Source organism: Spermophilus citellus (assembly GCF_964194105.1).
Source record: "Spermophilus citellus genome assembly, chromosome: 13".
Taxonomy (NCBI): Eukaryota; Metazoa; Chordata; class Mammalia; order Rodentia; family Sciuridae; genus Spermophilus; species Spermophilus citellus.
The window spans coordinates 3,803,321-3,875,409 of NC_138193.1; the positions used below are offsets into that span (position 1 = coordinate 3,803,321).

A 72,089-nucleotide genomic window follows, 5' to 3' on the forward strand; every position below is an offset into this window, starting at 1 on the left:
TTATAACTGATAAAAATACTGTTATTGTGTTAGTAATCACACACACAAACACATCAGTAACTGATAAGAAACAATATCAATGAGTGGATCATAAGAATTGCCAAATAGCAATTATGTCATTTGAAACAGTGTAATATGCATATTTTAACACTACAGTTGACTAAAAATAGAAAAGAAAAACATAGATAAGATTAAGAATACTGTATAAAAGCCAGGTTTGTTGGCACACATCTGTAATCCCAGCAACTCTGGAGGCTGAAGCAGGAGGATTGCAAGTTCAAAGCCAGCCTCATCAATTTAGCAAGACCCATTCTCAAAATGAAACATAAAAAGGCTGGGGATGTGGCTCAGGGATAAAGCACCAGTGAGTTCAATCCCAGTAGGAAAAAGAAAATTATTTTTGTATAAAAGTACAAATTTAGGAGAAACGAACATTTCCAAGAAACGTACAATAAAACTGTAAACCTACAGAAAATATGTAATTTCCTAGAAAATGTAAACCAGCAAAATGGACCCTGAAGTAAGGAAAACATAAATAATGCAAACAAAAAGTAGCATTAAGAACTCAGGGTTAGGGAAGAAGAGCATGAGAAGATGATTACCTCTAGATAGGGAAGAGAGGTGGGAGGGAAAGGGAGGAGAAGGGGAATTGCACGGAAGAGGGAAGGAGACCCTCATGGTTATACAGAATACATGTATGAAGATGTGAGGGGCGGGGGAAGAAGTGGGTCACATTAGACTGGGTAGAGAGGAGTGAGGGGAGGGGAGGGGAGGGGAAGGGGGAAGGGAAGGACAGCAGAATAAAACAGACATTATGATTGCTGTGTGTGTATTCGTGACTGCAGGACCAATGTGATTCTGCAACCTGTACACTCAGAAAAATGAGAAATCGGACCCCATCGGATTCAATGTATGGTGTGTCAAGATCATTGTGCTGTCATGTGTAACTAATTGAAAAAAATAAAGATGGGCAATACTTAAAGAATAAAAAAAAGAACGCCTCAGGGTTCACTGACCTTTAGTTAATTCTGAATTTATCAGAAATGACCAAGGTCTCGGGACAAAACCAAACCAAGCAGCCGAACCTCTCTTCGTTTCGTGGTTCAACGTGAAAAGTTAACATGGTTCACCTCCTCACCTACGGTGCCAGCCTTGTAGAAATACCTGTCACTTCGTTGCTGCAGACAGACGTCAACCTGCGGCTTTCTTAAACGAAAACGAATACTCTCGATGTATTCGCTTCCATTAAGCCAGGAAAGTGGAATTCCAAGTTTCCGCTTCGTGGCAAAGTTGAAGGAGCGTCGCTTCTTGGAAGTCCTGCGCTGGGATGACCCGAAGCCCCCTCGCGCCCGTCGGCTCCGCCGGGGGAACCCCGAAGTCACGACCCCAAGCTTGTGAGAACCACAGGCCCAGCCTCAAGGGGAGGGCGCTCTTAATAACGTGTTTAAAAGGTGTTTTCTCAACAGAGAAGAACACGCCAGCCAACGAGAACGACTTCCGGAGAACGGCGGCCCAGAAGCCCGCTTCAGCCATCTGCCAAGGCCACAGCGAAGGGAAGCGCTTCTTCCCGGCCCACGCGCCCCGGTGAGGCCAGGGCTGAGTCTGCCCAGAGGACTTCCGCCAGCGGAATACGCACGCGCAAGACACAGGACAGAAACGCGGGTTCGGGCGCCCCCTGCCGGTCTCAGGGCGCAGTGCCTCACGCACTGAGTTCACAGCTTCACCCCAGTCCCACCACATCACTGAACTGTTAGGTAAAAATCATACCATCCCTCGATTTTTGAAATTCAAATTGAAATGGACCTATCTCTTACCTTGATCTGAAACGAATGGAGATAACCAGAAGCAAAGTAAAAGACCAATCATGCAAGTCAATTGATTTCCTATTTTTACAACTGGAATTTGAAATAAAAAAAAGATTATAACAAAATACCCCAACTTCAAGTCTTTAGGTATAAACCTAAGAAAATGTGTACAAATATGCATCCAGAAAACCTTGAAACACAGAATAAAATAGACATCATTATTGCTGAAACCTTGAAACACAGTTAAAATGAAATAAAGAAAAACTAGAATAATTGGAGAGATACTGGTTTTCAGGATTGGTTGACTCAATATTAAGATGGTAGTTTCACCAGAATGAATCTATAGATTCAGCACAATCTTAAAAAAAATCCCTGGAAAGGAGATACACAAAGTGTTTTAGAACCTAGAGTAGATGACAGAAGACTGAAGAGAAACAAAGTTGAAGAACTTACACATCTAGATTCCAAGATTTATAAATCTACAACAATGAAGAGTGTGATACTAGTGAAGAAATGGGCACATTGATAAACTCCACAGAACAGAGAGCCCCTGAATACATCAACATAGATGTACTCAACTGGCTTTGTCCAAGGAATAAGAGCTGTTTAAAGATAATCTTTTCCACAAATAGTGATGAAATCACTAGATGACTATGTAGAATAAAATGAATGGAGAAATGAGCTTCACAATTTACACAAAAATAAGTTCAAACTTGTGCATCACCTCAAATTTAACATGTAAAACTGTAAAAATCCTAAATGAAAACAGACAAAAGTTTTCCCCAATATTGTGAAGGGTGATAATGTTTTAAATTCAACACCAAGAGGCAGTTAATGAAAGAAAAATAATTCAATTTGTAGATTTTATTAAAACTGAAAATGTTTACTCTGTAAAAGATCCTGTTAACAGAATGAAAAGCAGCCACAGATTGGGAGAAATATTTGTAAAACATATCTGAACAATGACTTATCAAAAATACACAAAGATCTCTAAAATTCAAAAAGAATAAACAGTCTGACATAAACAATTAACAATCTTCAGACACTTCACTCTAGAATATATACAATGGCAAATAAGTTTAACAACAACAAAAAAAGCTCAACAGCATGTCATTAGGGAATTGTAAATTAAAACAATAGTGAGAGTCCTGTGGTGATTAATTTAGGTGTCAATTCAGAGATGGAGAGTCGTTAAAATATTAATTCCAGGTGTGTTTGTGAGAGTGTTTTGGGAATAGATTAGCATTTGAATCAAAAGACTGATAAAGAAAATAGCCCTCACCAATGGACATGCTTATCATCTACTTTATGAGTGTTCAGATGGAACAAAAAGATGGAAATAGAGTGAATTATCTTTCTTGTCTAGATTTGGGACTTCCATTTGCTTCTGCTCTCTTGGTTCTTGGGTGTTCCAAGTCTAAGACATCACCTCACCCAACACTTCCCCTGCTCTACTCAAGCCTTTACACATGGACTGAGTTACACCATTGGTTTTTCTGGTTCTCCAGCTTGCAGATGGCAGATGGTAGGACTCTCAGTCTCCATAAACACATGATTCAATTTGTCTCTGGAGGTTCAAGGGACTGTTGAAGAGGAGGAACTGGACTAAGAATAAATGGGATCTTTGGCATGTGTGGATGAAAATAATTTCAGCATATGCCATTTAGAGACACTGGTAGATTTATTTCAAAAAGTAGATATACATAAGGGAGAATGTGGGCCATCTCAGGGAAGATAATTTTGGGGGTAAAGTAAGAAATACTCATTCAAGGGAGAATGCTGGCCATCTTTAGTACAAGGGAGAATGCCAGACATCTTGAGTGAGAAGCTTTGAGGAAAAGCAAAGAATACACATTGAAGAGAGCATGCAAACTATCTTCAGAGGGAGTAACAGCAATCCCGTGGTATGGGGTGTTAATATTTACAGAGGGATGGTTGCTAAGACCTGTACCAGAGGTGGAGTCAGGGGTTAGTTACACAATATCATACCAGTTTTACCCATGCTTGTGCATTACTTTCATGTGACTTTTTGCAGGAAGTGATGTATTATATATCCTATTGGTTCTATTTCTTTGGAGAAGCCTGTGTAATACAGATAGCACGACTTACCTGTTAGAATGACTCAAATCTAAAAATATTGACAATAGAAATTGCTAAGAATTAGTAATAACAGGAATTCATTGCTGGTGAATGAGTTCACTCATAATGATACAATAGCTATTGATGATGGGAGTTTTGTCTCATAGTCAAAACATAGTCTTAACAAAAGACTAAACATAGTTAAAATATAAACAGTTTTTTTAAAAAAATCTATTTATTCTAATTTGCTATACATGACAGCAGAATGCATTTCAATTTATAGTATATAGAGAACCATTTTTCATGTCTCTGGTTGTACATCAAGTAGAGTCACACCATTCATGTCTTAGGGTAATGATGTCCCCTTCTACCATCTTTCCTACCCCCATTCCCCTTCCCTTCCCCTCTACCCCCTTTCCATATCTAAATTTTCTCCATTTCTCTCATGCTCCCACCCACCCCTATTATGGATCAGCATCCACATATCAGTGAAAACCTTCAGCATTTGTTTTTTGGGGATTGGCTTACTTCACTTAGTATGATATTCTCCTATTTCATCCATTTACCTGCAATTGTCATGATTTTATTCTCTTTTAATGCTGAGTAATATTCCATTGTGTATATATACCACAATTTCTTTATCCATACATTTACTGAAGAGCATCTAGGTTGGTTCCAAAATTTAGCTATTGTGAATTGTGCTTCTATAAACATTGATGTGGCTGTGTCCCTGTAGTATGCTGTTTTTAAGTCCTTTGGGTATATCTGAGGATTGGGATAGCTGGGTCAAATGGTGGTTCCATTCCAAGTTTTCCAAGGAATCTCCATACTGTTTTCTAGATTGGTTGCACCAATCTGCAGTTCCCACCAGCAATGTATGAGTGTGCCTTTCCACCCACATCCTAACCAACATTTACTGTTGTCTATATTCTTAATAACTGCCATTCTGACTGGTGTGAGATGAAATCTTAGAGTAGTTCTAATTTGAATTTCTCTAATTACTAGAGATGTTGAACATTTTTTCATATATTTGTTGATTGACGATCAAGTTGGATTTATCCCAGGGATGCAAGGTTGATTTAACATAAAAAAATCAATAAATGTAATTCATCACATCAATAGACTTAAAGATAAGAATCATATGATCATCTCAGATGCAAAAAAAGCATTTGACAAAATGCAGCACCACTTTATGTTCAAAGCACTAAAAAATTAGAATAACAGGAACATATCTCAACATTGTAAAAGCTATCTATGCTAAGCCCAAGGCCAACATCATTCTATATGGAGAAAAATTGAAAGCATTCTCTCTAAAAACTGGAACAAGATAGGGATGCCCCCTTCTGTTTAACATTGTTCTTGAAACTCTAGCCAGACCAATTAGACAGAAGAAAGAAATTAAAGGGATGCAGATAGGAAAAGAAGAACTCAAACTATCACTGTTTGCTGACAACATGATCCTATACCTAGAGGATCCAAAAAGTTCCACCAGAAAACTTCTAGAACTAATATATGAATTCAGCAAAGTATCAGGATATAAAATCAATATCCATAAATCAAAGGCATATCTGTATATCAGTGACAAATCCTCTGAAAGAGAAACTAGGAAAACTACCCTATTTACAATAGCCTCAAAAACAAACAAAACAAAACAAAACAACCAAGAAACTCCCCAAAATTTGGGAATCAACTTAATGAAAGAGGTGAAAGACCTCTACAATGAAAACTACAAAACACTAAAGAAAGAAATTAAATAAGACCTTAGAAGAGGGAAAGATCTACCTTGTTCTTGGATAGGCAGAATTAATATTATCAAAATGACCATACCACCAAAGGCACTATACAGATTTAATGCAATTCCAATTAAAATCCCAATATATTCTTTATAGAAATAGAAAAATCATAAAATTCATCTGGAAAAATAAGAGACCCAGAATAGCCAAAGCAATTCTTAGCGAGAAGAGTGAAGCAGGTGGTATCACTATTACCAGATCTTAAATTATACTACAGAGCAACAGTTACAAAAATGGCATGGTACTGGCACCAAAACAGACTGGTAGACCAATGGTACTGAATAGAGGACACAGAGACTAACCCATATAAATATAGTTATTTCATACTAGACAAAGGCACCAAAAACATATCGGAGAAAAGATAGCCTCTTCAACAACTGGAAATCCATATGCAGAAAAATGCAATTAAGCCACTGTTTCAAGGACCTAGGAATTAAACCAGAGACCCTGCACCCAATGGAAGAAAAAGTAGGCCCAAATCTTCTTCATGTCGAATTAGGTCCCAACTTCCTTAACAAGACTCCTATAGCGCAAGAAACAAAATCAAGAATGAATAAATGAGATAGATTCAAATTGAAAAGCTGCTTCTCATCACAAGAAATAATCAGTGAGGTGACGGGAGAGCCTACAGAATGGGAGCAAATTTTTATCACACACATATCAGACAGATTACTAATCTCTGGGGTATATAAAGAACTCAAAAAACTTGATACCAAAAAAAAAAAACCAAACCAACAACAACAACAAAAACAACCCCACAAATAACCCAATCAATAGATGAGCCAAGGAAATGAACAAAACATAAACATAGTCTTACTGTATAATTCAACAATTGTGACCTTAGGTAGTTAGACTGCTTTGAAACTTGTATTCAAACAAAACACAGTAATGTGTATAGTAGCTCTATTCACAACATTCAGATTCCTTAAGCAATCAGGACCTACTTGAATAGGTGAAATGAATAACCAATCTGGGGTACATCTACATAATGTAATACTGCTATTCAATAGGAATGCACTTTCAAGACATCTAAAGACATAGATGAATTTCAAGTGAAAGAAGCCAGTCTGAAGATACCATAGTCATCTTAAAAAAGGCAAAACTATAGAGGTGGTAAACAGATAATTGTCTGTTAGTGGTTTGTAAGGGTTGTGTTATAGGGGAATAGGGTGATAGAAGTAGGTTCAGTGGGTCAGGAGGAAGCAGACCTCCTATGGTTGGTAGAATCATGCTGAGTATTATAAACAAGGCTTGGTGTGCCCTACCAGCATGAATAAGAAGGCTGCTTCTATTTTAGACATGTCTACTTCCATGTGATTCTCTCAGGGCCAGTTTTGAAATGGGCATTTACAAATAATTTGTCTTTTCCTAGGACCAGGCAGAGAACCATCCTCAGGCACAGGCCCAGCTCTTTGTCAGGAAGGGTGTACTCAACACATCAGGACAAGTGGTCTTTAGTGTTCGGTTTTGCATCTTCAGGGACACCAAATGCCAGCGTTTCATTCTCGGTTTCCAGTTTCATTCTTTCATCTTGGTTTCCTGCTATTCAATGGGTCTTGGTAAATGTTTTATAGAAGCACAAAGTGGTGGAGGGGAAACTTTTCTCACCTGAAAGGTGTTGACATGTAGCCTTTTGCACTGAAGCATTGCCGTCAAGGCAGGAGATAGATTGTCTATAGGGAGGAGAACGGGGCCTCAACATCCCAGATTTAAATTCTAGGCTAAAACTTCTTTTTTTTTTGGGGGGGGGGTGGGGAGGGGGCACTTCCTCAGTGAAAGATCCCACTCATGCTTGGATGCCTATTCATTCTGTTGTTGTCCCCAGTTTCCTTGACTACCCTAACATTAGTTAAACCCAAAGAATTGTTCCAACCCAAGAAATTCTTTATTTTTCTTTTCTAGGTTCACTGCTAATTTTATCTTTTTAAAAATTATTTATTTTTTTATTTTTGTATGATGGCAGAATGCATTACAATTCTTATTACACATATAGAGCACAATTTTTCATACCTCTGGTTGTATGCACAGTATATTCACACCAATTTGTGTCTTCATACCTGTACTTTGGATAATAATGATCATCATATTCCACCATCATTAATAACCCCATGCCCCCTCTCTTTCCCTCCAACCCCTCTGCCATATCTTGAGTTCATATATCCCTCCCATGCTCCCGCTCTGTATCCCACTACGAATCAACCTCCTTATATCAACGAAAACATTCGGCATTTGGTTTTTTGGGATTGGCTAACTTCGTGTAGCATTATCTTCTCTAACTCCATCCATTTACCTGCAAATGCCATGATTTTATTCTCTTTTATTGCTGAGTCACATTCCATTGTGTATAAATGCCACATTTTTTATGCATTAATCTATTGAAGGGCAGTTTTCTTTCTTTAGTTTAGCTATTGTGAATTTTGCTGCTATAAAAATTGATGTGACTGTGTCCCTGTAGTATGCTGTTTTTAAGTCTTTTGGGCACAGACTGAGGAGAGGAACAGCTGAGTCAAATGGTGGTTCTAGTCCCAGTTTTCCAAGAATTATCCATACTGCTTTCCATATTGACTGCACCAATTCAGTCCCACCAGCAGTGTATGAGTGTACCATTTTCCCCATATCCTCACCAACACTTATTGTTGTTTGTCTTCATAATAGCTGCCATTCTGACTGGAGTGAGATAAAATCTTAGAGTGGTTTTGATTTGCATTTCTCGAATTGATAGTGATGATGAACATTTTTTCATGTGTTTGTTGATTGATTGCAAATCATCTTCTGTGAAGTGTCTCTTCACGTTCTAGGCCCATTTATTGATTGGGTTATTTGTTTTTTTTGTGTGTGTCTTTTGCCAAAAAGAAACTTTTTAGTTTGAGTCCATCCCTTTTATTGATTCTTGATTTTAATTCTTGCGCCACAGGAATCTTACTAAGGAAATTGGGGCCTAATTCCACATGATGGAGACTAGGGCTTACTTTTTCTTCTATTGATCACAGGGTTTCTGATTTTATTCCTAGGTCCTTGATCCATTTTGAGTTGAGTTTTGTGCATGGTGAGAGATAGGGTTTTAATTTCATTTTGTTGCATATGGATTTCCAGTTTTCCCAGCACCATTTGTTGACTGTCTTTTCTCCAATACATGTTCTTGGCACCTTTGTCTAATATCAGATAGTTGTGGTTTTGTGGGTTAGTCTCTGTGCCCTCTACTATGTACCATTGGTCTACCAGTCTGTTTTGGTGCTAATACCATGTCATTTTTGTTACTATTGTGCTGTAGTATAGTTTGAGGTTTGGTATAGTGATGCCATCTGCTTCACTCTTCTTGCTAAGTGTTGCTTTAGCTATTCTGAGTCTCTTATTTTTCCAGATGAATTTCATGACTGCTTTTTCTATTTCTATAAGGAATGCCATTGGGATTTTGATTGTAATTGCATTAAATCTGTATAGTGCCTTTGGTAGTATGGTCATTTTGATAATATTAATTCTGCCTATCCAAGAGCAAGGTAGATCTTTCCATCTTCTAAGGTCTTCTTTGATTTATTTATTTAGGGTTCTGTAGTTTTTATTGTATAGATCTTTTACTTCTTTCATTAAGTTGATTCCCAAGTATTTTTTTTTTGGATGCTATTGTAAATGGGGTAGTTTCCCTCATTTCCCTTTCAGAGGATTTGTCACTGATATACAGAAATGCCCTTGATTTATGGGTGTTGATTTTATATCCTGCTACTTTGCTGAATTCATTTACTAGTTCTAGCAGTGTTCTGGTGGAGCTTTTTGGGTCTTATAAGTATAGAATCATATCGTCAGCAAATAGTGCTAATTTAAGTTCTTCTTTTCCTATACATATCCCTTTAATGTCTTTCGTCTGATTGCTCTGGCCAGTGTTTCAAGAACTGTGTTAAATAAAAGTGGTGAAAGAGGACATCCCTGTCTTATTCCAGTTTTTAGAGGGAATGCTTTCAACTTTTTTAAAATTTAGAATGATGTTAGCCTTGGGCTTAGCATAGATAGCCTTTATGATGTTTATATGTTCTTGTTATCCCTAGTTTTTCGTGTTTTGAACATGAAGGGCTGCTGTATTTTGTCAAATGCTTTTTTTTGCATCTATTGAGATGATTATATAATTCTTATCTTTGAGTCTATTTATGAGATGAATTACATTTATTGATTTCTTTTTTTTAACTTTTTAATATTTATTTATTTAGTTTTCGGCAGACACAGCATCTTTGTATGTGGTGCTGAGGATCGAACCCAGGCTGCACGCATGCCAGGCAAGCGCCCTACCACTTGAGCCACATCCCCAGCCCCACATTTATTGATTTCTGTATGTTGAACCAACCTTGCATTCCTGAAATGAATCCCACTTGATCATGGTGCACAATCTTTTTGATATTTTTTTATTCAATTTTCCAGGATTTTATTGAAAATTTTTGCATCTATGTTCATTAGAGACATTGTTCTAAAGTTTTCTTTCTTTTATGTGTCTTTGCCTGGTTTTGGAATCAGGGTGATATTGGCCTCATAGAATGAGCTTTGAAGTGCTCCCTCTTCTTCTATTTCCTGAATAAGTTGAAGAATATTGGTATTAGTTTTTCTTTAAAGGTCTTGTAGAACTTGACTGTGTATACATCTGGTCCTGGGCTTTTCTTGGTTGGTAGGCTTCTGATGGAGTCTTCTATTTCATCACTTGATATTGGTCTGTTTAAATTGTGCATTTCTCTTGATTGAATCTGGGGAAATCGTATGACTTAAGAAATTTGTTGATGCCTTTAATATCTTCTATTTATTGGAATATAAGTTTTCAAAATAATTTCTAATTATCCTCTGTATTTCTGATATTACCTTTTTCATCATGTATGCTGGTAATTTGAGATTTCTGTCTTCTTCTTTTGGTTAGCATAGCTAAGAGTCTGTCAATTTTATTTATTTTTTCAAAGAACCAACTTTTTTGTCAATTTTTTCAATTGTTTCTTTGTTTCAATTTTCTTGATTTCAGCTCTAATTTTAATTATTTTTTCCTTCTACCGCTTTTGCTGTTGATTTGTTCTTCTTTTTCTAGTGTTTTGAGATGTAATGTGAGATCATTTATTTGTTGAATTTTTCTTCTTTTAAGGAATGAACCATGTAATGAACTTTCCTCTTAGAAATGCTTTCATAGTGTCACAGATATTTTGATATGTTGTGTCTATGTTCTCATTTACCTCTAAGAATTTTTAAATCTCCTCTTTGGTTTCTTCTGCAATCCTTCATTAATTCAGTAGCATATTGGTTATTCTCCAGGTGTTGGAGTAATTTTTATTTTTTTATTTTGTCATTGATTTTCAATTTCATTCCATTATGATCTGATAAAATGCATGGTGTTATCTCTACTTTTTTGTATTTGCTTAGAGTTGCTTTGTGGCATGTTATATGGTCTACTTTAGAGAAGGATCCATGTGCTGCTGAGAAGAAAGTGTATTTGCTCATTGAAGGATAAAATATTCTGTATATGTCAATTAAGTCTAAGTTATTGATTATATTATTGAGTTCTATAGTTTCTTTATTCAACTTTTGTTTGGAAGATCTATCCAGTGGTGAGGGAGGTGTGTTCAAGTCACCCAAGATTATTGTATTGTGGTCAATTTGACTCTTGTACTTGAGAAGAAGTTGTTTGATGAACATAGATGCACCATTGTTTGGGGCATATATATTTATGATTGTTATGTCTTGTTGGTGTATGGTTCCCTTGAGCAATATGTAACGTCCATCTTTATCCCTTTTGATTAACTTTGGCTTGAAGTCTATTTTATTTGATAAAAGAATGGAAACCTCTGCTTGCTTCTGCAGTCCAAGTGGTATGAATTTTCCAACCTTCATCTTTAGTCTGCGTATGTCTATTCCTATCAGATGGGTCTCCTGGAGGCAGCATATTGTTGGGTCTTTTTAAAAAAAATCCAATCTGCTAGCCTATGTCTTTTGATTGGTGAGTTCAAGCTATTAACATTCAGGGTTATTATTGAGACATGTTTTGTATTCCCAGCCATATTTGTTTATTTTTATTATTTAATTTGACTTGATTTTCTTCTTTGATTAGTTTTTCCTTTACGGTACTACCTCCCTCTGCTGATTTTTATTGTTGTTTTTTGTGTCCTCTTTATGGAATATTTTTCCAAGGATGTTTTGTAGTGCCGGTTTTCTAGCTATAAAGTTTTTTAACTTTGTTTATCATGGAAGGTTTTCATTTCATCTTAAAATCTAAAGCTTAATTTTGCTGAATACAAGATTCTTGGTTTGCACCCATTTTCTTTCAGAGCTTGATATATGTTTTTCCAGGATCTTCTAGCTTTCAGGGTCTGTGTTGAAAATATGCTGTTATCCTAATTGATTTTCCCCTATATGTAATCTGATTCTTTTTTCTTGTGGCTTTTAAAATTCTCTCCTTATTCTGTATGTTGGGCATTTTCATTATAATGTGCCTTGGTATAGATCTGTTGTGATTTGTACATTCTGCATCCTGAAGGCTTCTTAAATTTGGATTTCCAATTCATACTTCATGTTTGTAAAGTTTTCTGATATTATTTCATTGAATAGATTGTTTATTTCTTTCATTTGGACCTCTAAGCCTTCCTCTATCCCAATAACTCTTAAATTTGGTCATTTTATGCTATCTCACATTTCTTGAATGTTCTGTTTGTGGTTTCTTTAACATTATCACTATGTGGTCTATGTTCTTTTCAAGGTTATATATTTTTTTCTTCATTGTCTGATGTCCTGTCTTCCAAGTGGTCTACCTTGTTGATGATGCTTTCATTTGAGCTTTTAATTTGATTTATTGTTTCTTTCATTTCAAGGATCTCTGTGTTTTTTTTAGAACCTCTATCTCCCTGTTGAGGCGATCTTTTGCTTCCTATATTTGTTTATATAGTTCCTTGTCAAAGTGATCTCTCACTGCCTGTGTTTGCTCTCTTGTCTCTTCCTTGAGTTCACAGGACATTTTAACCATGTACACCCTGAACTCCTTCTCTGTCATTTCTTCTGTGTGGCTGCCACTGATTCTAATGATGTGGGGTCTTGATTTGTTTGGGGCACTTTTCCCCCTTGTCTTTTCATGTTGCTCATGTCTTTCTTTTCAGCTCTGTGGGTCTGGGGTGTTATTGTTTTTACCCTATAAGTTTGTAGTGCTCTTGTAGGGCTCCAAGACCTCTCCTTTGTGAGGAAGGACAATGTTAACAGATCCAATATCAACAATATACCACATATGAACAATTTGTTGTTATTAACACATTTACAGTTTAGTCTCGATATACAGATATGTTGCATTCAATTATTATCTAAAATATAATCAGTAGTTTTGTAAAAATGTTTACAGATTCTGACAGTAAAGAGAAATCTAATGATGAGGATTAGTAGTAAGAGAAGTAATTTAGGGTAAGCAAGTACATTCGAAGACAGTAGAATACATAAAACAAACACACATATGAATTTAGAAAAATACAGGATGTTAAAATAGTAAAATTTGGAGGGGAAAGAAAAATGAAATAAGAAAAAGGAAAAGAAAATAAAAAAGGGCATATACAACACCTCTATATTATATCATTCAGATGACAGTCCTCAAAATCCTATTTCATGCAAAGTTCTTGGTTTCACATGTGTTGGGGATGTGAAGGTCAGAGGATAGTGGGGTAGAAGAGAAAAAAAATACTCAAAGAAAGAAACCAGGGTTGTTGCTAGTTTTAGAGATCTCTATCTTTCCTGCTTCTCTTCTCATCCAATAGGTGGGTTGTCTGTTGTAAGCTGGTGTCTCTGCCCTCAGGATGGTGGAGGTATCAAGGGTGGGAAGATTGGTCCTGGTGCAAGGCACCTGGAAGTGGGGAGTGGCACCCACCAGTCCCTGTAGGAAGACTGCACCTCACAGGTTTCTTTTGGGGACTGCTCATATGACTTGAACACCCAGTCCTATCTCCCTATCTTGCCTGGAGATTTCCCAGTTCCTGGTCTCTTTATTAGGCTCAAACTTTAGCCCCCATTTCCCTCTCCCTTAGCAATTCCCAATTGAGAAAACTCTTACACTGGGGCTCCGGTGGGTGGTGCCCTGATCGTACTGTGCACCTGTGTTAGGCAGCTATTGTGTTGGGTTACTGCCACTGGGGAGAGGGGGAGATTGCAAACCTGGTACATGGCCACTGGAGATCTGATCTGGGAGCTGCCTCCACCTAATATGGTGAGACTGTTCAGCCAAGATGGAGGCAGTCTGCTTTCAGCACTGGGGTGTCTGGTGGGGTGAGGGGAGCCAGGTGATGGTATTGTGCTGTGGGTTGGTAGCAGCTGAGTGACCTGCATGGGTGCAAAACAAAGTCTTGGAGATCTGCAGATGTGTTGATAGGTGATTCTGCTAAGGTGCTTGCAAGCCCTGTGTGGCTAGATCTTTGGACTTTGGGTGTTGGAGGCAGGGGTCCTGCTTGAATGCTTGGAGTTCTGCTCAAACTCTGAGGTCTGGAGCCCTGCATGGGGTCACAGTGCTGGTGATTTCTGCAGAGAGCAGCTGTATATGGGTCTTCTAACACTCTCAGAGATGCAGTGTGACTAGGTGAGATATGGATCACAGAGCGACACAGAACGCTGACTCCCTCTGGCCCGCCATCTTTAACCCAGACTTTTATTTTTGTTCTGGGGATTGTAATCAGGGACACTCGACCACTGAGCCACATCCCAGCCTTATTTTGTATTTTATTTAGAGACAGTGTCTCACCAAGTTGCTTACTGCCTTGCTTTTGATGAGCCTGGTTTTGAACTCACAATCCTCCTGCCTCAGCTTCCTGAGCTGGTGGGATTATAGGCATGTGCCACCCCAACTGGCAGCAGTGACTTCTTGGAAATTTGAAGTGGATGGGTGGTTTCTGATTTGGTCCAAATTAGGAGGCTCTCTAAGATGATTTTGGCCAGGTGATTACAGAGAAAGTCAATTATAGTGCGAAGGAAAATTACAAGCTGTCTAAAGGAGAACAAGCCATTTAATAATTAATGTGACCTGAAAATATTCCCTCAAATGAGTAGCAAATATTTCAATACTCATTAACTATTTTGAGTATAAACTGTTGAAGGCTTTGTAACAGGATTTGGGCAGTAATTGTTATCATTCAAAATGCGTGTACAATTTGATCAAGTGATTTCACTTCTAGATATTTTATTTACAGTCACATTCTCTAATGTATGTAAAGGCACTCTTGCATATTTAGTGCTACAACAGTTGAACTTAAATATCTTCCACAGTATAATTAAACAGTTAAGTACACTATGAAACATACATTTGTTATACAAATTGAAGTTAATCCATATGTGCTGTGGTGGAGATATTCTGAATATAGTTTATGTTTAAAAAGCCAACTATTAAATATGCATTTGGTATAACACATGTTAAAATATCTACACAATGTACCAAAATATATAGTGCATGCATAAATCAGTAAATATATTTATTTAATTCTTACATACTTTTAAAATCATTAACAAATACTCTAACCATTTATGTTAAAACCTGCATAAAATCAATAGCATTCAAATAAGGAAAGCCAAAGTAAAAAGTCCAAAGAAAAAATGGTCTAAAGTAGAAAGTGTGGTGAAAAATGATGAAACCCCTCTGTATAAATCCAAAATGTGAAATTTGAATATATCTTTATAATTTGTGACATTGGGATTCAGCAAGGAAGGCCAATGTTATCAGGATATATGTATAATCTTGGGTAATGCCCTTAATCTCTTGACCCTAAATTTTCTTAAAAGTGAAATATTTTGGCTTTGCACTAAGCATATCTACACATTTTGTAGCATTTAGTAGGATTTATACTACACAGTGACAACTAAAACACTGGCAGACATGTTCTTCTTAGTCCCTCCATAAGCCCATAACAGAATATTGCATGTGTTTTTATAAAATGCTTTAAAAATGTCCTACTTTTTCTTAGTAACTAATTGTCAAAGAAGTCAGTCTAAAATTGCTGGAGTCTGGTGAGTGCTTTCAGAAGACTGAGGAAACTCAGATAAGTGGCAGACTTCTTTTTCCTACTCTGCTTTTCTGGAATGATTCATTTGTTTGCCATATCATAATAATTTCCTTCCACTCCAATACAGAAATACCTGCAATGCCTCCCTCCTGCCCTCTACTTTGCATACCAGTCCTTTCTGGCTGTGAGATTCCTCTAAGGGGTAAGAATCTATAAATAGGAAGATTTGAAGAAGTTTTTTTTTTTAATTTTAAGAGAAATCCTATTTAGATTGAATTTTTTTGAAGCATAAAGAAAGTTTAATATTATATGCTGTCCCAGTAGCTGGGACTACAAGTGGACAGAAAAGATTTAGCACACTAAGTGCCCTAATTAATTCAGTCATCCCTAGTGAAGGGGAATCTTGATTTTCAAGGTGACAGAGCCAAAGACCAGACCTGTGGTGCAACTTCTCATACTTAAAGAAAACCTGTTGCTCCCCTGGGATTTCCCCACATAGGTGCAAAAAGCCATCACTTTGTAAGAGTCAATCCTCGTAATGAAATAAAATGGTTCCCTTGTATTTCAATTCATTTTTTATTGAGCTGAAAATCACATAACACAAAACTAATCATTTTAAAGTAAACTCAGTGGCATTTAGTCTATCCACAGTAATGTTGATGGGGCCCGAGTCAGATGTTTGTGGGAACTTGACTAACTGGATGCAGTCACCTGCCTGCATTAAGAAATAAGAACAAGTGATAGAGAGAGAAAACCCAAATTTAATCACAATTTGACCAAAACTGGGAAGATAACTACAGAAATGTTATAATTTATTGGAACAAAAGCCAAGAAATAAACATATGCAGATTTGGCTAGGCTGTGCTATACTGAGATATGTTATAATTACCATTTTATTGGATGCCAACCCAGGCCCAGGGGGGCAGCTTCTCAATATCCATTCTCAGATGAAGAAGCTTGGGTAGAAAAAATACAGGTTATCAGGAAATGGGGAAGGAAAAAATAATCGGGGGCTTTTAATTTCAGAGTAATACTGTTATACAACCATCAGTTCTACCTCAGTATAAAACATTTTCATCACTTCCAAAAGGAGACCCCCTGTACTTGTTAAGAAGACATTCCTTATCTATCTGTCCCCATCCCATAACAACCACTGACCTTTTTCCTTTAGTTGTTATAAGGAGGGTGAGTCTTCACTTTCTTGAAAGATATGGCCTCTGTGAGCAATCCTTGAGTCTGTGAAGAAAGAAGTGGTCAGATTGTGAACCCTACCTGCAGTTGGGTGTGTAGACCAGAGGCTTCAGATGCATCTCCAATTGGCCATTGTGGCATTGTAAGATATGTATTCAGTCTTTGTTTATCTTTCTTGGCATAGTACTTCTAAAATCCTTAAATTCTTCAAAGTTATAGTATCCTATCATATGCTAATAAGTTGGCTGGTGGCTGGGGCTCCTACATAGTTTCCCGATGGGGACTGGTCATCAGAATGACTAAGGTAGAATTAGGGGGTTGAGATTTTTAGCCTGACTTCCCAGCCTCTGGGAAGTGAAGAGGGGCTGAAATGTAAGTTTAACACCAATGACCAAGGATTAAATCAGTCATGTATATGCAGTGAAGCATGCATAAATCAGAAAATTTCAGGATTCCAGAAAGCCTCTGGATAGATGGGCATGTGCGGGAAGAGAAGCACACTGGAGAGGATACAGGAGCTCTATATCCCTTCTTAGTGGACTCATCTTATGCATTTCTTTTCCTGGATCCTCTGTAATATCTTACATAATAAACCAGTAACTGTGTTTTATTATGAATGTGAGATGCTTAAGCAAATTAACTAAACCCCAGGAAGGGGTTATAGGAACTTTGATTTATTGCCAGTTGTTCAGAAGCAACTGGGGTCTGTACTAAAGTTGAATGGGCAGGCTTGGTGACTGACTGAACACCCACCAAGGGGATTGGAGACACTCTCTAAGTAGAATCAAATCAGAGAACACCTGCTAGTGTCCACTACTGCAGAATTACTTGCTGGTGGGAGAAAATCTGGACAAATGTGAATCATTTAGTTACAGAAACCTTCTGTGTTGATTGTGATGTAACAAAAAAACTGGAAAGTTTTTTTTGTCTCAACACAGACCCTCAGGAGTTGTGGAGAAAATGTTCAAAATCTCTAGCAACTAGAGAAATGCAAATCAAAACTACTCTAAGATTTCATCTCACACCAGTTAGAATGGCAGTTATCAAGAATACAGACAACAGTAAATGTTGGCGAGGATGTGGGAGGAAAGGTACACACATACATTGCTGTTGGGACTACAAATTGGTGCAACCAATCTAGAAAGCAGTATGGAGATTCCTTAGAAAACTTGGAATGGTACCACCATTTGACTCAGTTATTCCACTCCTCCGTCTATACTCAAAGGACTTAAAATCAGCATGCTATAGTAATGCAGCCACACATCAATGTTCATAGCAGCTCAATTCACAATAGCTAACTGTGGAAGCAACCTAGTTGCCCTTCAATAGACAAATGGATAAAGAAACTGTGGTATATATACACAATGGAATATTATTCAGCATTAAAAGAGAATAAAATTATGGCATTTGCAGGTAAATGGATGAAGTTGGAGAATATCATGCTAAGTGAAGTAAGCAAAATCCAAAAATCAAAAGGCCATATGTTCTCTCTGATAAATGGGTGCTGATCCATTATGGGGAGGGGGAAAGCATGGGAAAAAATGGAGGAACTTTGACTTGACAAAGGGGAGGGAGGGTGCATGGGCAGGAAAGATGGTAGAATGAGACAGATATCATTACCCTGGGTATGTGTATGACTGTACATATGGTGTTTCGCTACATTGTGTACAACCATAGAAATGTAAAGTGAGATGCTGTATTTTGTCAAATGCTTTGTCTATATCACTTGATATAATCATATGATTTTTATCTTTAAGTCTATTGATGTGATGAATTGTATTTATTGATTTCTGTATGTTGAATCAACTTTGCATCTCTGGAATGAACCCCTTTTTTCATGGTGCACTATTTTTAAGTATGTTTTTGTATGTGATTTGCCAGAATTTTATTGAGAATTTTTGCATCAATGTGCATTAGAGATATTGAACTGAAATTTTCTTTCCTTGATGTGTTTATCTGCCTGGTTTTGGTATCAGGATGATATCAGCTTCATAGAATAAGTTTGGAAAGGTTCTTTCTTTTTCTATTTCATGGAATATTTTGAGGAGTATTGATATTAATTCTTCTTTGTAGGTTTTGTAGAACTCAGCTGTGGATCCATCTGGTTTAGGACTTTTCTTGGCAGGCTTTTGATGGTGTCTTCTCTTTCCTTGCTTGCATTTGATCTGCTTAAATTGTATATGTCCTCTTGACTCATTTTGGATTGATCATATGCCTCTAGAAATTTGTCAGTGTTTTTGAGGTTTTCTATTTTACTGGAGTATAAATTTTCAAAATAGTTTCTAATTGTCTTCTGTATTTCAATAGTGTAGGTTATGATATTTCATTTTTCCTCACAAATTTTAGTAATTTGAGTTTTCTCCCTCCATCTTTTCATTAGTGTGTCTAAAGTTTGTCCATTTTATTTATTTTTTTAAATAGATTTTGTTTTGTCAATTTTTTGAAGTGTTTATTTAGTTTCAATTTCATTGATTTCTGCCCAGATTTTAATTATTTTCTGTCTTCTACTATTTTTGGTAGTCATATTCCATTGTGTACATATGCCACTTTTTTAATGCATTCATCTATTGAAGGGCACCTAGATTGGTTTCACAGTTCAGCTATTGTGAATTTTTCTGCTATAAACATTGATGTGACTGTGTCCCTGTAATATGCTGTTTTTAAGTCCTTTGGGTATAGACCAAGGAGAGGGATATCTGGGTCGAATGGTGGTTCCATTCCAAGTTTTTTAAGGAATTTCCATGCTGCTTTCCATATTGGCTGCATCAATTTGCTCTGAAATATAGTTTAAAATCTGGTATAGTGATGACACCTGCTGGGTGGATCAATTCCTCAAAGATTCTTTGGAATCCATTCCTCAAGCAGATTCTGAAAACTATCTTGAAATTGCATGAGCCTGTCTGCAATGATCTGTGCTTTACTGAGTGCATAGATGGTTCCAAGTGAAACGGTGCCATCAGCTCTGACAAGAGGTTCTGCTTCCTGCATGTTCAACCAGGGAAAACCCACCACGTGTTCACTGAGAACAAAGCTACTTTGTGCACAAAATTTTTCTGTTTGCCCCCTACAAATGCATCTCAGGATGCACATTCAGAACACATTTCCTGCAAAATCATGACAAAGTATCATTGCAAAAGTTCACTGTGGTCTAGCATCACCAACATTAATTAGGAAATGAATTGCACAAGGTTTCATTGTATTCCCTTGGTCTCCTTCTAAAATCTCATTGAAACTGCAGGTGCCTGACAGCAACCAACTTACCATTGACCAAGAGCACAGTTGTTTCCAATGGAAACTGTGCCTGCTAACTCTCAGAAGCCATTGGATTTAAGGCTACCTCAGCCAGGTACAAAGCTCAATGGGCACGTGAGAAAAATGTCATTTCCTAATGTGGAAGCTGCTTGCCAAAATTCTTCTGTGCTGCACTTCCAAAATATTTTCGGGAAGCACACTCAGAGCACAGTTTCAGCCCATATGCAAAGAATGCTAGCAAGAGAGCCCTTGGACCTAGGTTCAGCAACTTGGAGGAGAACTGTGGGCCCACTGGGAAGAGCAATTCCCCAAGGTGGATTGAAATCCATTGCTCAATTGTTTGTCACAGAATTCACTTGAAATCCAAGTGCCTGCCTGCATTGAACTCGCATTGACCAATTGTACAGACGCTCCAGAGGGAAACTGCCACCTCAGAGAAGCGGTGGTTCTTCATGCTAGTTTAAGTAGTGACAAACCCCAACGTGCTCACTGAGAACAAAATGAGCTCCTGAATGTTGAAGCTGCTGAGAGACTGCTTTACTTTTGCACTCCCAAACTACTCTCAACAAGCACATTCAGAGCCGAGGTCAGGCCCAAAATACAATGTTGGCTGACAAGAGAGTCCTTGCACCCAGGATCACCAATTTTGAGAAGGCAATGAGGACTGCTGAAAAGAACAATTCCACAAAATTCCATGGAAACCCACTCATCAGACCTTCCTGAAAACACTGGAAATGCAGGTTTCATGCAAGGAACTCTGTGTGACAGATGGCAAAGTTTGCCAAATGCAAACATGCCTACCAGCTCTGAGAAGCCATTCTCATTCACACTGCTTCAACCAGGGAAAAATCCCCATGTGCTCACTGAGAACAAGTTAGCTTGTGCCACTTGAAGCTGCTTCCACAAACAGCTTCACTTCTGCACTTCTAAGCTGTTCTCCTCAAGCCCTTTCAGAGCACAGTTCAGGCATGAAACACAAAGGGTGCCAGAAAGAGATCTCTTGAATCTAGCATCACCAACTTGCAGGGGAAAAGAGTACCAGCTGAGAAGATCAGTTCTCCAAAGTCTCACTGACATCCATTTGTCACACTTGTTTACAACATTCACTTGAAGTGCAGGTGCCCACATGAGTGAACTGTTTTTGTTCAATGGCACAGAGGCTTCAATGTGAAAGCATGCCTGTCACCTGTAAGAAGCAGTTTTGCTTTCTTCTAGGTCACACAGAAAAAACAGCATGTGCCCACTTACAAGAAAGTTAATCAACAAAGCAAATTGAAACTGCTTGCAGCAAACGGCTTCCATTCTCCCACTCCCCAGCTATTTTCAGCAATCACATCCAGAGTCCAATTCCAGCCCAATATAAAATGTGTGCTCCCAAGGAAGCCTGTATAATTGACATCACCCAACTTGGGGAGGCAAGGAGAATGCTGAGAAGATCAGTTCTCCAAAGGTTCATTGAAATCCAAAACTCCTATTCTTTCATAAAACTCATTGAAAGGCAGGGGCCTCACCTGCAGCCATCAGTGGTTGAACGATGGCACAGAGGCTTCAATGTGAAACCATGAATGTCAATCATTACAAGTGCTTCTGACACACTCTAGTTCAACCAGGGACAACCCAAAGTGCTCAAGGAGAACAAACTTTGTTCCTGCAAGTGGAAGCAGCTTGCACGAACTGCTTCAGTCAGGAAATTCCAAGCTCTTCTCAGCAAGCACATTCAGAGCACAGTTCTGGCCCAATAGAAAAAGGGACCTAGCAAAAGGGTCTCACACCTACAATCACCTTCATAAGGTAGCATCCCATCTTCTGTGTGGAAGTGGGTTTCTTCTTGGCTCTTATGCTGTGGAAGAGACCACTAGGAGCTTAGTTTCATGCAGGACCATCTGACCTGGACATTTTGCAAGCCCTATGAAGCTCTCACACATGCTCAAATGCTACAGGACTTTGCAGAATAGTCCAGGCAACAGTAGACATTCAATCATTGTCTAGAGTCTACAGATTCCTAGATGCATGGCATTCATTATCATCAAATGCACAATTTTGATCAAAAATCACATATATATATATATATATATATATATATATATATATATATATATAGAGAGAGAGAGAGAGAGAGAGAGAGAGAGAGAGAGAGAGGTAGATATATAGAGATATAGATATAGATAGATAGATAGATATAGATAGATATATCATTCCAATCTGAATCAAAAAAATCAGAAATATCCCCAAATCCAAAGAGTGGATCCCCATTGTGATGCTACCAGTGGAAAATTCCACAGCTGACCTCATGGGATGGTTCACAGTCAAAACACAGCTGCATGAAAAATATTCTATGACATGACCTTCTGGTTATGTGGAAAGTGGCATGTGAAGTACACATGCATGTCTTCTTCAGACATGGGATTCATTTGCAGGACACCTTATGCAATTGAAAATACTCAAAAATGGGAGAAATCAGAACCACGTCTCCAAAGTATTTCAGAAGAGACCAACTCCATCTGTGTATGTATCTCTCAGTGAGTGTGTGTGCTCTAGTGTGTGTGTGTGCTCTAGTGTGTGTTTGTGTATGTGTGTGCTCTAGTGTGTTTGTGTGTGTGTGCTCTAGTGTGCGTTTGTGTGTCTTTGTTTGTGTATGTACCATGATAGCCGATACTTCATTGCCCCCATTGGAAAACTGACTCAGATAATGCCATCTGCCAAACTCCTAAAAACCAAACTTCTTGCTGATAGAATGAAACATTCCTTCCTGTTGGTTTGGATGTGTCCTTTAGGAATCACTGCTACATTTAGATACTCAAATCATCACAGTAGATCAGGTAACAAAAACATATATATTTTAAAATAATAATATATTAATGGAAACAACAAATACAGGATAGAGTAACAACTGTGTTACTAAACAAGGTCAAGGACAATGGCAAACTACAGATTCAAACTTTCCAAGCCAATAGTAATCAATGTAAATATTCCTGGGCTGCCTCAGCCCCGCCCAGGCACACAGCAGCAGAATGGTTTTGCAAGCATCCTCAGGAGGGCTGGAGCCTTCTTTGCAGGACGAGTGGGAGGTTGAGGCTGGATCCACTCATCATTCTTTTGGGGGAGGCTCCTTTTCCTCAGCACGAAGTTGGATTTTGTGTGAGGGTTCTTCGCATAAAATACGTTGGCCTGCGCTGGAATCCTCAGCTCTGAGGAGAGAGGGGTGTACAAAATAAGGTGGCTCAGGAGGTGCTCCCTAGGACACCCCAACATCTGAGAGCCTGTGCCAGAAAAGGCCAGAGCCACACACCTGAGAGCTCTCCAATTCAGCACCAATACCAACAAAGACAGCCTCCACAGTCCTCCCTGAGGAAGAACTAGGCAGAGCACTTCAACAGACCTAATGTCTGTTCCTACCAAAGGCTTTGGACTCCAGAACATCTCAGGTCCTCTTGCATCTGCCAAAGCACACCACTAGGGTTTGCATCTGAAATCTCCCACAAAAGGCTCCTGTGCCGAAGATTCAGTCCCCACATGAGCCATCTTCATAGGTGGGTTTGGAGGGAAGCATTGGATGGTGAGTGCTCTGATGTCATCATGAAATTCTCATTCAAGATGAATACTCTACTGGGAGGTGGGAGGGACTGGAAGAAAAGTGGAGCATGGGTGGAGGAAGACCTAAACAGGGGTGCGCCCTGGACAACAAACAGTACCTTGTTCCTGTTGGCTCCACTGAATCCTCATTCTCCAAGTAGAGGTCCTCCTTCTCCTCTCCGTCTTTCTCTCTCTCCCTCTCTGCCAGCCTGGTTCTCTCTCTCTCCCAGTCTATGCCTTTGTGGCAAGGGCTGAGGAGCTCTCCACTGCCACACACTAGAGCTTTATGGACAGCCCAGTGCACAACCAAAGAGAAAGTTGTGAAACCCGGAGAAAAGGCCTAGGATTCCTCCTCTGAGTTATTTTCCTCAAGTATGGCCACAGTGAGGACAGGCTGACCAGAACAGACACCACATTAGAGCCATGCTTCTGCGTTGGTGGAGCCCGCCTCCATGTGGACCAGCTTCTGAGAATGGAGGCCACATTCCAAATGCTGCCCTACTGAGAACAATGGTTCCAAAGACCAGCAAAGGGAATGCTTCCCTCCAACATGGTGTATGGCCCAGTGGTGCCATGACCCCGAGTGGGGGAATACAACAGCCCGCTTCTCCTTCCTCTGAACACCTGTTTCCTGTCGCCCTCCTCTAACCTAGAGCCTGTTCTCCATCCCTTCTGGGTTGGATGTGGGAATCTCTGCTATGAATTTCTTAGGCTACCAAGGCCCCAGACAGACTTCCTCTTCCATAGACTCTACTAACCTAACAGAAGGTTAAGATAGGAGACAAGTGATCCTAGAACTCATAGGGATGGTGGTCTTCAGCGTACATAGGCTGGGATAATGGCTGCTGAGGTGTTTGGCTCACAAAAACCAACCAACCAACTAATGAAAAAGCACTGGCATTATTATCAGATGACCTCTGTGGCCGACGTGCTCAGGAAACCCTCATCTGACTTTAGTTAGGGGTCATAACCTGGCTATTGTGATCACTCCTTGGCAAGTGGACTCAGGTGCGGAAGACCATGGAATTTATGCAAACACAGATGATTCAAGCTGTCTCCCAGGCTGTGTTTTCTTCCCAATTTCATCCTGTTACTGCTTGCTAGAATCCTGGCCATGCTCTGCCCAGGCAGTGGTTTTCTGATCACACAGAAGGCTTTCAATCCTACTGCTTCAGTCCACAAAATGCCAGTTCCCTCTTTAGCCCATGCATTCCCCTGTTCCTCTGAAACCACTCCTATCCCAGGCCATGAAAGCATACTGCTCCTGGACAGAGGCTTTCCTTCTCACTCCTCACTGATGTCAGCTTTGGATGCCTGTTCATGTCCAGGGGAGGCACCTGGTGGGGAGCCGCAATATCCACTGGGGTACACCATTGGACCTCGAGACCTTCCACCAGCAGAAGTGCACTTGTCTTTGTGCACGAACCCCACACACCCTGTTGGAGTGTTCTTGGGGGTCAGAGACTACTCTTTGGTGCTAAGAATTGACCTGAGTCCACATCCTGACCCTTGCTCTCTGCCATCTGACTGTCCCACTTACTCTGACGGTGAGAGATGATTTGGCCCAGCTCATATTCCTCCGGCTTCTCCTCAGTGAGCAAGTGTAGCTCCAGGGCCCTGCGGATGACGGCAGGAGCCCTATCGTGGCAGGTCACCTGGAGCAGCATGGGAGACAGGCCTTCAGGAAATGGGCCTTGAAGTGACTACTCAAGGACAGTGGGCAGGGGCATTCTGGAGGCACCTCCACTCTAAATACAGGGCAACATCCATGACCCTACTACCTGAGGCTGGCCTCCTGCTCATCGCGTGGGCTCTTCCCACAGGCTACTCGCCCAATCCTTGTACATAGGACTTCCTGGACCTGCCATTGCTCTTTGTGGAGCTGCACTCCTCTCGAAGTGAAAGGACCCCACTACCTGCATACAGATGCAATCTCATCCCACAAGTTGGGAGGAATGGGACAACAGCCTCCAAGATCCCAGGTCTGCCCGAGGATGCAGGCTGCATTGGGAATGGCCTAGGCACAAAGCCTAGAGGCTTTGGTCTGGATCGCCAGGGCCAAAAACAGACCCAGGAACATGACCACACACAGGAGTGCTGAAAGATAGCCACGAGAGCTCCTGGCCTCCAGAGGCTCAGTGCTGGCTGGGGTGTAGGAGGGCACCTCAACCGGCAAGGGTGGTCATTGGAAAGAACTCCTATCCTGCAGGTTACCTGGACATTTAGTGTGCTTGCACCATATCCATATCGAGACCGCAGAGAGACCCTCTCAGCTCCTTGTTCAAGGAACATGCAGAACCTCACACTGCTGTCCTCCTCCATAGACGTCAGCATCCCATACACGGGAACCTGCAACCTAGGTCCTGTCCTATTCTCATCTGTCACCCATACCTGCCCCTGCCCTTCTGGACTGCATGCTGCCACCTGACACACAGACTCCCTCAGACGTGGCGGTGGACAAGCTGCTGCTCTCCCTCATCTCAGCTCCAGCCCTTCCTCTCCCTTCTTGATTCCCATCTGTCCTCCTGATCATCCAGAAGCTCCAATGCAAGAAGGCATGAGTAGTCCATGGTATTGGACCAGTGTCTGCTCCCCACCCAGGTGTAAGCACCAGGGGACACCCCTGCTCCCAGGCTTACCAGGACAGTCTTGGCCATCTTTGGACTTTGTGTTTCTAAGTGCACACGGATTAAGCAGGTGTCTCCCACCTGCTTGTGGGAAAGCGGCCTGGAGGACTTGCAGGTTGATTCTGAGAACTGTGGGGGATGGAACATCAGCAAACCCAGAAACAGAAAGCCACCCCAGCCTGTCAGTTGGCTCTATGGGCTTCTAGCACATATGTCCAGGTGATGAGGCCTCTTATTTCCCAGGTGGAAGTGGAATGGCAGCACAAGTACAGCTTGAATAAGGTAGGTGTTTACCTCCTTTCCCTTGACCTGGGAGCGTTTCCTCACGATGAAATGATATTTTATTTGCGGATTCATGGACAGATACATGAGTGAATGGTCAGGGACCTTGATTTCTGCAGAGCGAAGTGGAGAGAATTGTTAGGTGGCACTCAAGGATTATACCACAAAACACCCACAACCCCTGAGAGTCTCCGCCAGGGCGAGCCTGCACCAGACTTGAGAGCCCTCCTATCCAGCTACAGTGCCACCAAAGACTCCCTCAGTGATTCTTCCCTGGAGAAGATGATGGACAGGATTCTAAACCAAAAGAGCATCTGACAATGGAAACAGCACCTGGGGCCCCAGAACTTCTCAGTGCAGGTTGGATCTGCCACAGAGACACTGCTAGGCTTTGCATCAGGATTGGCAAAGGCTCCTGTGCTTAGGCCTTTCTCCCCAGTGCAGCCATGTTCACACATGGGCATTCAGGGAAGCGTTGGATGGTGGGTGAATTCATCCACTTGCCCTTGATGAATCCACTCATGGATGAATACGCGGAGGGGAGGTGGTATCCATCAGAGGTGTGTTGGGCATGGACGTGGGAGGACTTCAGCAGGGTGGTGCCCTGGAGAACTCTATTGTTTTCTAGGTTCGCTCTCCTTCCCCTTGTTTCTCATCATGAGCTGTCTGCTTGGTACTTTTATTCTGGTTCTTGTTCTACTTCTGGCTCTTCTTTCTGTCCTGCATCTTCTTGTAGTTCTTTCTGGGTCTTTTTCTTGTTCTTACATGATTCCTTCTTGTTCTTCTTGTGTATCTCCCTCCACCCTTCCTTCTGTTCACCTCCTTCTTTTTCTTCTTCTTCCTCTTGCTCTTCATCCTGTGATCCTCTCCCCACTCAGGCTTGTCCTCTTTCTCCTCCTCCTCCTTCTCCTTCTTTCTCTGGCAATGGTGGGGGGTCCTGAGGAGTTCGAATCTATCACACTCTTCTGCCCAGATGCAGCCTGTGTTCAGTAGGCCAAGATGAAATCAGTTCTCAATCAATGGCCAGGAGTGAAACCAAGACCAAAGACAAATGACTTCTTTCTTTGTCATTGTCACAGTCAGGAAAGATTGAATAACAGACACCGCATTCTGGATAGGCTTCTACCTGTGGTAGTCAGCACCTCATCTGGACCAGGATTGCTAAAATAGATTCCACCTCCAAAAAGCTTCCCCAATGAAAACAAGGTTTCCAAAATCTAGGAGAGAGCCAGCATCACTGCCACCCTCCTGCCATAAGGCATAGATGCCATCACACCTAGTGGGTTCCAGGCCCCCGGTAGTCCTCCATTTTGATGTCAGTTACACACAAACCTCCCTGGTCTGGAGCCTGCTCTCAACTGATGCTGGGTTGAAAGTGTCTGTTTCTGAAATCACCTCTGTAGATTCTCAGTTTGGTAATTCCTTATTGATTGGCTTATTTTTGTACCAGGGATAAAACCAGAGGCACTTAAGCACTGAGACCATTCCCAGGCCTTTTTACTTGGGTACAGGCTCTCCCTAAATTTCTGAGGCTGTTTGGAAATCCCCATCCCCCTGCGCTGCCTCCCAAGTCCCTGAGATTCGCAGACACTGCCCTTTGCCCAGCTCCTTGCACCTCAGTCTTCCTCATGTGTAAGACAGAGCCAACCCAAATGAGGCGGTGTGTGAAAATGGGAAAACTCACTTACCTGCCCGACAGATGGTGGGTTCTATTGTGGACAGGCTGGGATGGTGGAGGCTAGGAGTGTTGGGCTCACAAGAAAGGAAAGAGCACTGGCATTGTGGACAGCTCAGCATTGTGGCCTATGTTCTTCAGATGCCCTCCTTTGTTGCTGGAAGGAATAATAACCTGGCCATTCTGATATCTTCAGGAGATGGGCACCCAGGCACAGAGGACTTGGAATTGTTCCAAAAAGAACCCAAACAGGCTGTCCCCTGGCCTTGACTTCCCCTTCACTGAGTACTGTTCCCAGTTGCTGCAATCCTGACATTCTTGACTTCTCATATCCTGGCCATGGATTGGGACCTGTGCTGCTTCCGTCCATAGCAATGCTGATCCAATCAGGACCCATGTTCTCCTCCTCTTCATTTGAAGGCATCCTTATCAGTGAGCCATAAACCAAACTGCTGATGGATTGAGCCTCTCTCTTCCTTGCCCCTCATCGATATTAGCTTTGCATTGCCAGACCAGGTCCAGGTGGGAACACATTTAGGGAGGTCCAGCAGCCCCCTGGGGGCCTCATTGAGCACTTCCACATTGGACACGCTCATCACTGCACTTGGTTGCCTGCACCAGGCCCACCACACTCTGGCTATTTTGGGGCCAAGGCCCACTTTCTCTTGTGAGTTATCCTGAGCCCACTGTGGATCATGTCTCCCCACTGTCTGATTGTCCTACTTACTCTCATTCTCAGACGTCATTCTCAGCAGCTCAAAGTTGTCCACATCCTCACGCTGCAACAAATTTTGGTCCAAGGCCCTGCGGATGAGGCTCGTCACCGTATCCACACAGGTCACCTGGATCAGGGTGGGACAAATGTCATCAGAGAATGGCTTTTAGAGGAGCTACCCAGAAGACTGTGCTCAAACATTCAGGAGAAACCTCAGCTACATATACAAGGGCACAAGCTTGTTATCCTGCTACCTGAGTGTGGCCTCCATATACCCCCTGGGTTCTTGCAATGTGCTACTAGAACAATCCTGGTACAAATATCTGCCTGTACCTGCCATCTCCCCTCCCCCTGGGGAGCCACATTCCACCCAGGTCAAAGGACCAAACTGCCTATGCACAGACACACTCTCATCTCACTGAGACGAGAGCAATGGGCCAGGGACCTGCGCACCAAGTGTGCTCTGGGATGCAGGCTGCCTTTGTGGGTGGAAGAGGCAGATGCACTGAAAATTTTGGTCCTGACTGCCACTACACAAAACAGGCTCAGATACAAGAGTGTGCACTTGAGTGCTTCATGATAGCCTTGAGAGGCCCTGGCCTCTGGAAGCTCGGTGCGGGTCTGGTTGGAATGAGGTACTTGACTCAGCACTGGCAGTCACTGAGCATGTCTCCTCTGCAGCTGGACACCTGCAGCATTAGCGTGTCTACTGCACATCCATAGAAATACTGCCAAGAACCCCTTTAGCTCGTATTTACATACATGCAAAGGCTGACATTCTGAAGCTTTGGCATGAACCCCCAGGTGATCCTGACCCCAAATTCCCACACCTAGTCATGCTAAGGAGGTTCCCTTCCCTGCCACCAGGAACGCATCCCCTCCTACACATGTGACAAGCCACTGCCACCTCCTCTGCTCCAACCTCACTCATTGAGAATACCAAGTTCTAGGCACTGCAGCCTGCACCCTGGACATATCTCTGACTTCATCTGTCCACAGCACTTCCGTCTGCACTTCTGGCCTGCAAAACCCACAATGCACAGGCCCACTCACTGCTGGAGCTGGGCATGCTGATGCTCTCCCTCCTCAGGTCAAGCCCTTAAGACGGACCTCTCTCTTCTTTATTTCCCACCATAGCCCTGGGGTTGGCTGTGTCTCCTGCCTTCCACTGTGTGGACACCCAGGAGGCAGCCCTGCTGTCGGGCTTACCAGGATGCGCTTTGTCTCCCTCAGGCTCTGTCCCTCTAGGAGGACGTGAACAAAGCGGCTGTCTTCCACCTGCTCGCTGGAGTGAAGCAGTGAGGAGCTGCTACTGGTGACTTTTCTCAGGCACCACTCACTGCTTTGGGTGGCCTGGGGCAATGGTCCTGCAGCCACTGCAGAGCTGCTGCTCACAGCTGCTGGGATCCTGGATGCCACTGCCACAGAAGGCTCCAAGAACTGTGGGGGATGACAACATCAGCAAAGCCCAGCACCTGCACCCCACCCAGCCTGGCAGTTGGCTCTGTGGGCATTCTACAACATCCATCCAGAACCTGAGGTTCTTGTCCCCTTGGAGGATGTGGAGTGGCACCAGGAGTGAAGAGTGAAGAAGGTGGCTGTTTACCTCCTTTGGCTTGACCTTCAACGACTTGCTGGCAGCTGTTTCCCGAAGAAGAAAGTTATAATCCACTCCTCCATCCAGGTCGTAATACACGTTCCCATCAGCAGGGATCCTCAGCTCTGGAGAGGCAGGGGCAGAGGCGTGGTAGGTGACACTCAAGGAATACACTACCCAACATCCCCCACAACTGAGAGCCTCTGCCAGCTCAGGTCTCACACACAGACCTGAGAGCCCCCGCATCCAGCTACTGTTCCACCAAAGACTCCCCACTGATTCCTCCCTGAGGACCCTCTATGCACAGGAGGTCCACTACAGGAACACCTTTCAAGGAAATAGCCCCTTGTACCCCAGAACCTCTTAGTTCACGTTGGACCCACCAAAGAGAAACAGCTAGACTTTGTATCTGGATTGGTCCCCAAAGACTCATGTGTTGAAGGTTTTCTCCCCACTGCAGCAATGATCACAGGTGGGTTTGGGGGAAGCACTTGATGGTGGTGCCTCCACCTTGCCAGTGGATTCATCCACTCATACAGGGCTACACTAATTTGAGGAGTATGGTTTGGAGGTGTGTTGAGCGTGGGTGGAGGATGTCCACAGCCAGCAGGGCTGTGCCATCCAGAGCAATATATTTCTCTTGAGTTCCCCACTTCTGCATTTCCTGCTCATGAATATAATTCTCATTCACATTTTTAATCAATTTATTGTTATACTTCTTGTTTGGCTTGTTTTTCTCCTTCTTGTTCTTGTTCTTCTTCATCTTCTCCTCATGCTTCTTCTTATAGTCATCTTGACCTTCTTATTCATGGTCTCCTCCTTCAACTTATTTTCATTTTTCTTCCCCTCCTCCTCGTCGTCGTCCTCCTCCTTCTCCTTTTTCTTCTTCCTCCTCCTCCTCCTCCTCTTTTTCTTCTCCTTCTTCTCCTTCTTCTCCTTCTTCTCCTTCTTCTCCTCCTTCTCCTTCTCCTTCTCCTTCTCCTTCTCCTTCTTCCCTCTCCTCTCCTCTTCTTCTTCTTCTTCTTCTTCTTCTTCTTCTTCTTCTTCTTCTTCTTCTTCTTCTTCTTCTTCTTCTTCTTCTTCTTCTCTCTCTCTCTCTCTCTCTCTCTCTCTCTCTCTCTCTCTCTCTCTCTCTCTCTCTCTCTCTCTCCAAGAGTTTATAAGCTGTGAAGGGTTCTATTCTACCACACTCTTCTCTCTAGAAATGGCCTCTGGTCCAAAGTGGACTCAGTTTGCAATGAATAGAAAGATTGGAAGCCAGAGATGATTCTTCATTGAACTGCTTTTCTCATGTACTCATCTAGGTCAGGAAAGGCTGCCAAAGTAGGCACCCTGTGGTTGTCTGTCTTCTTTGACAGAACACAAAGAAGCCTCTCTTCTTGGCCCCTCGTGGATAATAGCTTTGCAATGCCTCCTCAGGCCAAGGAAAGAACACATGATAGGCAGGTCCACAGCCCCTGGGGAACATGAAGAACCTGCAGATTTATGCCCCATCATTACACTTTGTTTTGTGCACAAGTCCCACGAGACTCTTCCTGGGCATTGGGTCAATGCACACTGTGTTTTGGCTCCCAGTTATCCTGAGCCCACTGTGACTCACTGCTCCCTACCCTCTGATGGTTCCACTTACTCTGATGGTTCGAGACAATTTGCAGAAGCTCAAAGTTTTCTGGATTCTCCTGCTGGAGCAAGTGTGCATCTAAGGCCCTGCGGATGATGACTAGAGTGCTGTCCTGGCAGGTCACCTGAGCAGGGTTGGAGAAAGCTCATCAGAGAGGGAATTTGGGAGTAGCTACCCAGAGGACAGTGCTCAAGGACAATCAGAGACAAGTGAGCTCTCAACACAAGGGCACCATCTTGTTACCCTGCTCCCTGAGGCCTTCATGTGATCATGTGGGGTCTTCCTATGAGCCTCTAGTCCCATCTTGGTACAAGAGTTTGCTTCAACCTGCTATGCCCTACAGGGACAAGGGAATAAGGACCAAAAGGCTTTGTACAGACACACTCTAGTCCCATCAAGATGGGAGGAATGGTCCAGTGGACTTCCATATCCCTGCTCTGGTCTGGGATGCAGCTGCATTTTTGTGTGGACCAGGCACAAACCCTAGGTGCTTTGGTCCTGACAGCCAGGGCACAGCACACACTAGGACTCTTTAATGATAGGCATGGAAGTTGCTGGGCTCGAGAGTGTCAGTGCTTGCTGGGGTGTCAGGAGGTTTGGACCCAGCAGGTGCAGTGGTTCAACATGGCTCCCCTGGAGGTGGACACCAGAGTCTCATGATGGATACTCCACACCCAGGAAAATTCTGCAGAGAGAGCCGCTAAATCTCTATTCACATACATGCAAACTAGGACACTAATGGGCCCCTCCAAGACCCCCAGTTGTCTGTGACCCACACCTACCCACCCTAATCATTCTACAATGGCTCCCTTCCCTTCAACCAGCAACATATCCCTTCCCACACACAAGAAAATGACTGCCAACACCTCTGCTTCAACCTCCACGGTTCAATATACTCCTTCTCAATACCAAGGTCCGTAGAGGATGGCCTGTACCCTCCATATTTCTCTGACCTCCTCTGAACCCAGCACTCACTCCTGCACTTCTGACCTGCACACCCCAAAACACGCAGGCCCACTCCCACCCAGACCTGGCATGCTGCTGCTCTCCCGCCTCTCTCTTCCTCATTTTCTGCTCTCCTTCCTGACCTTCCAGAAGCTCCAGTTCAAGAAGACAGGCCTAGTCCCAGGTGTTTGCTGTGGACTCGGTCTTCCCCAGTGTGGGCTCCCAGGAGACTCCCCTGCTCGAAGACTCACCAGGATGCTCTTGTACTGTGTTGTCCTTTCGTCTTCCAGGTAGACGTGAATGAGGCACCTGCCTCTCATCCGCCATGGGGAGTACCTAGTGGAGACCCCTGATGTCCTGGACTCCGGCTCTGCCCCTTCCCAGGGAGAAGACTCTGGCTCTGGGGTTGGCTTAGGAGCCATGACAGGAACTAAGCTTGTAGCTAGAGAAAAGATGCCAACATGACTGCCTTGCCCTGACCTTCGCACAGACACACAATACCCCTGCTGCCAGGAAGAACTCAGGCCCTTAGCCCACACAGGACCTCTTTGCAGACTGGGGTCACTTCCTGAATGGACAAAGGCTTATCCTAATTTCCAGCCCAACACCAGGCATACAGACTCCCTGCAGTGGGACAACAGTGGGACCTTTCCTCATATACCCTTAGGTACTCACCCCAGTCCGCCTGGCTCTCAGGCTCTGCCTGGCTTGATATGCCATCTTCAATTGGGGCTAGGAGGTGGTGTGCTTGGTGCTCCAGGTACAAGCCAACCAGAAAGAGCCCCGTGTACGGCAGCAGCAGCTGCAGGCTCAGAGAGCCTGGAGGCTGATGGGAAGCCTCGGTGTAGAAGTTCACCCAGGTCCCCAGGAAGGAAGGTGAGGCACTGTGGGGAGGCAGGTGTGGAGTCAGCAAAACCCTGGACTTGCCTTCGCCACGGCCTTCAGAGCAAACCTCTGACCCTACACTCCTGAACCGTCCCTGGTTCTGAACACACCAGTCCACCTCAGACCAGACACAGTGGCTGTACAGGCAGGGACAGGACAGGTGGCTAGGCAAAGAACCTTCAAGGAAGGAGCGTTAGATCCATGGTATGACCAGCTCTCCCCTCCTCTGGGCAGGCCTGACACTCTTCTTCCCCTTGGCTACGTGCTCTCCAACCTGGAATGCACCTTCCAGGAGTGTCTGTCCTCCTGCCCGCTCTTCGCAGGGCTCAAGAGACACCTCCTCCCCTGGCGTGGGCTGCAATGCTACCTCATTCTCTGTGAGCTCTCACTGAGTCCCCCTGAGTAGCAGGGGACCTCTCTTTTCCCATGAGTGCAGACCACATCTCTGTGGCCCTGGGGGAGGACAGGGAGGTGTCCCAGGGGCTTCCCCAGAGGACCATGACTCCACCTACAACTCCCTGCCTTACCCCTCCTACTGTTGAAGCCCCACACCTTACACTGCAGGCAGAAAACAGAATTGGGGAGAGCAGTCTTTCCTCAGCCTTCCCAAGTCAAATCACCTTGCAGGTCCCTATTCTGGAAACAGGAGCCCACCTTCTTGACCCCAAGCCCATTCCATGTGGAAGTTGGTCCAGGGGTCCACCATAGTCACTGAAGAGGACAACGTGCAGTTATGCCTCATGGAGTCAGGGATGCAGTCACATGTAGGATATGTACTCATGGCACCTGCAGTTTTAGGCTGACCCCCCATGAAAAGGGACACAATGGCAGTCATTTGCACCCCATTTTTCACTGAATTATGAAACGTGACTGGAGACGTGTCTTCATACAGTGGGTGCTTTCTCCATGTTCATCAGTGAATGAGCCCAAACTGCTGATTCCCACATATCTCTGGGTGTGGGAGCTGCCATGTCCAAAGCCCCTGTCCAGCTATGTCCCAGCTAGGACACTCTGTCCCACTATGTATACTAACATGTCTTTATTAACCCAAAAGTGCTTTCCCCAAGGCCCGAGTTTTGAGACGCCTCTGGCACAGATCTACTTTCTTCACAAAGCCAATATCACACCAGAAAGACCACCTGGCCTCACTGAGTCCACCTGGGAATGAGCTCAGCGCACACCATTGAGCTGTGGTGCCCAGTGTGTGGGGACTGCTCCACGGACCTCTGTGGGTCAGCTGGAGTCAGGATGGTTTCTCTGCCTGAGAGGGGAGTTCACTCCCCTTGCAAGGCTGTGGCAGGCACCTCCAGGACTCGTCCCATTCGGGGCTGACATTCCACTATGAGTGTGGTCCTCTATCTCATTAGGTATCACAAACCTTTGGGTCCCTGAGAGGTACCCGGCAGCCCCAAGACCCAGGCATGAGGGGGCTACACACTTGGGCTTGGTGGTCTGGTGCTTACCTTGGGAACAAGAGATCCAGCACCTGCTGGGTGGGGATGGAATCCCAGGAGATGAACCCCATGTTGCTGCTGAAATGTAGGTTCCTCCCACAAATGACAGGCAGGAGCTCATTCCTAAGCTGGTCCTGCCTGTAAGGTTCAAGGCTCTGTACCCTGAAGGGCTCCTCCGTGTTCGGATCATTTTCACCCTGGGTTGGGACCAAGAATGGTGGGTTCAAAATGGAAATGGTGACAAACAGAAAAATGACTTGTGCCAATACACTAGAGTCAAAGCACAATGGGACAGTTCCCATCAGTACAAACACACACACACACAGTCAGAATAGGAGTCCTGGGCCATTCATCAGGGATCAGACTAGAGGGCCTGCTGGGCTCACCTGCCCTGTGCTACTCACTGTTACTCTTGAGCTCCTCTGCGACAATCGCCAGAGGCTCTGGCGTCTAAGATGAAGCCTCACCCAGTGCATCCACAAAAGGGCTAGTTGGCCCCCCTGAGATTCCTGGGAGCCTGAGGCTCGGCATTGTTTGCAACCACAGGAGAACATCCTTCTCACTCCAGTGTCTCCAAACAAATGAGCTCGGATGGCTTGGTCAGTGAAGTGGGTGCCTGGATACCAGGGTTCCATGTTCTGTTTGATCCATTGTCAAGGCAATGATGTCATTTCCTGAGCCCATACCTGAGCCTCTTTTCACATAAGACCACTTTCAAAAGCCCTATGAGCTGCTGATTTCTCCTCCATGCCTACCCATCTCAGGTGCGCAGGTGTTCGCCAACAACTACCCAAATACCCCCACTAGCATCTGCCCTGCTTGGTGCCAGTAGAGTTCCAGCTTGGAGCCTTCAAAACTGCATTCACAACCAGTCCTTCCCTCTCAGCAGCTTTTGGACCCTGGTCCCATCATCGTGCCACTCATGGTGTGCCCAGTCTTTTCTGGAAAGTTGGGTAGCATCTAATCTCTAGGGTTTATTGTGTCTATTGGCCCATAACACCCTCTATTCTCTCTGAAACCAGAGATGGGACTCACAGGTGGCTAAAGCACAAACGTAGAGATGGGACAATTACAAGAAGGGGAGAGACAAAGAATGCACCCCAATGGTTCAACATGGCTCCCCTGGAGGTGGACACCAGAGTCTCATGATGGATACTCCACACCCAGGAAAATTCTGCAGAGAGAGCCGCTAAATCTCTATTCACATACATGCAAACTAGGACACTAATGGGCCCCTCCAAGACCCCCAGTTGTCTGTGACCCACACCTACCCACCCTAATCATTCTACAATGGCTCCCTTCCCTTCAACCAGCAACATATCCCCTCCCACACACAGGAAAATGACTGCCAACACCTCTGCTTCAACCTCCATGGTTCAATATACTCCTTCTCAATACCAAGGTCCGTAGAGGATGGCCTGTACCCTCGATATTTCCCTGACCTCCTCTGAACCCAGCACTCACTCCTGCACTTCTGACCTGCACACTCCAAAACACGCAGGCCCACTCCCACCCAGACCTGGCATGCTGCTGCTCTCCCGCCTCTCTCTTCCTCATTTTCTGCTCTCCTTCCTGACCTTCCAGAAGCTCCAGTTCAAGAAGACAGGCCTAGTCCCAGGTGTTTGCTGTGGACTCGGTCTTCCCCAGTGTGGGCTCCCAGGAGACTCCCCTGCTCGAAGACTCACCAGGATGCTCTTGTACTGTGTTGTCCTTTCGTCTTCCAGGTAGACGTGAATGAGGCACCTGCCTCTCATCCGCCGTGGGGAGTACCTAGTGGAGACCCCTGATGTCCTGGACTCCGGCTCTGCCCCTTCCCAGGGAGAAGGCTCTGGCTCTGGGGTTGGCTTAGGAGCCGTGACAGGAACTAAGCTTGTAGCTAGAGAAAAGATGCCAACATGACTGCCTTGCCCTGACCTTCGCACAGACACACAATACCCCTGCTGCCAGGAAGACCTCAGGGCCTTAGCCCACACAGGACCTCTTTGCAGACTGGGGTCACTTCCTGAATGGACAAAGGCTTATCCTAATTTCCAGCCCAACACCAGGCATACAGACTCCCTGCAGTGGGACAACAGTGGGACCTTTCCTCATATACCCTTAGGTACTCACCCCAGTCCGCCTGGCTCTCAGGCTCTGCCTGGCTTGATATGCCATCTTCAATTGGGGCTAGGAGGTGGTGTGCTTGGTGCTCCAGGTACAAGCCAACCAGAAAGAGCCCCGTGTACGGCAGCAGCAGCTGCAGGCTCAGAGAGCCTGGAGGCTGATGGGAAGCCTCGGTGTAGAAGTTCACCCAGGTCCCCAGGAAGGAAGGTGAGGCACTGTGGGGAGGCAGGTGTGGAGTCAGCAAAACCCTGGACTTGCCTTCGCCACGGCCTTCAGAGCAAACCTCTGACCCTACACTCCTGAACCGTCCCTGGTTCTGAACACACCAGTCCACCTCAGACCAGACACAGTGGCTGTACAGGCAGGGACAGGACAGGTGGCTAGGCAAAGAACCTTCAAGGAAGGAGCGTTAGATCCATGGTATGACCAGCTCTCCCCTCCTCTGGGCAGGCCTGACACTCTTCTTCCCCTTGGCTACGTGCTCTCCAACCTGGAATGCACCTTCCAGGAGTGTCTGTCCTCCTGCCCGCTCTTCGCAGGGCTCAAGAGACACCTCCTCCCCTGGCGTGGGCTGCAATGCTACCTCATTCTCTGTGAGCTCTCACTGAGTCCCCCTGAGTAGCAGGGGACCTCTCTTTTCCCATGAGTGCAGACCACATCTCTGTGGCCCTGGGGGAGGACAGGGAGGTGTCCCAGGGGCTTCCCCAGAGGACCATGACTCCACCTACAACTCCCTGCCTTACCCCTCCTACTGTTGAAGCCCCACACCTTACACTGCAGGCAGCAAACAGAATTGGGGAGAGCAGTCTCTCCTCAGCCTTCCCAAGTCAAATCACCTTGCAGGTCCCTATTCTGGAAACAGGAGCCCACCTTCTTGACCCCAAGCCCATTCCATGTGGAAGTTGGTCCAGGGGTCCACCATAGTCACTGAAGAGGACAACGTGCAGTTATGCCTCATGGAGTCAGGGATGCAGTCACATGTAGGATATGTACTCATGGCACCTGCAGTTTTAGGCTGACCCCCCATGAAAAGGGACACAATGGCAGTCATTTGCACCCCATTTTTCACTGAATTATGAAACGTGACTGGAGACGTGTCTTCATACAGTGGGTGCTTTCTCCATGTTCATCAGTGAATGAGCCCAAACTGCTGATTCCCACATATCTCTGGGTGTGGGAGCTGCCATGTCCAAAGCCCCTGTCCAGCTATGTCCCAGCTAGGACACTCTGTCCCACTATGTATACTAACATGTCTTTATTAACCCAAAAGTGCTTTCCCCAAGGCCCGAGTTTTGAGACGCCTCTGGCACAGATCTACTTTCTTCACAAAGCCAATATCACACCAGAAAGACCACCTGGCCTCACTGAGTCCACCTGGGAATGAGCTCAGCGCACACCATTGAGCTGTGGTGCCCAGTGTGTGGGGACTGCTCCACGGACCTCTGTGGGTCAGCTGGAGTCAGGATGGTTTCTCTGCCTGAGAGGGGAGTTCACTCCCCTTGCAAGGCTGTGGCAGGCACCTCCAGGACTCGTCCCATTCGGGGCTGACATTCCACTATGAGTGTGGTCCTCTATCTCATTAGGTATCACAAACCTTTGGGTCCCTGAGAGGTACCCGGCAGCCCCAAGACCCAGGCATGAGGGGGCTACACACTTGGGCTTGGTGGTCTGGTGCTTACCTTGGGAACAAGAGATCCAGCACCTGCTGGGTGGGGATGGAATCCCAGGAGATGAACCCCATGTTGCTGCTGAAATGTAGGTTCCTCCCACAAATGACAGGCAGGAGCTCATTCCTAAGCTGGTCCTGCCTGTAAGGTTCAAGGCTCTGTACCCTGAAGGGCTCCTCCGTGTTCGGATCATTTTCACCCTGGGTTGGGACCAAGAATGGTGGGTTCAAAATGGAAATGGTGACAAACAGAAAAATGACTTGTGCCAATACACTAGAGTCAAAGCACAATGGGACAGTTCCCATCAGTACAAACACACACACACACAGTCAGAATAGGAGTCCTGGGCCATTCATCAGGGATCAGACTAGAGGGCCTGCTGGGCTCACCTGCCCTGTGCTACTCACTGTTACTCTTGAGCTCCTCTGCGACAATCGCCAGAGGCTCTGGCGTCTAAGATGAAGCCTCACCCAGTGCATCCACAAAAGGGCTAGTTGGCCCCCCTGAGATTCCTGGGAGCCTGAGGCTCGGCATTGTTTGCAACCACAGGAGAACATCCTTCTCACTCCAGTGTCTCCAAACAAATGAGCTCGGATGGCTTGGTCAGTGAAGTGGGTGCCTGGATACCAGGGTTCCATGTTCTGTTTGATCCATTGTCAAGGCAATGATGTCATTTCCTGAGCCCATACCTGAGCCTCTTTTCACATAAGACCACTTTCAAAAGCCCTATGAGCTGCTGATTTCTCCTCCATGCCTACCCATCTCAGGTGCGCAGGTGTTCGCCAACAACTACCCAAATACCCCCACTAGCATCTGCCCTGCTTGGTGCCAGTAGAGTTCCAGCTTGGAGCCTTCAAAACTGCATTCACAACCAGTCCTTCCCTCTCAGCAGCTTTTGGACCCTGGTCCCATCATCGTGCCACTCATGGTGTGCCCAGTCTTTTCTGGAAAGTTGGGTAGCATCTAATCTCTAGGGTTTATTGTGTCTATTGGCCCATAACACCCTCTATTCTCTCTGAAACCAGAGATGGGACTCACAGGTGGCTAAAGCACAAACGTAGAGATGGGACAATTACAAGAAGGGGAGAGACAAAGAATGCACCCCAATGGTTCAACATGGCTCCCCTGGAGGTGGACACCAGAGTCTCATGATGGATACTCCACACCCAGGAAAATTCTGCAGAGAGAGCCGCTAAATCTCTATTCACATACATGCAAACTAGGACACTAATGGGCCCCTCCAAGACCCCCAGTTGTCTGTGACCCACACCTACCCACCCTAATCATTCTACAATGGCTCCCTTCCCTTCAACCAGCAACATATCCCCTCCCACACACAGGAAAATGACTGCCAACACCTCTGCTTCAACCTCCATGGTTCAATATACTCCTTCTCAATACCAAGGTCCGTAGAGGATGGCCTGTACCCTCGATATTTCCCTGACCTCCTCTGAACCCAGCACTCACTCCTGCACTTCTGACCTGCACACTCCAAAACACGCAGGCCCACTCCCACCCAGACCTGGCATGCTGCTGCTCTCCCGCCTCTCTCTTCCTCATTTTCTGCTCTCCTTCCTGACCTTCCAGAAGCTCCAGTTCAAGAAGACAGGCCTAGTCCCAGGTGTTTGCTGTGGACTCGGTCTTCCCCAGTGTGGGCTCCCAGGAGACTCCCCTGCTCGAAGACTCACCAGGATGCTCTTGTACTGTGTTGTCCTTTCGTCTTCCAGGTAGACGTGAATGAGGCACCTGCCTCTCATCCGCCGTGGGGAGTACCTAGTGGAGACCCCTGATGTCCTGGACTCCGGCTCTGCCCCTTCCCAGGGAGAAGGCTCTGGCTCTGGGGTTGGCTTAGGAGCCGTGACAGGAACTAAGCTTGTAGCTAGAGAAAAGATGCCAACATGACTGCCTTGCCCTGACCTTCGCACAGACACACAATACCCCTGCTGCCAGGAAGACCTCAGGGCCTTAGCCCACACAGGACCTCTTTGCAGACTGGGGTCACTTCCTGAATGGACAAAGGCTTATCCTAATTTCCAGCCCAACACCAGGCATACAGACTCCCTGCAGTGGGACAACAGTGGGACCTTTCCTCATATACCCTTAGGTACTCACCCCAGTCCGCCTGGCTCTCAGGCTCTGCCTGGCTTGATATGCCATCTTCAATTGGGGCTAGGAGGTGGTGTGCTTGGTGCTCCAGGTACAAGCCAACCAGAAAGAGCCCCGTGTACGGCAGCAGCAGCTGCAGGCTCAGAGAGCCTGGAGGCTGATGGGAAGCCTCGGTGTAGAAGTTCACCCAGGTCCCCAGGAAGGAAGGTGAGGCACTGTGGGGAGGCAGGTGTGGAGTCAGCAAAACCCTGGACTTGCCTTCGCCACGGCCTTCAGAGCAAACCTCTGACCCTACACTCCTGAACCGTCCCTGGTTCTGAACACACCAGTCCACCTCAGACCAGACACAGTGGCTGTACAGGCAGGGACAGGACAGGTGGCTAGGCAAAGAACCTTCAAGGAAGGAGCGTTAGATCCATGGTATGACCAGCTCTCCCCTCCTCTGGGCAGGCCTGACACTCTTCTTCCCCTTGGCTACGTGCTCTCCAACCTGGAATGCACCTTCCAGGAGTGTCTGTCCTCCTGCCCGCTCTTCGCAGGGCTCAAGAGACACCTCCTCCCCTGGCGTGGGCTGCAATGCTACCTCATTCTCTGTGAGCTCTCACTGAGTCCCCCTGAGTAGCAGGGGACCTCTCTTTTCCCATGAGTGCAGACCACATCTCTGTGGCCCTGGGGGAGGACAGGGAGGTGTCCCAGGGGCTTCCCCAGAGGACCATGACTCCACCTACAACTCCCTGCCTTACCCCTCCTACTGTTGAAGCCCCACACCTTACACTGCAGGCAGAAAACAGAATTGGGGAGAGCAGTCTTTCCTCAGCCTTCCCAAGTCAAATCACCTTGCAGGTCCCTATTCTGGAAACAGGAGCCCACCTTCTTGACCCCAAGCCCATTCCATGTGGAAGTTGGTCCAGGGGTCCACCATAGTCACTGAAGAGGACAACGTGCAGTTATGCCCCATGGAGTCAGGGATGCAGTCACATGTAGGATATGTACTCATGGCACCTGCAGTTTTAGGCTGACCCCCCATGAAAAGGGACACAATGGCAGTCATTTGCACCCCATTTTTCACTGAATTATGAAACGTGACTGGAGACGTGTCTTCATACAGTGGGTGCTTTCTCCATGTTCATCAGTGAATGAGCCCAAACTGCTGATTCCCACATATCTCTGGGTGTGGGAGCTGCCATGTCCAAAGCCCCTGTCCAGCTATGTCCCAGCTAGGACACTCTGTCCCACTATGTATACTAACATGTCTTTATTAACCCAAAAGTGCTTTCCCCAAGGCCCGAGTTTTGAGACGCCTCTGGCACAGATCTACTTTCTTCACAAAGCCAATATCACACCAGAAAGACCACCTGGCCTCACTGAGTCCACCTGGGAATGAGCTCAGCGCACACCATTGAGCTGTGGTGCCCAGTGTGTGGGGACTGCTCCACGGACCTCTGTGGGTCAGCTGGAGTCAGGATGGTTTCTCTGCCTGAGAGGGGAGTTCACTCCCCTTGCAAGGCTGTGGCAGGCACCTCCAGGACTCGTCCCATTCGGGGCTGACATTCCACTATGAGTGTGGTCCTCTATCTCATTAGGTATCACAAACCTTTGGGTCCCTGAGAGGTACCCGGCAGCCCCAAGACCCAGGCATGAGGGGGCTACACACTTGGGCTTGGTGGTCTGGTGCTTACCTTGGGAACAAGAGATCCAGCACCTGCTGGGTGGGGATGGAATCCCAGGAGATGAACCCCATGTTGCTGCTGAAATGTAGGTTCCTCCCACAAATGACAGGCAGGAGCTCATTCCTAAGCTGGTCCTGCCTGTAAGGTTCAAGGCTCTGTACCCTGAAGGGCTCCTCCGTGTTCGGATCATTTTCACCCTGGGTTGGGACCAAGAATGGTGGGTTCAAAATGGAAATGGTGACAAACAGAAAAATGACTTGTGCCAATACACTAGAGTCAAAGCACAATGGGACAGTTCCCATCAGTACAAACACACACACACACAGTCAGAATAGGAGTCCTGGGCCATTCATCAGGGATCAGACTAGAGGGCCTGCTGGGCTCACCTGCCCTGTGCTACTCACTGTTACTCTTGAGCTCCTCTGCGACAATCGCCAGAGGCTCTGGCGTCTAAGATGAAGCCTCACCCAGTGCATCCACAAAAGGGCTAGTTGGCCCCCCTGAGATTCCTGGGAGCCTGAGGCTCGGCATTGTTTGCAACCACAGGAGAACATCCTTCTCACTCCAGTGTCTCCAAACAAATGAGCTCGGATGGCTTGGTCAGTGAAGTGGGTGCCTGGATACCAGGGTTCCATGTTCTGTTTGATCCATTGTCAAGGCAATGATGTCATTTCCTGAGCCCATACCTGAGCCTCTTTTCACATAAGACCACTTTCAAAAGCCCTATGAGCTGCTGATTTCTCCTCCATGCCTACCCATCTCAGGTGCGCAGGTGTTCGCCAACAACTACCCAAATACCCCCACTAGCATCTGCCCTGCTTGGTGCCAGTAGAGTTCCAGCTTGGAGCCTTCAAAACTGCATTCACAACCAGTCCTTCCCTCTCAGCAGCTTTTGGACCCTGGTCCCATCATCGTGCCACTCATGGTGTGCCCAGTCTTTTCTGGAAAGTTGGGTAGCATCTAATCTCTAGGGTTTATTGTGTCTATTGGCCCATAACACCCTCTATTCTCTCTGAAACCAGAGATGGGACTCACAGGTGGCTAAAGCACAAACGTAGAGATGGGACAATTACAAGAAGGGGAGAGACAAAGAATGCACCCCAATGGTTCAACATGGCTCCCCTGGAGGTGGACACCAGAGTCTCATGATGGATACTCCACACCCAGGAAAATTCTGCAGAGAGAGCCGCTAAATCTCTATTCACATACATGCAAACTAGGACACTAATGGGCCCCTCCAAGACCCCCAGTTGTCTGTGACCCACACCTACCCACCCTAATCATTCTACAATGGCTCCCTTCCCTTCAACCAGCAACATATCCCCTCCCACACACAGGAAAATGACTGCCAACACCTCTGCTTCAACCTCCACGGTTCAATATACTCCTTCTCAATACCAAGGTCCGTAGAGGATGGCCTGTACCCTCGATATTTCCCTGACCTCCTCTGAACCCAGCACTCACTCCTGCACTTCTGACCTGCACACTCCAAAACACGCAGGCCCACTCCCACCCAGACCTGGCATGCTGCTGCTCTCCCGCCTCTCTCTTCCTCATTTTCTGCTCTCCTTCCTGACCTTCCAGAAGCTCCAGTTCAAGAAGACAGGCCTAGTCCCAGGTGTTTGCTGTGGACTCGGTCTTCCCCAGTGTGGGCTCCCAGGAGACTCCCCTGCTCGAAGACTCACCAGGATGCTCTTGTACTGTGTTGTCCTTTCGTCTTCCAGGTAGACGTGAATGAGGCACCTGCCTCTCATCCGCCGTGGGGAGTACCTAGTGGAGACCCCTGATGTCCTGGACTCCGGCTCTGCCCCTTCCCAGGGAGAAGGCTCTGGCTCTGGGGTTGGCTTAGGAGCCGTGACAGGAACTAAGCTTGTAGCTAGAGAAAAGATGCCAACATGACTGCCTTGCCCTGACCTTCGCACAGACACACAATACCCCTGCTGCCAGGAAGAACTCAGGCCCTTAGCCCACACAGGACCTCTTTGCAGACTGGGGTCACTTCCTGAATGGACAAAGGCTTATCCTAATTTCCAGCCCAACACCAGGCATACAGACTCCCTGCAGTGGGACAACAGTCGGACCTTTCCTCATATACCCTTAGGTACTCACCCCAGTCCGCCTGGCTCTCAGGCTCTGCCTGGCTTGATATGCCATCTTCAATTGGGGCTAGGAGGTGGTGTGCTTGGTGCTCCAGGTACAAGCCAACCAGAAAGAGCCCCGTGTACGGCAGCAGCAGCTGCAGGCTCAGAGAGCCTGGAGGCTGATGGGAAGCCTCGGTGTAGAAGTTCACCCAGGTCCCCAGGAAGGAAGGTGAGGCACTGTGGGGAGGCAGGTGTGGAGTCAGCAAAACCCTGGACTTGCCTTCGCCACGGCCTTCAGAGCAAACCTCTGACCCTACACTCCTGAACCGTCCCTGGTTCTGAACACACCAGTCCACCTCAGACCAGACACAGTGGCTGTACAGGCAGGGACAGGACAGGTGGCTAGGCAAAGAACCTTCAAGGAAGGAGCGTTAGATCCATGGTATGACCAGCTCTCCCCTCCTCTGGGCAGGCCTGACACTCTTCTTCCCCTTGGCTACGTGCTCTCCAACCTGGAATGCACCTTCCAGGAGTGTCTGTCCTCCTGCCCGCTCTTCGCAGGGCTCAAGAGACACCTCCTCCCCTGGCGTGGGCTGCAATGCTACCTCATTCTCTGTGAGCTCTCACTGAGTCCCCCTGAGTAGCAGGGGACCTCTCTTTTCCCATGAGTGCAGACCACATCTCTGTGGCCCTGGGGGAGGACAGGGAGGTGTCCCAGGGGCTTCCCCAGAGGACCATGACTCCACCTACAACTCCCTGCCTTACCCCTCCTACTGTTGAAGCCCCACACCTTACACTGCAGGCAGAAAACAGAATTGGGGAGAGCAGTCTTTCCTCAGCCTTCCCAAGTCAAATCACCTTGCAGGTCCCTATTCTGGAAACAGGAGCCCACCTTCTTGACCCCAAGCCCATTCCATGTGGAAGTTGGTCCAGGGGTCCACCATAGTCACTGAAGAGGACAACGTGCAGTTATGCCTCATGGAGTCAGGGATGCAGTCACATGTAGGATATGTACTCATGGCACCTGCAGTTTTAGGCTGACCCCCCATGAAAAGGGACACAATGGCAGTCATTTGCACCCCATTTTTCACTGAATTATGAAACGTGACTGGAGACGTGTCTTCATACAGTGGGTGCTTTCTCCATGTTCATCAGTGAATGAGCCCAAACTGCTGATTCCCACATATCTCTGGGTGTGGGAGCTGCCATGTCCAAAGCCCCTGTCCAGCTATGTCCCAGCTAGGACACTCTGTCCCACTATGTATACTAACATGTCTTTATTAACCCAAAAGTGCTTTCCCCAAGGCCCGAGTTTTGAGACGCCTCTGGCACAGATCTACTTTCTTCACAAAGCCAATATCACACCAGAAAGACCACCTGGCCTCACTGAGTCCACCTGGGAATGAGCTCAGCGCACACCATTGAGCTGTGGTGCCCAGTGTGTGGGGACTGCTCCACGGACCTCTGTGGGTCAGCTGGAGTCAGGATGGTTTCTCTGCCTGAGAGGGGAGTTCACTCCCCTTGCAAGGCTGTGGCAGGCACCTCCAGGACTCGTCCCATTCGGGGCTGACATTCCACTATGAGTGTGGTCCTCTATCTCATTAGGTATCACAAACCTTTGGGTCCCTGAGAGGTACCCGGCAGCCCCAAGACCCAGGCATGAGGGGGCTACACACTTGGGCTTGGTGGTCTGGTGCTTACCTTGGGAACAAGAGATCCAGCACCTGCTGGGTGGGGATGGAATCCCAGGAGATGAACCCCATGTTGCTGCTGAAATGTAGGTTCCTCCCACAAATGACAGGCAGGAGCTCATTCCTAAGCTGGTCCTGCCTGTAAGGTTCAAGGCTCTGTACCCTGAAGGGCTCCTCCGTGTTCGGATCATTTTCACCCTGGGTTGGGACCAAGAATGGTGGGTTCAAAATGGAAATGGTGACAAACAGAAAAATGACTTGTGCCAATACACTAGAGTCAAAGCACAATGGGACAGTTCCCATCAGTACAAACACACACACACACAGTCAGAATAGGAGTCCTGGGCCATTCATCAGGGATCAGACTAGAGGGCCTGCTGGGCTCACCTGCCCTGTGCTACTCACTGTTACTCTTGAGCTCCTCTGCGACAATCGCCAGAGGCTCTGGCGTCTAAGATGAAGCCTCACCCAGTGCATCCACAAAAGGGCTAGTTGGCCCCCCTGAGATTCCTGGGAGCCTGAGGCTCGGCATTGTTTGCAACCACAGGAGAACATCCTTCTCACTCCAGTGTCTCCAAACAAATGAGCTCGGATGGCTTGGTCAGTGAAGTGGGTGCCTGGATACCAGGGTTCCATGTTCTGTTTGATCCATTGTCAAGGCAATGATGTCATTTCCTGAGCCCATACCTGAGCCTCTTTTCACATAAGACCACTTTCAAAAGCCCTATGAGCTGCTGATTTCTCCTCCATGCCTACCCATCTCAGGTGCGCAGGTGTTCGCCAACAACTACCCAAATACCCCCACTAGCATCTGCCCTGCTTGGTGCCAGTAGAGTTCCAGCTTGGAGCCTTCAAAACTGCATTCACAACCAGTCCTTCCCTCTCAGCAGCTTTTGGACCCTGGTCCCATCATCGTGCCACTCATGGTGTGCCCAGTCTTTTCTGGAAAGTTGGGTAGCATCTAATCTCTAGGGTTTATTGTGTCTATTGGCCCATAACACCCTCTATTCTCTCTGAAACCAGAGATGGGACTCACAGGTGGCTAAAGCACAAACGTAGAGATGGGACAATTACAAGAAGGGGAGAGACAAAGAATGCACCCCAATGGTTCAACATGGCTCCCCTGGAGGTGGACACCAGAGTCTCATGATGGATACTCCACACCCAGGAAAATTCTGCAGAGAGAGCCGCTAAATCTCTATTCACATACATGCAAACTAGGACACTAATGGGCCCCTCCAAGACCCCCAGTTGTCTGTGACCCACACCTACCCACCCTAATCATTCTACAATGGCTCCCTTCCCTTCAACCAGCAACATATCCCCTCCCACACACAGGAAAATGACTGCCAACACCTCTGCTTCAACCTCCATGGTTCAATATACTCCTTCTCAATACCAAGGTCCGTAGAGGATGGCCTGTACCCTCGATATTTCCCTGACCTCCTCTGAACCCAGCACTCACTCCTGCACTTCTGACCTGCACACTCCAAAACACGCAGGCCCACTCCCACCCAGACCTGGCATGCTGCTGCTCTCCCGCCTCTCTCTTCCTCATTTTCTGCTCTCCTTCCTGACCTTCCAGAAGCTCCAGTTCAAGAAGACAGGCCTAGTCCCAGGTGTTTGCTGTGGACTCGGTCTTCCCCAGTGTGGGCTCCCAGGAGACTCCCCTGCTCGAAGACTCACCAGGATGCTCTTGTACTGTGTTGTCCTTTCGTCTTCCAGGTAGACGTGAATGAGGCACCTGCCTCTCATCCGCCGTGGGGAGTACCTAGTGGAGACCCCTGATGTCCTGGACTCCGGCTCTGCCCCTTCCCAGGGAGAAGGCTCTGGCTCTGGGGTTGGCTTAGGAGCCGTGACAGGAACTAAGCTTGTAGCTAGAGAAAAGATGCCAACATGACTGCCTTGCCCTGACCTTCGCACAGACACACAATACCCCTGCTGCCAGGAAGACCTCAGGGCCTTAGCCCACACAGGACCTCTTTGCAGACTGGGGTCACTTCCTGAATGGACAAAGGCTTATCCTAATTTCCAGCCCAACACCAGGCATACAGACTCCCTGCAGTGGGACAACAGTGGGACCTTTCCTCATATACCCTTAGGTACTCACCCCAGTCCGCCTGGCTCTCAGGCTCTGCCTGGCTTGATATGCCATCTTCAATTGGGGCTAGGAGGTGGTGTGCTTGGTGCTCCAGGTACAAGCCAACCAGAAAGAGCCCCGTGTACGGCAGCAGCAGCTGCAGGCTCAGAGAGCCTGGAGGCTGATGGGAAGCCTCGGTGTAGAAGTTCACCCAGGTCCCCAGGAAGGAAGGTGAGGCACTGTGGGGAGGCAGGTGTGGAGTCAGCAAAACCCTGGACTTGCCTTCGCCACGGCCTTCAGAGCAAACCTCTGACCCTACACTCCTGAACCGTCCCTGGTTCTGAACACACCAGTCCACCTCAGACCAGACACAGTGGCTGTACAGGCAGGGACAGGACAGGTGGCTAGGCAAAGAACCTTCAAGGAAGGAGCGTTAGATCCATGGTATGACCAGCTCTCCCCTCCTCTGGGCAGGCCTGACACTCTTCTTCCCCTTGGCTACGTGCTCTCCAACCTGGAATGCACCTTCCAGGAGTGTCTGTCCTCCTGCCCGCTCTTCGCAGGGCTCAAGAGACACCTCCTCCCCTGGCGTGGGCTGCAATGCTACCTCATTCTCTGTGAGCTCTCACTGAGTCCCCCTGAGTAGCAGGGGACCTCTCTTTTCCCATGAGTGCAGACCACATCTCTGTGGCCCTGGGGGAGGACAGGGAGGTGTCCCAGGGGCTTCCCCAGAGGACCATGACTCCACCTACAACTCCCTGCCTTACCCCTCCTACTGTTGAAGCCCCACACCTTACACTGCAGGCAGAAAACAGAATTGGGGAGAGCAGTCTTTCCTCAGCCTTCCCAAGTCAAATCACCTTGCAGGTCCCTATTCTGGAAACAGGAGCCCACCTTCTTGACCCCAAGCCCATTCCATGTGGAAGTTGGTCCAGGGGTCCACCATAGTCACTGAAGAGGACAACGTGCAGTTATGCCTCATGGAGTCAGGGATGCAGTCACATGTAGGATATGTACTCATGGCACCTGCAGTTTTAGGCTGACCCCCCATGAAAAGGGACACAATGGCAGTCATTTGCACCCCATTTTTCACTGAATTATGAAACGTGACTGGAGACGTGTCTTCATACAGTGGGTGCTTTCTCCATGTTCATCAGTGAATGAGCCCAAACTGCTGATTCCCACATATCTCTGGGTGTGGGAGCTGCCATGTCCAAAGCCCCTGTCCAGCTATGTCCCAGCTAGGACACTCTGTCCCACTATGTATACTAACATGTCTTTATTAACCCAAAAGTGCTTTCCCCAAGGCCCGAGTTTTGAGACGCCTCTGGCACAGATCTACTTTCTTCACAAAGCCAATATCACACCAGAAAGACCACCTGGCCTCACTGAGTCCACCTGGGAATGAGCTCAGCGCACACCATTGAGCTGTGGTGCCCAGTGTGTGGGGACTGCTCCACGGACCTCTGTGGGTCAGCTGGAGTCAGGATGGTTTCTCTGCCTGAGAGGGGAGTTCACTCCCCTTGCAAGGCTGTGGCAGGCACCTCCAGGACTCGTCCCATTCGGGGCTGACATTCCACTATGAGTGTGGTCCTCTATCTCATTAGGTATCACAAACCTTTGGGTCCCTGAGAGGTACCCGGCAGCCCCAAGACCCAGGCATGAGGGGGCTACACACTTGGGCTTGGTGGTCTGGTGCTTACCTTGGGAACAAGAGATCCAGCACCTGCTGGGTGGGGATGGAATCCCAGGAGATGAACCCCATGTTGCTGCTGAAATGTAGGTTCCTCCCACAAATGACAGGCAGGAGCTCATTCCTAAGCTGGTCCTGCCTGTAAGGTTCAAGGCTCTGTACCCTGAAGGGCTCCTCCGTGTTCGGATCATTTTCACCCTGGGTTGGGACCAAGAATGGTGGGTTCAAAATGGAAATGGTGACAAACAGAAAAATGACTTGTGCCAATACACTAGAGTCAAAGCACAATGGGACAGTTCCCATCAGTACAAACACACACACACACAGTCAGAATAGGAGTCCTGGGCCATTCATCAGGGATCAGACTAGAGGGCCTGCTGGGCTCACCTGCCCTGTGCTACTCACTGTTACTCTTGAGCTCCTCTGCGACAATCGCCAGAGGCTCTGGCGTCTAAGATGAAGCCTCACCCAGTGCATCCACAAAAGGGCTAGTTGGCCCCCCTGAGATTCCTGGGAGCCTGAGGCTCGGCATTGTTTGCAACCACAGGAGAACATCCTTCTCACTCCAGTGTCTCCAAACAAATGAGCTCGGATGGCTTGGTCAGTGAAGTGGGTGCCTGGATACCAGGGTTCCATGTTCTGTTTGATCCATTGTCAAGGCAATGATGTCATTTCCTGAGCCCATACCTGAGCCTCTTTTCACATAAGACCACTTTCAAAAGCCCTATGAGCTGCTGATTTCTCCTCCATGCCTACCCATCTCAGGTGCGCAGGTGTTCGCCAACAACTACCCAAATACCCCCACTAGCATCTGCCCTGCTTGGTGCCAGTAGAGTTCCAGCTTGGAGCCTTCAAAACTGCATTCACAACCAGTCCTTCCCTCTCAGCAGCTTTTGGACCCTGGTCCCATCATCGTGCCACTCATGGTGTGCCCAGTCTTTTCTGGAAAGTTGGGTAGCATCTAATCTCTAGGGTTTATTGTGTCTATTGGCCCATAACACCCTCTATTCTCTCTGAAACCAGAGATGGGACTCACAGGTGGCTAAAGCACAAACGTAGAGATGGGACAATTACAAGAAGGGGAGAGACAAAGAATGCACCCCAATGGTTCAACATGGCTCCCCTGGAGGTGGACACCAGAGTCTCATGATGGATACTCCACACCCAGGAAAATTCTGCAGAGAGAGCCGCTAAATCTCTATTCACATACATGCAAACTAGGACACTAATGGGCCCCTCCAAGACCCCCAGTTGTCTGTGACCCACACCTACCCACCCTAATCATTCTACAATGGCTCCCTTCCCTTCAACCAGCAACATATCCCCTCCCACACACAGGAAAATGACTGCCAACACCTCTGCTTCAACCTCCACGGTTCAATATACTCCTTCTCAATACCAAGGTCCGTAGAGGATGGCCTGTACCCTCGATATTTCCCTGACCTCCTCTGAACCCAGCACTCACTCCTGCACTTCTGACCTGCACACTCCAAAACACGCAGGCCCACTCCCACCCAGACCTGGCATGCTGCTGCTCTCCCGCCTCTCTCTTCCTCATTTTCTGCTCTCCTTCCTGACCTTCCAGAAGCTCCAGTTCAAGAAGACAGGCCTAGTCCCAGGTGTTTGCTGTGGACTCGGTCTTCCCCAGTGTGGGCTCCCAGGAGACTCCCCTGCTCGAAGACTCACCAGGATGCTCTTGTACTGTGTTGTCCTTTCGTCTTCCAGGTAGACGTGAATGAGGCACCTGCCTCTCATCCGCCGTGGGGAGTACCTAGTGGAGACCCCTGATGTCCTGGACTCCGGCTCTGCCCCTTCCCAGGGAGAAGGCTCTGGCTCTGGGGTTGGCTTAGGAGCCGTGACAGGAACTAAGCTTGTAGCTAGAGAAAAGATGCCAACATGACTGCCTTGCCCTGACCTTCGCACAGACACACAATACCCCTGCTGCCAGGAAGAACTCAGGCCCTTAGCCCACACAGGACCTCTTTGCAGACTGGGGTCACTTCCTGAATGGACAAAGGCTTATCCTAATTTCCAGCCCAACACCAGGCATACAGACTCCCTGCAGTGGGACAACAGTCGGACCTTTCCTCATATACCCTTAGGTACTCACCCCAGTCCGCCTGGCTCTCAGGCTCTGCCTGGCTTGATATGCCATCTTCAATTGGGGCTAGGAGGTGGTGTGCTTGGTGCTCCAGGTACAAGCCAACCAGAAAGAGCCCCGTGTACGGCAGCAGCAGCTGCAGGCTCAGAGAGCCTGGAGGCTGATGGGAAGCCTCGGTGTAGAAGTTCACCCAGGTCCCCAGGAAGGAAGGTGAGGCACTGTGGGGAGGCAGGTGTGGAGTCAGCAAAACCCTGGACTTGCCTTCGCCACGGCCTTCAGAGCAAACCTCTGACCCTACACTCCTGAACCGTCCCTGGTTCTGAACACACCAGTCCACCTCAGACCAGACACAGTGGCTGTACAGGCAGGGACAGGACAGGTGGCTAGGCAAAGAACCTTCAAGGAAGGAGCGTTAGATCCATGGTATGACCAGCTCTCCCCTCCTCTGGGCAGGCCTGACACTCTTCTTCCCCTTGGCTACGTGCTCTCCAACCTGGAATGCACCTTCCAGGAGTGTCTGTCCTCCTGCCCGCTCTTCGCAGGGCTCAAGAGACACCTCCTCCCCTGGCGTGGGCTGCAATGCTACCTCATTCTCTGTGAGCTCTCACTGAGTCCCCCTGAGTAGCAGGGGACCTCTCTTTTCCCATGAGTGCAGACCACATCTCTGTGGCCCTGGGGGAGGACAGGGAGGTGTCCCAGGGGCTTCCCCAGAGGACCATGACTCCACCTACAACTCCCTGCCTTACCCCTCCTACTGTTGAAGCCCCACACCTTACACTGCAGGCAGAAAACAGAATTGGGGAGAGCAGTCTTTCCTCAGCCTTCCCAAGTCAAATCACCTTGCAGGTCCCTATTCTGGAAACAGGAGCCCACCTTCTTGACCCCAAGCCCATTCCATGTGGAAGTTGGTCCAGGGGTCCACCATAGTCACTGAAGAGGACAACGTGCAGTTATGCCCCATGGAGTCAGGGATGCAGTCACATGTAGGATATGTACTCATGGCACCTGCAGTTTTAGGCTGACCCCCATGAAAAGGGACACAATGGCAGTCATTTGCACCCCATTTTTCACTGAATTATGAAACGTGACTGGAGACGTGTCTTCATACAGTGGGTGCTTTCTCCATGTTCATCAGTGAATGAGCCCAAACTGCTGATTCCCACATATCTCTGGGTGTGGGAGCTGCCATGTCCAAAGCCCCTGTCCAGCTATGTCCCAGCTAGGACACTCTGTCCCACTATGTATACTAACATGTCTTTATTAACCCAAAAGTGCTTTCCCCAAGGCCCGAGTTTTGAGACGCCTCTGGCACAGATCTACTTTCTTCACAAAGCCAATATCACACCAGAAAGACCACCTGGCCTCACTGAGTCCACCTGGGAATGAGCTCAGCGCACACCATTGAGCTGTGGTGCCCAGTGTGTGGGGACTGCTCCACGGACCTCTGTGGGTCAGCTGGAGTCAGGATGGTTTCTCTGCCTGAGAGGGGAGTTCACTCCCCTTGCAAGGCTGTGGCAGGCACCTCCAGGACTCGTCCCATTCGGGGCTGACATTCCACTATGAGTGTGGTCCTCTATCTCATTAGGTATCACAAACCTTTGGGTCCCTGAGAGGTACCCGGCAGCCCCAAGACCCAGGCATGAGGGGGCTACACACTTGGGCTTGGTGGTCTGGTGCTTACCTTGGGAACAAGAGATCCAGCACCTGCTGGGTGGGGATGGAATCCCAGGAGATGAACCCCATGTTGCTGCTGAAATGTAGGTTCCTCCCACAAATGACAGGCAGGAGCTCATTCCTAAGCTGGTCCTGCCTGTAAGGTTCAAGGCTCTGTACCCTGAAGGGCTCCTCCGTGTTCGGATCATTTTCACCCTGGGTTGGGACCAAGAATGGTGGGTTCAAAATGGAAATGGTGACAAACAGAAAAATGACTTGTGCCAATACACTAGAGTCAAAGCACAATGGGACAGTTCCCATCAGTACAAACACACACACACACAGTCAGAATAGGAGTCCTGGGCCATTCATCAGGGATCAGACTAGAGGGCCTGCTGGGCTCACCTGCCCTGTGCTACTCACTGTTACTCTTGAGCTCCTCTGCGACAATCGCCAGAGGCTCTGGCGTCTAAGATGAAGCCTCACCCAGTGCATCCACAAAAGGGCTAGTTGGCCCTCCTGAGATTCCTGGGAGCCTGAGGCTCGGCATTGTTTGCAACCACAGGAGAACATCCTTCTCACTCCAGTGTCTCCAAACAAATGAGCTCGGATGGCTTGGTCAGTGAAGTGGGTGCCTGGATACCAGGGTTCCATGTTCTGTTTGATCCATTGTCAAGGCAATGATGTCATTTCCTGAGCCCATACCTGAGCCTCTTTTCACATAAGACCACTTTCAAAAGCCCTATGGGCTGCTGATTTCTCCTCCATGCCTACCCATCTCAGGTGCGCAGGTGTTCGCCAACAACTACCCAAATACCCCCACCAGCATCTGCCCTGCTTGGTGCCAGTAGAGTTCCAGCTTGGAGCCTTCAAAACTGCATTCACAACCAGTCCTTCCCTCTCAGCAGCTTTTGGACCCTGGTCCCATCATTGTGCAACTCATGGTGTGCCCAGTCTTTTCTGAAAAGTAGGGTAGCATCTAATCTCTAGGGTTTATTGTGTCTATTGGCCCATAACACCCTCTATTCTCTCTGAAACCAGAGATGGGACTCACAGGTGGCTAAAGCACAAACGTAGAGATGGGACAATCACAAGAAGGGGAGAGACAAAGAATGCACCCCAACTCAATCAGGCCTGTGTCCCACACAGGGACGTGGCCAATGTCCGTCCCATCGTGGCCGCAGTTCCCACTCTACACCATGGCAAGTTGGAGGTGACTGAGATGCAGAGGCTGCTCCCCTCTGCCATACAACTTCCCAAGGCTTCTCCTAAGATTTCAAAAGGGCCAAGTGTGTCTAGTGTTGGGTCTCACAGAGACTCCGAGGTACCACAGCATCCTGCTGCCCAGAACCAGTTCACCCCTCACCTCAAGGGGGCTCAGCCTCTGGATTCATGGGAAATGAAGTGGGTACAGGTGATGGGATATCACCTCCAAGACCGACTTATGCCAAGTCCATGACCCCTGTCTGCATCCCTGTCTCCAGCACCACTCCCCCCTCTCTCTTTCCTCCTCAGAGCAAACAAGTCCATTTAGCAAGTGTGTCCTGTGATAAAGACATGACAGTCACCCATCCTCTCATCACAAAAACACTGAGGCTCAGCCAACATGGATCCCACCAGGAGCACAGCCTTAAACTCAGACTCCGGTCCTCCCAGCCGAGCCTCAGTGAAGCCTGGACTCCCAGCCTCCTGAGTCAAGGAAATGGAGGTGCCTAGCCGAGCCACCTTGCATGCAGCCACACACAACCTGAACTTATCAATGCCCCTTGCTCTCAGTTGTGAGTAAGAGGGGAGGTGGTGTTCCACAACCCTGGACATCAAGTGCAGTCTCCAGGCTTTGGGGTGTGCCCTGGCCTCTCTCTATCTGCCCAGGCCCTCCAACTCACACTGGCCTTTTACCCAACCTCCTCCTAGGGCCAAACTCAATCCTGCCTCTCAATTTCTGCTGCCTTCCCCAACACACTGCTCCCAAAAATGAGCAGGGCTGGCTCTCTGTTTTCATGCTGGTGCCAGCAGCAGTGCCACCCCACTGACATAATTCTGAGTCCCCACCTAGGCACTCCAGCTGTCTTTGCCACACCTGGCCTGTTTGGGCTCTGGCTCTTGCTCTTTTCTTTCAAGTGCATGTGTTTTGAGATTTTGTGTCTCTACAGCCACAGATCTGCAGCTACAGCAGGGTAGAGCTCATGAGGGTGACATTCTGAGCCACATCCAATCCCATCAGGACTGTTAACTGGGGTGACTGCTGGAACACAGTGATGAGTGAACACATGAGAGGTGGTTGGACCCACCTTGCCTCTCAGGGGCTTCCTTTCAGGATAGGAATGTAGGGATGGGGGCCCCTGGCGTGGGATGCTTTGCACAAGGTGTGACCATGGGCTCTCTTTCCTGCCAAAACTGGCTCCACTGAGCATGGAGAGCACTGTCATTCCTGGTGGCTAACAACAGCCCTGGACCCCAGAAAGGAACCCACACTCAAGACCTACACCTGAGTGTGCGTGTCCTCGAGGAAATGAGGTCTCCTGATCCCAGGTGCAAAGGGGTAAGTCCTCTAACTCCAGGGGCCATGAAGGGACATCTGAGTTTCCCCTGTCCTTCTTTCCCTCTCTGAACCCAGGGTGTCCTCACACTAACCACAGTTAGGACCCTGGCCTCATTCCCCAATGAGGATCATTAGGCTCCATAAAGGACAGTCTCTAAGGTGTTCAGTGGACCAACATCCTCTGCACAACCCATAACCCTATTCACCCAAGATGCAAGAGGATTTCTATTCAGGAAAACCAAGAAAGGGAGAGCATTTCTCAAGGACACAAGGACATTAGTGGGTGAGGGAGTGCTTAATGGATGGAGAACCACCACCAACTTATGGGAGTGTGTGTGTGTGTGTGTGTGTGTGTGTGTGTGTGTGTGTGTATCCCTTTGGCACAGGTCCATACCCTTTTTGTCCCATCAATTTTTCCAGAGAAGTGAGACTGTCTCCTAGATGGCACCTCCACACTATGGGGGTCTCCTACCTCTTCCACAGGAAAATAGTTGGCAATGGGCCTCCCACTGTGTGCCTCTGAAACATTCGGAGGGTATCTGTAGCCTTTCAAGACCCCGGGAACCATGGGGGCACCCCAGCACCAGAAGAGCATTTCTGCACATCACAACAACAATCACCCCTGGGTGAGAACTCTCCATTCCACTCTGTACTCTGCCCTGTAATCTGTACTGATCAGTCCGACCCCTCTCCTTCCTGTTTCTTGATTGTACGGCTATGGTTCCCACACATAGATGCCAGGGTGCTTGTGGCCCACCCCAACCATTTGGGTTCCAGGAACAAATGACACAGTGGAATGTGTCTGGGAACTTCTGGATGACGGGAAGTCCCACCCTCCAGGTTTTCATCTTCAATGCAATGAGTGCAGAGGGAGCCAGGAGGGCTCTGTCAGGTAGAGAGAAGTAGGAGCTGACTGAGCCTCAACTAAGTGCCCAGGACTCTGGGTTCAGAGCTGGTGTTATGTAGAATTGTTGAGAGATCTGAAGAAAACCCAGCTCACTGTATGCAGACAGCAGATGCCCTCACGTGGTCAGGCTGCTGTGCTTCCCAGAGCCCTAAGATGTCCCATGGGTGTGGAGGTGAAGAACCCACACGCCATCCCAGGTTGCTCCTGAGCACCTCTACCAGGATTCGAAGTACGTGACTCTGCATCTGAGTCATCACATCAATGTTTCCTGTCCCTCCACCCCAAAAATTCTCTCAGAGACACTGAGGTTCCGCTGGCTCTGGACTTGCCCTTTCCTCTGGGATCCTGGGGCCCCATTTATTAGGAGGTCACACCAATTCTCAGCACGTGGGCTGGGCCCACTCAGATACAGGAGTAGCCAGGTATTGCTTTATGACCATTCCATCATGACCCACAACACAGTGGACACATCCTGTAATCATCTAAAGAAACCAGGCCTCCATGCACACTGGCCTGTAGAGACCTGGAGGAGGAGGGGACCTACAGGCTGCGTAGAACCCAAGACCCTAGATGCTGGGATCTGAGCTGGACAGACAGCTCATGTGTACACAGTCACCACTGTCACTGAGAGTGCAATTGAGAAACCCGCAGAGTTGGTAGTAGACCTGGTATGCCCATGATTGGGGGTGAACTGCATCCCTTGAGAATGATGGTGTTCAGAGAAACACAAATTTTGTAGGATTTCACTTATCTCAGGTTCCCAATTATCAGGTTCATAAAAAGATAAAGTACAATGTTCTTTTCCTGGGCCTGAGAGCGCACTAGAATTCAGTAATGATGGCAAGAGTCTGTCCACGTGAGTTCTGGAGATGCATGGTGGTGACGCCTATGCACGAACATGAACATGCTTAATGCCACTCAACTGTGCACTCCAAAAGGGTTCAATTACAAAACGGATGTTTGGTGTTGATTACCACAACGTAAACACTTGGGAGACTGCTGATTGACTCATCTTAGCATAGTTGTGTTGTGATGGCAGAATACAAGACACTGTTAATTCATAGCAGATTTTATTTCTCAAATTTTGGAGGCTGGAAAACCAAGACCAGGGGCCAACTTCTGAGAAGGTTCTTGTTGTGTCCTCCTGGGGAAGCAGGTGAAATAGGGACAAGGGCCGCTTTGAGAAGCCGCTTTCCAGGGTAGGAGATTCCATGGCCTAAGCATATCTTCACGTTCTCACCGGCTAACACATCAGAATGCAGAGACAGAATAGAATGACAGCCCATGCTCCCCAGAACATCTCAACTTCTTGGCATGACTCCATTTCTGCAACATTTCACAAGTCATGATTTTGGATAAGACAAAAGTTAGGCTAAACACATGGGGAGAGGGCTCCCTTCTCATCTGCTGCTTGCAGTGTTGCATGTGGCCTTACAAGTCATCACTGAGGTTCTGCACAACAGCTCCGACTGCCCCCCTACCACATCCCCATGGGGCTGACTCACACTCAAGTCCTGAACACTCCCAAGTCCAGAAACCAGAAATGTCACAGGAAATCCAAGGGAGATTTGTTCAAAGTCCGCCAAAAACACCAGTGCACACATGCTCAAGTCTCTTACAAAAATGGCAGAGTATTTGCATCTAAAGGCTGCATATCTTCTTCCTGTAGCACTTCCATTATCTCCAGATGACTTGTGACACCTAATACAATGAAAGGGCAGTGTCACTCTCTGTAACACTGTAAGATCCAGGAAACAATGAGGAGAGAAGAATCTGTCCAGAGAGCACAACTCCTTTCCTGATAGTTTGGATTTCCAGCTGGTGGGGAGAATGGATGCAGAAGAATGGGTGCAGGGCCAACTGCACTTTCTTGCTTTGCATTGAGGGGAGGAAACACTGCAGCCAGGATGAGGGCTTCTAGGAGCTGATATCCTTCAAGTCAACATCTGGACACATCTGACCTTCAGGCCAGAAGACTTTCTTGCAGGGGATCCAAGGACTTGCCTATTGTGGGAGAAATCCAAAAGAATAACTTACTTCAAAGGGCATCAAAGAGGTTCAGGAGGGAGGGAGCCAACTCAATTGTCTAGACCACTTTTAGAGGTCAGGGGGTGGGTTCCAATGCAAACACCGCAGTCCCATGGAGAATTCTGCAGTGTGTTGGTGATTAAGGAGAATGTGTGAATCCAGGGGTCACTAGGTCCTCTCAGCCATAAGGAGGGAACTTGCCATAAAGGAACTAGGACAAGGGTGCAAGGAAGGCTCATTGGGGGGAGATCTGAAGGAAGAAAAGTGTACTCATTAGAAAAGTGTCCCCTGAAACTTCTTAGCCAGCCAAAAGTTGTGTGAACTTATGTGGAAAAAGAGTCTTTGCACAGGGATGAAGCTAAGAGCTCACATGATGGAACACAGCATCAACTAGGCCCAAATCCAATATCTGATATTCTTGTAGGAAGAGGGGAGTCTGCACCCAGAGACCAGGGAGACTTGGGGAAACAGCCTATGTGAGGTTGGAGCCAGGAGGGGATGCCCATACGGGAACCACAGATCATGGGCAGCAGTAAGAGAGTGGGCAAGGGCTGATAGAGTTGGGGGGACACTCCCCTAGAAACCTGGGAGGGGTTGTGGCACTGGGACAGCCCAACACCTACTGTGTTGAGCCCCTGGAGCTCAATGGAAGACACTTCCTCTGTTGTCGGTCACCCAGTTACAGGGTTTGGTTGCAGAGGCCTAGGACCCAGCTGAAGGTCTGAGCATGTTGGCCATGCAGGGTGGATCTGGGCCGCAGACACACTCTGATGACTGTAGGGTCTCAGCCCTGAAGCAAGACAAGCGCCAAGCCAGGCCAGGTGGGGAAAGGGCTAGGCACACACTGTGGGGGCTGGTGCCTGTGTTACTGGGAGCACTTCTGACCCCAATTCCCTGATCTGCTGCCAACACAGGCTACAGAGGAGGGTAGAGGGACACAGACCACGGATCTGCCCCACTCAGTGGGCCCAGGCCAACACCACACCCAGCAGCCTCGTGCCATGCCCGTTGAGTCCCGAAGCGGCCCCTCTTCCCATCCTGAGAGCTCTTCCCTTCCTCGTGTGCCACTAGCTCCCACTGTCTCTGGCAATATCTACTCTGTGAGATGACAACATCCCTGGGTACTGCTCTCTCATCCCAGGACAGTGTGGTCCCACACACCCTGGTGAAATGGGCCACCTGGAGGCTGGACCTGGAGGTTGTTGAGGCTGAATGGCAGGTGTGGTCCTCTGGCAGTTTATTATTTAAGTTAAAAAAACAAAAACAAAAACAAAAAACGGGTCTTGGTGCTCAAAAATATTTGATTTGCACATCCTCATTCCCCAACCCCAATATTTTCATTATTTCCCCAACATATGAAATTTTACTAGCAGAAAGTTAATTTTGTATTACACAAAGTTGATTGAAATCACATTGGTATAAATAATCAATCACCATACTTTCGATTTTTGTTCTGCTTTCCTGTTAGAAACTGCTTGGATACAAGAGAACAGAGGACAGACTCATGGAAATGCTTGAAATGACAGGAAGCTCCCACTCAAGCTCAGCATTCAGTCCTGGACAGGGTAAGATCAGGCCACTTTGATATCTGCTCCAAAGAGTCTACCAGACAGAATCCTCTGACTGATCCCTGACTGAGCCATAGGAACTGGCTAGAAAAGCCTTCACAGCTTCAACACATTCTTCACTTCAAAATACTGGAAAAGCATTGATATCCATCTCTCGTTACCTTGCTCCCCAGCCAACCATTCTTCAACAAATTCAAAGAAACAACTCATGCAAGCACACAGAAAGGGGTGTTCACTACACACATCCATGTGTGAAAAAGACAACTGGTATTTCTTGTTTGGGCTATTTCAAATGAAATCCTTTCTGCATGACCTCCACAAACCAAATGAAAATATTTGTGAAATTCCCAAGTAGAAGACAAGATACACCTGCCAAGGAGACAGTGCCAAGAATTTTGACACTCCAAATGTAGAGTGTGTGTTTAGGAGGCAGTCCCAGTTTCCATGAGAGAGTCCCATGAAATCAATGAGGAAGATCCATGCTCTAGCCCTACCATGCAAGTGATGTGACCTTGAAAGAGTCACTTAGTCTTAGCAACCGTCACCACTAACCACTAAGTCGATGAATAAAGGTCCTCAGGTGTCAAGCTACACAATGTGGGATGAGCATGGATGAGGATGGTGGGAGAAGTCTCCCCCTCTAACACAATTAGGGAAGGCTGTGTCTGCCTTCAAGTGGTGGGGGGCCTGGGATCCTGCCACAGAGAGGGATTCCAAACCTCACATCCCCTGACCCAGGCCAGAAGACCAGGTAGAGTCCAAGGACCCTGGGGCGGCCCAATGGCAATAAAGGTCCAAAGGAACTAGGGATCTGCCTGGACTCTCAATCCCCTACTCTGAGCAGGGCTGCATAACGAGGCCAGAGGCCATCCACAGCAATCTGCCTTTACAGGAAAACAGGGACTGCAGGCTGCCTCTGGCTCACTGAATCAGGGTGGTGTTTTCATAAAGCAAGACCACTTCCTCACATTTGACCAGCAGCTCATGCGCTGACAGCACAATGGCTAGCTTGACTCAGGCCCTGAGAAATGAAATAGAAAATTCATAGCAAACACATCTTTAGCTCTTCCACATCATCAGGGGGTGTGATTCAATTCCGTCAAGAAAGGGGTCTGAAATGGTGTCTAAACATGCTGGGGACTCACCTGTGTGTGGAACTTTTCAGAAAAAGGGGATCAAATCGCATGAAGCAACTCTTCTCTCTTCTAGCCCATGGGCAATGCAAGGAACCTGCATGATACCAGAGGCTCACTCTCTCTTCTCGTGTCTTCTGGAAATGAACCATTAACGCTTCCTTCAAGGTGAAGCAGAAGCCTGCATTCCCAGCTGCACAGAGTGTCTGAGGGCACTGTCTCCCTAAAAACCCAAGAAGAAAAACAGGTCATTAAAGAGGCACATGGAGTACATGATCAATGATCCCTCCTCCCTGGAGCCTTCCACACGCCCATCTTCCACATTCACAGAGCACTGCTTGGCCATTCTCAAAGACCAGGAGACCATGATGCTCATCACCAGGAAGTCAATAAGAAACATGAACAGAGCAGCATGGATTGCAGAAGGTGGCACACCAAGGATCTGCAGCACAACTGCTAGAACACAAGAGCTTAACTTCAGTATTGACTTTCTGCCACCTGCCAAGTACGATATTAGTGTCAATCACAACATGCAGACATCCAAGTAGTGGGTGACACTGTGCATCCATTCACAGAAGTGGGCAACATCTGCATTGGAACAAGGAACTATTTTATCCTTACTCATAAAAATCATCAGACACAAAGAATAAAATGGATGCAAGACTTCTCATTTCACTATTACGTAGCTGTTGGAATTCCCTATTAAATAATACCTCCTCCAAAATAAAAAGTATTTCAGACATGTGTCAACTACTCAATGGATGACATTTTTAAAACTACGGCCTTTACTTAATATTTATGTATGCTATATCCCTGCCTAAGGCTGTTTGAGAAAGGAGCACATAGAATTGGATCTTTGAAAACCTCACATTTGCTGATAAATATTACTGCCTATGTCAGGCATGGCGAAGTGAAAAGTGGGACTTTGGATACTCAAAGAACACAATGTTGTGGGATTGGTGTCTCTCATTCATAGACAGCATGTGGTTTCTATGAAAGCCAGTGAGGGAGCAGGAGTAACGAAGCTCATTGAACAGATGACCTCAGGGGATACTGAGGGATAGGCCAAACTGGAGAACATGTTCCAGCTAACATTGGTATTTGGGCTCCTGAGCCCAAACTGGTTTTTAAAAAAGGTGCAGACAGGCAGTGTTCATGTACAAAATGTCTACCATTTAAAAGTGGGTAATTTAAATGGCATCTAGTTATACATCTGAAAAAATGGTCTGCCAAGTTATGAATTACATTCGAACAAAAACAAAAACAAAAAAAAAACACAGACAATGGTGGGAGGCCATCCTCGCACGTGATTTGAGTTATCTCCCTGGCTGGGTGAGAGTCGCTCAAACACAGTTGTGTCACAGCCATTCCCCACCATTCCCCACCCTTTCCCAGGTCCAAGGGCTTGTCCGTGCAGAGGCGTGCCTGGCCACTGACCTGAAGACCCAATCGTAGTCCTTGACCTTGGGATGCTGCCCCCCTTAACCTTCATTGGATGGGATTTTCCCTTGAATTTTTTATTCCCCAATAAAAGCTCACTCCTTGGTGTGCTCTCCCTCTCTCCCTAGTCTCTTGTGTAAACCTCGCCACCTCATTAGGTGGCTGGAAGCGGGAGCTAGGAGAAGCCACCTCGGAGCTGTGTGAAAGGTAATGAGACTTTTGTCTCTTTAATTTAAAACTCACTAGCAAATTCTTATGAACTGAACCTTCTTTCATGAAGCTCGCACTGGTAGAGAGGCAGAGACAATGATATATATAAAGATAAAACCTTGTCTTCACCAGAACGCCCAGAAATAGGTTTTATTTGGCTCATGCAAATATCTTTCAATAGAACTTCTGATTTCTGAATGAACCCATTCAATTTTATAATGCACAGATCATAAGGTTTTCTTTACAGAATATTCTCTTCTTCTTAAAGCCTCGCATAGAAAATGTCTCACAGGACATAGGAGGGGAATGACCCAAAGGATGAGAGAATGGCTGGAACCGTTCTCAAATGTGCCCATGTAGCCTAAAGTTTGAAGGCACCTAATTGTACTCTAAAACAATGATGAACCTATTTGATCCATTAATTAATAAATATTACCACTTTACCACTTGAACCAAATCACAGAAAACTGGAAACAGATGATCTCATTTGCTTTGATACCTTTACTTCCATTTCATTACCCAGAGATGATCAACTCTTTACTTCAAGTGATGCAGATTTATTACAGAATGACTAAGATCCTCAGGATCTATTTTGCCTCAGCCCATGGTATTGCTTCATTATTTTATTATTTTGTAAGTAATAAAATGTAACTTCATGTTGGATGATATATTCAAGCCGTGAAAATATCATCCAACATCGTTCTTCCCAAAACATTAGCCCAATGTCTGTGCTTCCTCACTTACTGTTCAGGAATTGTACTAATTGTTTGAAGGTTCTAGAGGACCTGTTAGACTCAATGGACAAACAATCCAACATACTCCAGGGTATGTAAGGGTGCCATAAGAAGAAAATAAGGTCAGCCTACAGCAATGGGCAGCTGCCTGCCCTCGGCTGGGAGGAGCCCTGGCCATGGCACCAGGGCTGCTGGGCAGCAGAGGCCTCCACAGCCCTGCAGGGAGCCTGGAGCACAGCTCTGCAGAACCATGCTCACCCTGGACAGATGCACATGCGTTCCCATCACAGGCTAGAGTGTGACAGTCCCAGGTGCATGCCTGTCATGCCAGCCACCAGGGAGGCTGAGGAAGAGGAACCTTCGAGGTCAGCCTTGGCCACTTGTCCCCGTGGCAGAGGGGAAAAAGTTTACAGGGGTCTCTGAGGGTGGAGCTCAGGTAGGTGCTTGCCTAACAGGCTCAGGCCCTGGGTTCAATCCCCAGAACCACACATACACCAAACAGTGACCTTGGAACACGGTTTAAAACGGTGGGTCAGGTACACAGAAGGGAACAGGAGAGGGTTTTTAAAGCGAGGCCTTGAAACAGAATCCACAGGTGCCACAGGAAAACAAAAGGACACAGAGTCGGTGAGACCTGACACACCTGGGCGGTCTGTCTTCTAAACCGCCTCCTGCTCCCCAGGTCACCTGGGCTCCTCCGTCATCTTCCCACTCTCCAGGGGACCTGCGGGTCAGGCCACCTCTTCTCCTCTGAGGTCCCCGGCAAAGGCCACCCGGCCGAGGCCACCGCGTCCTGAACAGGACCCTGCAGATCAAAACCCACCCGCTGTGACCCGCAGCTCCGCGAGGAGAGCCCTCAGGTGAGAACCGGGACCGCGGGGTCCGCGCTGGGCGCTGTGGGGACCGCCCCGGCGGCTCCAGGGGACAGGCCGCCGGGACCGCGGCTCCAGGGCGGCGGCAGAGTCCTCCCGGGTCCCCCTCGTGTGGGCGCCTAGACCGGGCCGCCCCGGCGGCTCACCTTCCCCTGTCCCGGACCCCGCGAGCCGGACCCGCCACCCGGGACCTGCAGCCCCGCCGCCGGGGCACGGTGCCGCCCTCCGGCCGGAGTCGTTAGCCCGACCCGCGGTCCAAAGCCACGCCCTCGGGGAGGCCCCGCCCACGCGTCTCCCTGGCGACGGCTGCGCCTCGCTTCGGCTCCCCACTCCGCCCTCTGGCGGCGGCCTCCCACGTGTCCCCGGTGCCCCAGGCTTAGCTCTCACGGAGCCTGCCCTTCTAAGGAGATCTGGGGCCGCTGGTCGCAAACCCCTTGCCACATCACGGCCGTGGGACCCTGTGGACGCGACCCGGATGCTCGGGTTTCCCTCTGAAACAGCTGGTCAGCAGCGGGAGGGGACTGCTGCCCAGGAGGACAGGGGCCCTGGGGAGGCGCCCGCCACTCCCCTGGCCTTAGGGACCGCCTCCGAGGGCCTGCTGGACAGCCAGCTGCTGGCCAGGGCTTTCCTGGGCATATGTTGTGAGCTCACCCCCAGCCTCAGGTCGGGAAGTGGGACCTTCCTTCAAGCAGGCACGACACTCAGGGTAGCACTGCCCTGTGGTGGCGCTGTGCAGTCAGCGATGTGGTAGAAAACAGTCTCCCAGGGTGCTGGGACTGAGACCTAAGAGAAACCACACCAAAAGAAAGCCCAGGACCCTCGCTTCCCAGGCTGCCCAGGAGATGGGCCTTGGAGTCCCTGGAGCTGCTGCTGTGACCTGATGGGCCTCCAGTTCCCCAAGCAGCCTTCCTGCTGAAGTCCCGAAGAGTTTGCTGTCACCCTGACCTTCCATGAGTGTTCCCCATACAATCCCATAACTAAGGTCACCTGGAAAGATAACTCAGTTCCCTGTATTTTGAAATGGCCAAAAGGATGCAAAGAGGCAGCACACGGTATGGATCACATAGATGGTAGCTGATTGTATTAGGTAAAGGAAGTGTCAACTAAAAGAGATGACTACTGGAGACATTAGGGTGCCCTCTCTATCATCTACTCTTCCCCTTCTACAGTGTGTAGCATTCCTGGTGCTTGGCTGTGGTTGGTTCAAGGATAACAGATGTGGTAAGATGTACAGTCACTGAGCTTGGGCACTTCTGCTTAATATTTTGGTTTAATTGTAATTTTTTTTAAACCTTTGATTGCTGCCTTCAGAATTTGCCACTACAGTAGAAGGCAGCCTGAAGACAAAATTGCTAAGAGGAAAAAGGCAGGCCCAAGATCACCATGGAGAAGTGAAGATGGAGTCCAGGTCCATCTATGAGCAGTGAGTGAAATTCATTTTGGGAATTGAGCCAGTTAGTATTGGGATTTGATATGGCTTGTAACAGTGTACCAAGAAATTTGGAAGGTTTTCCAACTAGAAAAAAATGATCTCTCCATAATAAGACAGTTGAAGAAAACGCCTATAAAGGTGTACATTGTATAATGTGTAAAATGAGCAACTTCTCTATGGGACTAGAAAAGTAATATCAAACAATTATTTCGAAAACTAACTCCTAAGAGTGACCAGAATATTAATATTTTTATAACAGCAAATGCTATTAAAGGAGAGTGGATAAATGGATTTACAAACTGTATTCAAAGCCTTAGATGGAAAGAGAAATTTGTCCTGCCTTATCTTCACAAGTAAGGTGCCTTTTTTTTGGCTGTTACTCCATGGACACTTAATGGAATCTATTAATTAATTGATGTAGAAAAAGATCAAAGGACAAGAACTGAAGATCACTAGTCAGTTTTTCCCCCAGGTTTTAAGAAGGGTTAAAACAGAAACTTCAGAGATTTGTTTTGTATCAATCAAAATGATATTATATCATTTTTCCTTTCCAGTGTGGGATCTGGGTATTGTTTATGTCATGTCTCTTCAGGTTTCTTTATTTGGAATATGTTTCATCCTTTCTTGGTCTTTTATAAAATTAATATTTGAACGTTATTTTCCTCACTTTTTTTTTCATTTGACCTACAGTAAAGTGGACTTTTCTTTTAGCTTACAGTTCTTTGAGTTTCGGTATACATTGAGATTCATGCAATCAGCAGCACAATCAGGTTACAGAAAAAGTTCTGTTGTCTCTGAAAATCTCTCCTTACTACTTTGCTATAACCACACTCCTGTCCCATACCTAATGCTGGCATACAAGCTCTCTTCTTCATCTCTATAGTTTGGAACTTTCAGGAATGTCATATAAATGGAAACTGTATGGAAGCTTTTGAGACTGGTTCTTTCCCTCAGCATAATGCCTTGAGATTTCATCTAAACTGTCACCTTTATCAATAATTTGTTTCTTCTTATTGCTGAGTACGTAGCTAGTTTTATTTTGTGGATGTATCACAATTCGTTCATTTAGCAGTTGCAAGACATTTCAGGTTGTTTCTAGTTTGGGGTTATTATGAAGTGAGACAGCTAAACATTCATGTACAATTTTTTTGTGTGAACGTAAGTTCTTAATTTTAGGATAATTTGCTAGGAGTGAGATTTTTTTTTTCTGTTGTGATTTTCTTTCTTTTTTCTTTTTTTTTATTGGTTGTTCAAAACATTACATAGTTCTTGATATATCATATTTCACACTTTGATTCAAGTGGGTTATGAACTCCCATTTTTACCCCGTATACAGATTGCAGAATCACATCAGTTACACTTCCATTGATTTACATATTGACATACTCATGTCTGTTGTATTCTGCTGCCTTTCCTATCCTCTACTATTCTCCCTCCCCTCCCCTCCCCTCTCCTCTTCTCTCTCTACCCCCTCTACTGTAATTCATTTCTCCCCCTTGTATTATTTTTCCCTTTCCCCTCACTTCCTCTTATATGTAATTTTGTATAACCCTGAGAGTCTCCTTCCATTTCCATGCAATTTCCCTTCTCTCTCCCTTTCCCTCCCAATTCTCATCCCTGTTTAATGTTAGTCTTCTTCTCATGCTCTTCTTCCCTACTCTGTTATAAGTTACTCTCCTTATATCAAAGAAGACATTTGGCATTTGTTTTTTAGGGATTGGCTAGCTTCACTTAGCATAATCTGCTCTAATGCCATCCATTTCCCTCCAAATTCTATGATTTTGTCATTTTTTAATGCAGAGTAATACTCCATTGTGTATAAATGCCACATTTTTTTAATCCATTCGTCTGTTGAAGGGCATCTAGGTTGGTTCCACAGTCTTGCTATTATGAATTGTGCTGCTATGAACATTGATGTAGCAGTGTCCCTGTAGCATGCTCTTTTTAGGTCTTTAGGGAATAGACCCAGAAGGGGAATAGCTGGGTCAAATAGTGGTTCCATTCCCAGCTTTCCAAGAAATCTCCATACTGCTTTCCAAATTGGCTGCACCAATTTGCAGTCCCACCAACAATGTACAAGTGTACCCTTTTCCCCACATCCTTGCCAGCACTTCTTGTTGTTTGACTTCATAATGGCTGCCAATCTTACTGGAGTGAGATGGTATCTTAGGGTGGTTTTGATTTGCATTTCTCTGACTGCTAGAGATGGTGAGCATTTTTTCATGTACTTGTTGATTGATTGTATATCCGCCTCTGAGAAGTGTCTGTTCAGGTCCTTGGCCCATTTGTTGATTGGGTTATTTGTTATCTTATTGTCTAATTTTTTGAGTTCTTTATATACTCTGGATATTAGGGTTCTATCTGAAGTGTGAGGAGTAAAGATTTGTTCCCATGATGTAGGCTCCCTATTTACCTCTCTTATTGTTTCTTTTGCTGAGAAAAAACTTTTTAGTTTGAGTAAGTCCCAGTTGTTGATTCTAGATATTAACTCTTGTGCTATGGGTGTCCTCTTGAGGAATTTGGAGCCCGACCCCACAGTATGTAGGTCGTAGCCAACTTTTTCTTCTATCAGATGCCATGTCTCTGATTTGATATCAAGCTCCTTGATCCATTTTGAGTTAACTTTTGTGCATGGCGAGAGAAAGGGATTCAGTTTCATTTTGTTGCATATGGATTTCCAGTTTTCCCAGCACCATTTGTTGAAGATGCTATCCTTCCTCCATTGCATGCTTTTAGCCCCTTTATCGAATATAAGAAAGTTGTAGTTTTGTGGGTTGGTTTCTGTGTCCTCTATTCTGTACCATTGGTCCACCCGCCTGTTTTGGTACCTGCTGAGGCCATTGCCAAGTAGGAATGACGCATCGAAATTTCCTTGCCAGCGTACCCCATGTTAAATGGACTTGCCTTGGAAATTCGCTGTGACATTGCATGTGTGTTTGAGAAAGGTGACCCTGCTCAAGGACCAGGGTGGATCCAGGATTAGGGTGTATCCTGCAGGTTTGAGAAGTATCCCGCTCCTTGGGTTTAGGGCGTTCCCGGTTTAAGACAAGTTTAAGGCATTCCCAGTTTAAGACAATATGGGTTTTAGGGAAGTTGGATGTTGAAGATTATTGCTGCTGGGAATAGGGTGTTCCTGCTGCCTGAGTTTCCGTTGAGTTCTCATGAGATTCAGAAAGTATTTGGAGAAGAAAGCCTCGTGGAGTAGGTGAATTGGGCGGCGGCAGAACTGGGATTTCCCCAGAACGTGTGTAGAGGCCGGTGTGAGTTCAGGAATAAAGAATTGCTGTTTGAATCTACAAAGCTGTGAGTGGCTCGTGATCTTGTGCCCAGCCAAGACTGCGGCAGGTACCAGTACCATGCTGTTTTTGTCACTATTGCTCTGTAATATAGTTTGAAATCTGGTATCGCTATACCGCCTGATTCACACTTCCTGCTTAGAATTGCTTTTGCTATTCTGGGTCTTTTATTTTTCCATATGAATTTCATGATTGCTTTCTTTATTTCTACAAGAAATGCCATTGGGGTTTTTATTGGCATTGCATTAAACCTATAGAGAACTTTTGGTAATATTGCCATTTTGATGATGTTAGTTCTGCCTATCTATGAACAGGTTATATTTTTCCATCTTCTAAGATCTTCTTCAATTTCTCTCTTTAGGGTTCTGTAGTTTTCATTGTATAAGTCTTTCACCTCTTTTGTTAGGTTGATTCCCAAGTATTTTATTATTTTTGAGGATATTGTGAATGGAGTGGTTGACCTCATTTCCATTTCAGAAGATTTGTCGCTGATATACAGGAATGCCTTTGATTTATGCGTGTTGATTTTATATCCTGCCACTTTGCTGAATTCATTTATTAGCTCTAATAGTTTCTTTGTAGACCCTTTTGGGTCTGCTAGGTATAGAATCATGTCATCTGCAAATAGTGATAATTTAAGTTCTTCTTTTCCTATTTTTATGCCTTTAATTTCTTTCGTCTGTCTAATTGCTCTGGCCAGTGTTTCAAGAACTATGTTGAACAGAAGTGGTGAGAGAGGGCATCCCTGTCTTGTTCCAGATTTTAGAGGGAATGCCTTCAATTTTTCTCCATTCAGAATGATGCTAGCCTGAGGCTTAGCATAGATTGCTTTTACAATGTTGAGGTATGTTCCTGTTATCCCTAGTTTTTCGAGAGTTTTGAACATAAAGGGATGCTGTACTTTGTTGAATGCTTTTTCTGCATCTATCGAGATGATCATATGGTTCTTATTTTTAAGTCTATTGATGTGGTGAATAACATTTATTGATTTCCATATATTGAACCAGCCTTGCATCCCAGGGATGAATCCTACTTGATCATGGTGCACAATTTTTTTGATATGTTTTTGTATCCGATTCGCCAGAATTTTATTGAGGATTTTTGCGTCTAGGTTCATTAGAGATATTGGTCTGTAGTTTTCTTTCTTTGAAGTGTCTTTGTCTGGTTTAGGAATCAGGGTGATGTTGGCCTCGTAGAATGAATTTGGAAGTTCTCCCTCTTTTTCTATTTCCTGAAATAGCTTGAAAAGTATTGGTATTAGTTCCTCTTTAAAGGTTTTGTAAAACTCTGCTGTATATCCATCCGGTCCTGGGCTTTTCTTAGTTGGTAGTCTTTTGATGGTTTCTTCTATTTCCTCAATTGATATTGGTCTGTTTAGGTTGTCTATATCCTCCTGACTCAATCTGGGCAGATCATATGACTTAAGAAATTTATCGATGCCTTCACTATCTTCTATTTTATTGGAGTATAAGGATTCAAAATAATTTCTGATTATCTTCTGTATTTCTGAAGTGTCTGTTGTGATATTGCCTTTTTCATCCCGTATGCTAGTAATTTGAGTTCTCCTCTTCGTTAGCATGGCTAAGGGTCTGTCGATCTTATTTATTTTTTCAA

The 72,089-nt window shown here is 46.8% G+C and overlaps 1 protein-coding gene and 1 long non-coding RNA gene across 2 annotated transcripts; both read right to left on the reverse strand.

The window, feature by feature from the left end:
* Nucleotides 1–25,374: 25,374 nt before the first annotated feature.
* On the reverse strand, nt 25,375–30,309 carry LOC308632903 (uncharacterized protein). Its single transcript, XM_081265317.1, has 4 exons — nt 30,176–30,309; nt 28,979–29,093; nt 26,589–26,689; nt 25,375–26,423 (listed from the first exon to the last, which is right to left on the reverse strand). The coding sequence occupies exons 2-4, from the start codon at nt 28,995–28,997 to the stop codon at nt 26,148–26,150; spliced, it is 396 nt and encodes a 131-aa protein (XP_081121443.1). The 5' UTR covers nt 28,998–29,093; nt 30,176–30,309; the 3' UTR covers nt 25,375–26,147.
* Nucleotides 30,310–30,321: 12 nt separating this feature from the next.
* On the reverse strand, nt 30,322–32,309 carry LOC308632904. Its single transcript, XR_014018653.1, has 3 exons — nt 32,194–32,309; nt 30,573–30,688; nt 30,322–30,406 (listed from the first exon to the last, which is right to left on the reverse strand). It is a non-coding gene; the product is annotated as an uncharacterized lncRNA (long non-coding RNA).
* Nucleotides 32,310–72,089: the final 39,780 nt, after the last annotated feature.

Coding starts and splice junctions, on each gene's coding strand:
- LOC308632903 (XM_081265317.1), bottom strand. Junction 26,424..26,588: donor CCCAGGTCAAGGGAAAGGAG/GTAAACACCTAC, acceptor CATCCCCCACAG/TTCTCAGAATCAACCTGCAA.